Source organism: Mercenaria mercenaria, chromosome 14 (genome assembly GCF_021730395.1).
Source record: "Mercenaria mercenaria strain notata chromosome 14, MADL_Memer_1, whole genome shotgun sequence".
NCBI lineage: Eukaryota > Metazoa > Mollusca > Bivalvia > Venerida > Veneridae > Mercenaria > Mercenaria mercenaria.
In genome coordinates, this window is record NC_069374.1 from 20,264,676 (window position 1) to 20,336,764 (window position 72,089).

At 34.1% G+C, this 72,089-nt stretch overlaps 2 protein-coding genes across 2 annotated transcripts; one reads left to right on the forward strand and one right to left on the reverse strand.

Moving 5' to 3' along the window:
• Positions 1 to 17,805: 17,805 nt before the first annotated feature.
• Positions 17,806 to 31,812, forward strand: LOC123526517 (aromatic-L-amino-acid decarboxylase-like). The gene is made up of 15 exons (XM_053522747.1): positions 17,806 to 17,940; positions 21,401 to 21,626; positions 22,563 to 22,676; positions 23,031 to 23,082; positions 23,612 to 23,676; positions 24,007 to 24,138; positions 24,598 to 24,708; positions 25,274 to 25,306; positions 25,771 to 25,932; positions 26,715 to 26,782; positions 27,248 to 27,318; positions 27,818 to 27,837; positions 28,397 to 28,495; positions 30,173 to 30,274; positions 30,519 to 31,812. The coding sequence occupies exons 2-15, from the start codon at positions 21,426 to 21,428 to the stop codon at positions 31,026 to 31,028; spliced, it is 1,740 nt and encodes a 579-aa protein (XP_053378722.1). The 5' UTR covers positions 17,806 to 17,940; positions 21,401 to 21,425; the 3' UTR covers positions 31,029 to 31,812.
• Positions 31,813 to 36,920: 5,108 nt separating this feature from the next.
• LOC128548131 (fibrinogen-like protein A) lies at positions 36,921 to 44,162 on the reverse strand. The gene is made up of 3 exons (XM_053522534.1): positions 44,021 to 44,162; positions 43,432 to 43,546; positions 36,921 to 37,137 (listed from the first exon to the last, which is right to left on the reverse strand). The coding sequence occupies exons 1-3, from the start codon at positions 44,160 to 44,162 to the stop codon at positions 36,921 to 36,923; spliced, it is 474 nt and encodes a 157-aa protein (XP_053378509.1).
• Positions 44,163 to 72,089: the final 27,927 nt, after the last annotated feature.

The window sequence follows — 72,089 nt, forward strand, 5'->3', positions numbered from 1 at the left end:
GAGGCAATGTGTTACGCGCAAGACCCAGATCCCTAGTTCCAAGATAAAGTTTACACTTAGAAGTCAAGTCAAAGGTTAATAGGGTCTGTTTCATGTCCGGTTTCGTAACTCTGTCATTCATCAAGGAATTTCGAAATTACTTGGCATAAATATTCCCCATAACGAGAAAGCACGTCATGCATAAAACCAGACCACTAGCTCTGAGGTCAAGGTCACATTTAGAGGTTAACGGTTTACATGGTGTGTTTCTTGTCCGTTCCATAACTCTTCAATTGATGGAGAGATTTTAAAATTGCATGGCATAAACGTTCTCTATATTGAAATGACGTGTCAGACATAAGCCCAAGACCAATAGGTTCAAGGTCAAAGTCACACTCAGACTTAACATTGTATCTTTCTTGTCCGGTCAATAACTCTGCCATTCATCAGAAACTACTTGTCACAATTCTTCCCTGATGAGTTGGTGTGTCATGCTCAAGACCCAGACTTTAGCTCCAAGGTCAATGTTACCTTCGGAGAACTTTTTAATCTGTTCGCAAATGAGTTATACCTAAACAGTTCTAGCATATTTTGCGCAGACAACTGTAGCATTCTTGGACACACTTCGGGGGCGTTTGTCACAAATAGTGCCGGCTCTTGTTCGAGATTCAATTCTAAATACTAAGAATATTTTGAGAGTTATATATATTTGTACTTTTCCCTATAAAATGTCAAGGTCAGTAGTGGCTATTGTCAAGTTACCTTAAAGACACACCACAAAATAACTGTAATCTTTTGTATTTCCATGATGGTTATTAAACATTTTTTTGTATGGAGAAATGAGAAATAACAAGTATCTAGTTACAATTTTACAGTAACAGATATAAGGCTAAGACAATGTATTTAATGTCTAAATACATTATTCAATTAATGTAGTAGTATGCACGATTATTGCACTAAGTTCATGTGAGAGGAAAAAGTAGACCACCAAAGGTATTTGTGGGTCTTTAACACTTTTATTTTCTTGAATACCGATGGATAAAAATAAATGCTATAGCCTATAATTAACGGTTAATGCGAAAATGATAATGTTGCACACCGAAAGCCACACGAGATCTACATGCAGATAAAGACTTGCCACAGTTCGCTACTGCAAAAATATAAAGTGGTAATATTGGACTGGGAATTCATGGCATGTTTTTGTTTCGAGTTCAGTTATATTCTTGTTCTGCTTTTCAGATTTATCCGTCAGTGTAGTCAAGCCTTTACTTTGTGAATCAAGTTTTTGATTTACGTTTTGTAACATTTTTTTTTCAAACATGACTGTGAGAGATGGAACTATAGCAGAAGAGATAACTTCTGTACTACAGACGGCCGACTTGACGAGTTCTCCAAGATCATAAGTGTTACCTTGTATTAATGATGTAGAATGTTCGCAAGTGTTTGGCGAAGAATATTCCTTCCTTCTGAGAGGGTTGGGTGAGTTTACAATTGGGGGTCTCTAACCTTATATGAAATTCAGACGTCAACATGAAAAAAAAATGACTTTCCGGTTCCTCTGTACTTTAACGGAGATTCTAACTCGATCCACAGCAATTGCTTTATAAACATATAGCGAAATCGCCTATGCATGAATCTACGATAAAATATAGCTGTTCCATTCCACCCTACGATTGCAACATGACTGTGAGATTCTACTCTGCTTCCGTTATATGCCGACTAAATACTCGGCCTTTTCAGTGCTAAGTAGTAGTAATAAAAAGTACGTCAAATTTTCGGAAACAAACAATTTCTAACTGATGCATTTATTTGTTTATATTTTTACCGTAAGAAAATGTTTCAGCTAGTCTAGACAGTACCTCAGCATCAGTGAATCTATATCTGGTCGTGTACGTAGTTTACAATTTCTGCGTTGTAGGCACCACAAATGTCAACTGGATTCTACTTTGACAGTAAATAAATAATAATTCATGCTCCAGTCTTCCAGACTCAAGTGTTTACGTGTTTATATGCCGAAATGTTCTGGTGTGTATGTTGCAGCACTTGTCATCATAGGTGACGCGTACTATTTTTAGAAACTGCATAGAAATACTTTGAATGAAGTATTTACTTCTGATTTCTTTTAAATATATCTGACCTTAGATGTTATTGAAAAAAAAAACATTTTCACAGCAGTAACTACTTACTACTTTAATCAAAATTTACTGAATATCGGAACATCCCGTTATGCAACGCTTTCCGTTCGTGGGGAGGTTTTTATAATAGCATATGGCCAGCCGTTTGACGTATCGAGCTAAAGTGTAGAGCTGTAAAATGCGAAGAATTTGCGTGGTTAGAATCGAAATAATAAATATGTTCCAATAATTTTATCAGATAATAAAATATGGGCAGTCGTTCGGATGCGAATATTAAATCACTTGTGCTACGCACTCGTGATTTAATTATTACGCATCCGAACTCCTGTCCATATTTTATTAACTGGTAAAATATAGGGACATATTTATTATTTCTTAAATAAAACCGAATATGTAAAAAAGTTAATATCTCGCGAGAACGACGGATTCACGTGATCTCACGAGATTAAAGGCCGGGTTTGGCGTAAATTAAGATCTAATACAAGCATGCAGAACAAGTTTCTAATGTAATATTGTACAACAAGTTTGAGCTATATGAATCACGGTCTATATTCAACACATGTTTCATCATATAAGTCAAAAATTTTGAAAATGAAACTGAGAAAATTGATTTCTGAATTCTTGTAATATATAAAACACTTATTGAATGACTTGTCAGTCTACAATTCTTTTCAAAGTACTCGCTCTTTCCATCCATTAAGCCCACGCAAACTTCTTTTTGGCGCGCATACTTTGACTGATTCACAAAATGAAAAGATCTCTAATGACGTACAGGTATACATAAAAATACAGGACGATTCCATTAATGAGTGTAACTATAGCGCTTTCTGGGCACAAGTTACATGTAATATCTAGTTCAACAGGGGGTCGAGCATCCGTGGGGTGGACGGGGGGGGGGGGGGATAGGGTCGGTCGCGATGGTGGCATTGTAACAGAAGTACAACCATAGTTTTCCTTTTTTTGTTTCCACTTTTTCTTTTATTTTTGTTTGTGTAATTGAAACATTTTTATGTGTTTTTTTCTCATTTCTTTAAATTATAAAAACCGCCATTAGTTTAATCTACAATTATTTGACGCAGTGGGAAGGACTGCTTATAATGTTGGTATAACTTAAAGTCCAACCCATTTGCTATTTTCATACTTTTGTATTAGATATGTGTATATTATGTATATGATGAAAATATGCAATAAAATATGATTAAACTAAACTTGTCAGTCAGAAGTCAAAACAATTGACCGGGAAACAAATCAATAAAGTGTATATTTTCGAGAGGCCGAAAGTTGGGCGTGACCGTGACGTATACCCTACACAAGCATCAAGATCTACTACAGGCAAACAAAACAATCGCCTGTCTTAATTGTCAGCTATTTTATGCATTTACATACATCTCCCAAACTTAATATTTGCAGTTTATATGAACTTTATCTAATATAGGAAAAAATATACGACTCCAATTTTTCATACTGGGACTCCAACTTTTTCCAGGAAGGGACTTCAAGACTCCTACTTTGAAAATCCTAGTGAAAACCCTGTAATATTAAAATGATAAATATAATAACGTCAGTTAATGTATAAAATGCTTAGTGCATGATGTCGAATGTGGCATGCATTATCGATTATCACAGCCTAACGCGAGATATGCACTGCAACTATTTAAAAATTCTATTCTAACTTGTTATCCTTTAGGTACTAAAAGCTCTATAGTTTCGATATTTTTTACAAAGCTATGGATATTGTTTCAAAATGTCCTGACAAATTAAGTTTGCGCTTTATTGCGTATTACGGGGTCAATGTGAAAACACGTATGTGGATAAGAAATTTAGTACCATTAGTCCGTTATGAATAAAACCCTAATAACTGCTGTAAGGTTACAAAACTATAGTTTGAAAATAACACCTGTAAGCTTAATGTCTTCGGCTTCAAGCGATTCTGAGGCAAGCCACCGAAAATAATGAATTTTGGCGGTTGATAAATAAGGGGAAAAAACAACGTAAAAACTGTCCTTCTTTAGAAATGAATTTTGATGGTAATATTTCCGATACCCCTCAAGATATAAACCGTGGCTGGAAAGATTATTTTGCGAGACTTTACAGACCAACTTGTAACGAGGAATTTGACGACGATTACCTGTCGGTGCGAGAGGCAGACTTGCGCGATATTAATGCGAATCTGTGCCTGAATGATTATAGCAAAGTTCAAATTGACGAATTTATGGTTAGAAAGCAGCTTAGCACTTGCAAAAATGGTAAAGCATGTGGATACGACCGTGTTTATTATGAACATATCAAAAACGGGGCGATTTACTTTTATCCGCTTTGACAAAACTTTTCCAGAAAATATCAGATTTTTGTCATGTTCCAGATTATCTCAAGAAAGGTGTTATTACAACACTTTTCAAAGGGGGGTGGGGGTGGAATAAAAGAAAAAATGACCCAAATAGCTATAGGGCCATCTCATTATGCTCAAATATTCTCAAACTATATGAAAAGGTTATCTTGAATATTATTGAAACTACGGAAAATGTTAAGATTAATGGTTTACAGGGCGGGTTCCAAAAAGGATTCAGTTGTACAATGACATCATTTCTGTTGCAAGAAAGTATTCACTTCACTGCAGAAAATAGTTCGAAACTTTACGTTTGTTTTCTTGACGTCCGCCAAGCTTTTGACAGGGTTACACATTCACTGCTTATGCTAAAGCTATACAACACAGTTAACGGTCATATTTATAAAATATTATCAGACATGTTCACAAACGTCAAAAGTTGTGTTAGAACTCAATGAGTAACATCTGATTGGTTCCAAATAGCACAAGGCATGCGCCAAGGTCAAAGTATTAGTCACTGGTTGTATTTACTCTTTGTGAATGACCTGATGAATACCATTGACTCATCTGAATATAGCTTTAAGGTATATGGAACTTTCTATGGATGCCCAACGCATGCCGATGATATGGCACTACTCTCCTACAGCAAATTTTGTCTAGAAAAGCTATTAGACATATGCTATAGAAATTCCACAATAGAAAGGTGTATGTATAACGCCAGAAAAAGTAGTATTATTGTTTTAATGAGGCTGAAAAGGTATTTAGGAAACTGATAGAAACTGGAGTTTAGGTACCCAAAATATTGATGAATTCGAGTCATATGTTCACCTAGGGATCGTTTGCGATACATACATGTATCTTGATGAAAATATTAAAAATGCATGTTCTAAAATACGTAAAACGTTTTTTGGTATGTCAGATTTTGGTGTAAATAAGAACGGTCTTCACCTTCTGTCCGTAAAGCATCTATATCAGACTACTGTCTTACCGAAAGCTTTGTTCGGTTGCGAACTATGGTGTAACATAACGGACACGCAGTTACAGTCACTTGAAAGGGCTCATCGGCAGTGTATTAAATTTATGCAGTCAATGCCGCGACGTACAAGGACAGATATAGCTCTTGGATGCATTGGTGCTCTAACTCTTGAGCAAGAAATTGATAAACGTAAACTGTTATTTCTTGGTCAGTTGAGTAATATGAACCCACATAAACGAGTGAAAGAATTATTTAATGTCCGTGTTATACAGTACTTAAATAAACCTAGCAAAATTATTGGATATATGCCAGATATCTATCGTATACTTGGAAAATACGGTCTAAGACACCACTTGCATGATTATGTGATCACTGCAAAATTTCCTGGCGCTGTTGAATGGAAATCAGTTGTTAAAAAAGCATACTCAGGCTAGCAAAGTACGAGTATAGGTTACATTTGACCCTCGATAGAAGTTTGTATGGCTTTAGGAGCATTCACGGAGAACTTATCCCATGTAATATATGGCGCTTTGGACAACTATATAGGGATTATTTGCCTTATTGTAAGACTGTTGTCGTTGTAGTCAGTAAAGTTTTTACCACTACGTATAATGCAATATGTCCTAAATGTAATTTGACGACAGAATCAGTCGCTTTACATCTCATTTTGTTTTGTCGAACAAATGATAATATAAGACAAAGTATGTGGCGCATTTTGCATAAATCCCTGGGTGATGGTAACTTCAACAACCTATGTAATATGCCTTGCATGGATCAGATTATTGAAATGTTATCAGGGTTTATCTCGCTAACTATGGATGATGTAAAGCGGATTAAATGCTTCAAGATAATTCTGAGATATATACATCACTTAACAAAAATATTGAATTACCTGCTGTAATCAATTTGATTATTTAATAACTTTATTATTATTTTTTTTTTTTATTTTTTTTTTTTAGTACATATTCTGACAGTTCATACAGATTCTCTATGCCTTTCGCTTTCGACATAGATTTCTCTGTATTAGAATAATTGCTAGGACAAAGCTTAAAACTCAACAGGCCTATAGATTCCCTATACTTTTCGCATTCCCACATAGGGTGTCTGCGTAGGGTCATCTGTTTAGAGAAAATTGTAAAATAACTGTGAAACTATTGTGTTCTTTTTGTTTGTTTGTACATATTTGTGCTGTATGTATGTGTTCTTATTTGTGTATATACATATTTGCTCATTGTAGGTAAATTGTATTTCTCATGGTGGAATAAAAGATATATCTATCTATCTATCTATCTATCTATTAGTTTGTTTGCATACTGAGGTTTTAATGAAGTATATCTCATTATGAAGGTCTACATTAACCCACATGTACATTGCATTAAAACATCAACAATAATTTATAAACTGTTACAAAGCTTCAATGTCCATATTTTTCACAATGTACACACGAGATTTTAAACAAATATCTGAAAAGAAGAAGAAGAAGAAAAATTATGTTTTAACTAAGTCAGCCCATCTGTCTCTGCCTGCTTATTTGTCCTTCCGTCCGTTCTAAAGCCCAAAACGTTTTACGCATTTTTTTTGTAATGCAGAGAGATTTGATGATGAGAGACGATGCATAATATATGGCATCTGCAGAATCTCTATATTCGTTGATCACTGCGGTGGCCATAACAGGCGTAAACCAAACTATCTACAAATGAACCAAGCCTTATCCCTTCAAAAAAATGTATACAAAGTTTTTAGTTTAGTCATTCAAAAAATAGACTTCGTCCAGATATGTCAAGTCCAAACGGAAAGCTATCTATGATGACATTAAATGTTACAAGTTATATACTAGTAATTATGTAGCTCGCAAATTTCAGAATTTGGCTGCACATTATCTGGCATTGATTATTGCATTGGTAAACATGTTGTCTTGATTTTATTGCAATAGGACTTGTAGTTAAATTTTATGATTATTTACTATTATTAAACATTTTTATAACTACAATACCTGAGCATTTATATAAACAAAATGGTAAACGTATTATTACACACTGTACGCGTAATTAATATGACTTGGTTAATCCTAACAGTAATGATTCATAAAGCATATGACTATGTTTGCTGTGCAAATTCATGCGAAATTTTATATTTCTAAAATAATGTCAAGTAAATCTCGTCGAAAACCTCAAATTCTGTATGCGTAAAGAATACTTGATCCGAGAAGAATAGCCAAATACAGACCCAGGAGAAGTAGTATGGACGCTGAAATACTTGACAAATTGATGCGCATGCGTTGTTTTGGCACTTGTTTTCAAACGAGTGGAAGGAAATTAAGATATATTTGACATTCGGATAATCGCTTGGAAAGTAATTTATTCAATTTCTGTGGTCGGCATTCAGTTTGTGACTTTCGATATCAAATACAGACACTATATTTTATCCAATCAACGCATCCGTGTCTGCGGGATTAACTTTTCCGCGGATTTTGCGCGCGCTTCATTTGACTTGCTGTCAGAAACACGGCACTTGACGTGATGTTGTAAAACTTTTAAGTGATAGTCGAAGACAAATAAATTGCAAACAAGTCTTGACCTTTTGGTTTTATTTCTGTGGGTGTAAGCCGACATATAAAGTTGGCCACACGACAGACTGGCTTAAATGTGCGAGCGTTTTAAGTTTTGCAGAAGGATGGTTTTAAATGTATAACGAGATTTGATTATTTTGCAGGTAGGCTAACTTTTAGCGTTTTCTCAATGTAATTTAAAATGAAAATATAGTACATACATGACAATCGACAACTGCTACATCAAAAGGGCCACAATTCCATAGATAATTTTTATATGGCTAAAGCTATTTCATTTCATTTTTTTAAAATGACAATGTCTGATATGAAATAAGGAATAATCTACAACTGCTAAGAAAATGATCGGAAATGTGGTCGTAGATAAAACAAAAAATTCAGTGATGTTATTGTGATGTGAATGAATTGCATATGGTATGCGCTTAGCGCATTTTCATGAAGTCGGTGTTTTAAAATGAAAAAAAATCTCTGTATTTAGGGGGCGAACCGTGATAGCTATCAGTATTTCATAACAAAAAGCTATCTGTATTTTAAAATATAAAAAACACAGATCAATATTATTTACTCTAATATTTACTATTTAATAAAATACATTGAAATTCGTTAAAAAAATAACGTAAATAAATGCTATATGACATTAAAACGTCTTATTTTTATTCCATTCTTTCGTCTTCTGGGTTGTAACTTTAAATATTACAAACAAAATATTATTACTCAAATAGATTTAAACACAATTGAGTTAATGTGCAGTCTTTTAGCTTGCCTAGTCCTTAACAACTCACAAAATCTACTGCCTCATTCGACTTTATTAAAGTTAAGTCTCGGTAATTTATGCAATATAAAACATAATTGTATTATCAGTAATTTATAGATACCATACTAGTAACTTAATCACCGACGTTGCCTTTCTAAGTTCAATTGGGCAACCTCCATTAAATCTTGAAACCATTCCAGTTTTATCACCTCATTCATCTCACATATTCATTTATCATTAGTGCTGTTTTAACAATTATACATTTAATCGTAACATTTGTTTTAAGGATATAATAGTTGTGTATAACGTGTAATTGTTGAATAGCCTCTGATAATTCTGTAACTTGTTGCAATAGGTTATTTTAATAACATAGTATTGTTTTATATGTGTATGTGGATAAGACTTAAATAAAGATATGAAGTACCATAGGCGTTAAGTTGGTCTGCAGGGCGGTAGTTTTAGTTCGAATTGCAAATTGCAGACCAACCCCACGCTATGAAAATACCGGTTGTTGTGGTAGATGGTTTGTTAATCATACATGTATGCGGTATCCGTCTTCTTCCATGCAAAACATTATTAGATTTACAGCTTTCATCTGAATCAATCATATAAACGATAGTGTCTACTTGTAGCAGTGAGCTCAATGTCAAGCTTTTAAGTGCTGCCTCACTGGAATATTATGCCAGTCACATTATACTGACACTGGACTGACCGGTCCTAGCAGTATCTCTTAATGCTAAACACCAAGCGAGGAAGCTACTAGTACAATTTATCTTGTCTTTGGTGTGCGGGCGCTCTAACAGAAAGATATTATCTGAAACAATGTTAACCCCCGTCATTGCAAATTTTAGCACGCTATTTAGTCAGCTTTATTTCCAAGCATACAAGCTACCAGTTTTTGCACACCCATATTTTTACTAGTATTCTGTCGTAAGTGGTGCCTATTTGTGCTGTTTTATTAGTTCGTTCTGTCGCAGCGACACAACGAAAGCGCCGTTATGGTACTCTGTAGAACATCACACTGCAGAATGTTGATCCGCCAAACTCGCTCCGCCAAATGACGCCCCGCCGAACGTCGCCCCGACAATTGTCACCCCGCCGAAAGTAGCCCCGACAAACTTCGCCCTGCTCGGAGAATGTCGGCCCGCCAAAATATATGTATTAGATTAGATTAAATGGTTAAAAAAGCTATAATCAATCACAGTTAGATTATTAAGTGGATTTTATTCATACAATTGCAGAACTCACCAAAAACGTTGTGGTATGTTGTTAATTTGGTTGCGGATCGTGTCTTCCCACTACTTTTATGGTTAGTTTATTGATAAAATTCATTCTTTTGTAGGAGCTCCATGGTTTTAATCTCCTACGAGTAAGAATTAACTAATATACTTAAATCTTTGCAAACACAATGCGGGCAAGTCAAATTCGTTTTGTTGCGTGCGCCTGAAAGAAGACAATAAACAATGTTCCCCCGTTCATTGCAAATTTAGGCTATTGCACTTATAAATACAGGTACCAGTTTTTCACACCATACAGTATGTTAAGAGTGCAGATGTGTTATTGTCTGTCGCAGCGTACCTAACGAAACTTCATTACTGTAGAACATTTAAACTGCAAATGTTAAAATTGAATGACGCCCGCAGAATGAAATTTCACCCGAATCGACATGCTTTCGAGAATGTCCACCCCAACATTACTATCGTATGATGATTATGCTTCAAAACAGTAACTTCGCGCTTAATATTCTTCAAAATAAGTGAAAATAAACCGCACCGTTGTCCGTCAATTATATTTTAATAACAATAAAATACATATACACTAAAATGATAAATCATTAAGTTTCAAATGATTTTGCGTTTGGCATCAACAAATTCGGGATCCGAATGTTACACGAATGAGAATGCAATCCTTGTGAATGTTTGGAGAAGCTATTCGGTGGGTTTTAACAGGCCTACTTTATTATATATATAGGGGAGTCAGGGCGTAGTGCAACCAATTCTGAAGCTACTCACTGGGAGGTTTTGAAACCGGGAATCCTCTTCCGTTTGTGTGGGTCAGTTAAATCTCCCCACGGGTAAAGATTCTGGGAATCGAAAGAGAACTTTTGGCCTCTTGTAAAAGCAAATGGCCAGTATGACCTGTATAGATCTGTAATGCGCATTACAGGCACGAAGCTCAGCATACTAATATACGCACAGGCATATCGTCATTTTTCGACAATAAAAATAAATAAAATTTGAAGGCTAAGGGGATGAGGTGTAAGATGAAATGAGGATTAAAATATACTTCTGCACACATTTAATGTTGAATTGCGATAGAAGTATACAGTGCATCCTGCCTTAGCGGTCACCTACATGTAATAATTAAGCAGCCTTCAGTAGCCAATCAAGAAACTTCCCAATCTGACTTTTCTATTGTTCCAAATGAAAAATTCTAAGATATTGTTTTGATATACTGCTGTTTGCAGATCAAATTGCCCTTTCTATGGCGTACGCCATACCTTTCGCCTTTTCTTAAATCGATAGACTTGCACCTTTACGTCACAAAAGCAGCGATGCTGGAGCTATTTTTGGATCTCGTCTATACAGGTAACTCCGCCTTTCCGATACGAGTAAAAAATACTGAATGAATTTGTTTACATAGGCTGCATGACCGAGAAATGATGATTTAAATTCTGTTGGAACGGGTGTTTAACCGGATTGTAACAGATGTACTAGAACTAATCTTCATTTAAAATTTAAATGAATCTTGCCACAATGCACACTACATTTGGGTAGCGTGGATGTGAAAAAAGACACCCTCTTGTACATTACAGGTCTTTTTCTGCCTAAATTTTCAGTACCTTTTGCAGCAGACTTTTCTTTTAAATAATGTACCTCGTGTTTAGTTTTCACAATAATTATAAAACGTGACTGACTCGAGTTGCTGGATTCGCTCATCGTTGATTGAAGGGCATAAATTCGATTCCCGGAACCGATCATGCTTCCTTAATTGAAAAAAGTCGGCAATTTCTTACGGAATATGTGAGTCTTAGGAATATGTGAGTCTTAGTCTAACTAAATTGACGCGATCCTAGGAAACAGTTACGAGAAGTTTTCTCCACTCAAAAGAAATTGTCACCGCTAGATTTGGGTTTAAATGCTGATATTGTTGCGAATATAAGATAAACTCAAATAAAACTTACATGTATCAAAAGGTAGTCCAAATAATTGTATTCAAGAGTTGAATATCGTTATATTTTTTGACTGGTTGATATCCCCTTTATAATAGGTAGACAACGTAATACATGTATATCAAAATGTAAAATCGGTCTACCCGAGGTCTCATTATTTAGACTAATCAAAAGTGGGATTCAATTCCTCATTAATTTGTGTAAAAGTTAACATAATTCCCCTTAACACGATAATGTGCAAGCGATAAAACTAAAACCAATAACTTTACATGACGGTGCACTGTTATTTATCCTCAATTATTTTGGTCCTTTTAGAGTGACGTCACAAATATACAACACACTAAACGCAGAATTATTTTGACTTATGTGAGTCTATAACTGGTTCTTTCCATGAACGAAGACAAGGTTTATCAACTGCCTGTATGTAAATAACTGAAATAGTGCTTAAACGACTTGAAATAAATAGTAGATAAATTCACATACAAGTAGAAGCTAAACCCCACAAAAAAATAAAATAAAAAACTAAATCTATAATCATGGAGTTAGATTTGCGATAGTTAAGCTACGGAAGACTCTGCAGAAGTTTGAATATCAAATAAATCAGTTTTATGGATATGACAATTAGATCTACAAGTGTTGCGTAACTGGAAGGTTCAATGATATTTTTCTATAAAACCTTATATACCTTGCGTGGATGGAAATTTCGTCGATAATAATTGTCATAACAAACAAAAAACGCTGTTTTCATTTGAACGTAGTTGAAATATTCATTCTAGCATAAAACTGCCGTTCTTGTCACTTTTCGGGGGTGTTTTAACAGGAGAGAAAACGTGTGTTAACAGAGAGATTCTCGCGCTCGCGTGCTGTTATAACACCTTTTTTTATATATGCGCGTTCTGTCGCAAAGCGTAAACGTCATTCGGCCCCAAAACGGATAATTTAAAACGAAATGACGTCAATGTAAAAAAACAACTCAGACATTCTCGCGCATTTCGTGGAAATTTAATGACGTTGAATGGCATTGTATTCATTTTTTACGCGTTTTATGCTAGAATAGCGTTAGCGCATGTTCATTTCGTGTTATAACATCTGCATAATCCCTCGGGATTCTGCAGATTTTATAACACGAAAAAACATGCGTTATCCCTAGTAGCCCTACAAAATTCTACTTTTAAAACATATCCATTATCACCTCATTGCACTTTACAATGTATGCAAGTACTTCAAAGATAGAGTCAGAGCGCGCGCTTTGTGTGACGTAAAGATAAAGAAAAAAAGTTTCACGACAAGGTGAATGAATAATTTATTGCGGATGAGGCGGGGTTTACCCGTCAGGATTACTCCAAAAATGAAGCTTCAGCTTCACAGTTTTTGTGACGTAAATGTGCAACTCTATCGATTTGAAAAAAGTTGAAGGGGCTATTTGATCTGCAAACAGTAGTAATTCATCCTTGGTTGATACTACAAGAGTGAAAGTGATGATATCCTCTGGTTAATTTTTTCTAAAGAATTGTTATGTACACAAACTGATTTATATGTATGCTTGTGTTATGTTGTCCCGGAAGGTAGCAGCCGGGAAAATGTCATAGAAATAGGTGTATATAGATCGAATTTTAGCAGATATGGTGAAAATTTCTAACGAAACTGAAGGTGCTTGCACATTTCTTTTGTTAGGTGATTTAAACGTAGAGTAGGTAGTTTAAACGATTTTGTTGAAAATGATGATTTTGATCAAAATGTATATATTCTTCCAGACGATTATATTTGTGATAAAAATGATTACCCCCGCATAACTCAAGATAAATGTATAAATAGAAATGGTAGGATCCTTATAGATTTTTGTAAAGAAAGTGGTTTGCGAATTATGAATGGCCGGGTAGGCGATGACGCTGCCGTCGGCGATTATACATATGTCGGGCGTAACGGTCGCAGTGTCGTGGATTACGTCATTTGTAGTCAGACAATTATGAACAAAGTTGAATCATTTAAAGTACATGAACCAAATTTACTGTCGGATCATTGCGCAATAACATTTAGTTTAAGTATTTTAGGATCGACAGAAGAAACTCCGAGGGCAGACAATTCTGATAGGATTAAATTTACGTACAGGTGGGATGGTAGTAAATTAAATGAGTATAAGAATAAATTAAATGCAAATAAATTTAAATCATCAATTGATGTGTTAACTGGTGGTATGAATAATACGAACAGTACATCATATATTGACAGTAATATATTACAGTTTTCTAATATTATGGACGACGTTTGTTCACCATTATTTAGAAAAGAAACTAAAAATAATATACAGAAATCATCAGATAATTCCAATTATGTAGAACATAAACCCTGGTTTGACGACGAGTGTGCATTAAAGAGAGGACAGTTCTATTTTGATTTGAATAAGTTTAGATTAAATAAAACAGAGAGTAATCGAGTAAATCTTATTAAATCTAGATCAGAATATAAAAAAGTCATCAGACAGAAAAAATTTAATGATCGTAAACAAAATACAAATAAACTCATAGAAGCTAGAGTATCAAATGCAAAGTCATATTGGAAACTGTTAAAAGAGTGTACAAAAAGTGTTTCAAAACCAAACATTAGTATGGACAATTTTGCTGTATATTTTAAGTCAATTAATAATCCCGAAGATCATTTTTTCCAGGCAGATGAAGATATTTTGTACTTCAACGAGCGCTTTCTAGATGGGGAAATGCAGGTTATGTTCGCGGAGCTAGATTCGGAAATCACTATGTATGAAATACGCAAAGCTATCAAACAATTACGCCCAAATACAAGTGGAGGCCCGGACTTATTTCTGAATGAATTTTTCATACATGGGGCGGATGCTTTAATACATTATTTTCATAAATTATTTAATACCTGTTTGAACATTGGTTATTTTCCAGAAAAATGGTCTGAAGGGTTTATAATTCCAATTCCAAAAGGGGGTGACGAAAATGATCCCGCAAATTACAGAGGCATTACACTACTTAGCACTTTAGGAAAGTTATTTACACGTATTTTAAATGAAAGGTTGAATTGCTGGGCTGAGAAATATTTTGTTTATATTGAGGCTCAAGCTGGTTTTCGAAAAGGGATGGGCACGACTGATAATATATCTATACTAAATTCTTTAATAAGTCTATGTATTAATAAGGGCGATAAACTTTTTAGCGCTTTTGTAGACTTCCAGAAGGCATTTGATTTTGTTGTAAGGGATATCTTATGGTATAAACTAATTAAATACGGTGTGAAGGGAAATATATTGAAGGTTATAAAATCTATGTACAACAACGTTAAGTCAAAGATCAAGAGTTTTGACTCATTAAGCGAAAGTTTTGTATGTACATTAGGAGTCAGACAGGGTGAGAGCCTGTCCCCTTTCCTGTTTAGCATGTACCTTAATGATATTGAGGAAGTATTTTTATTAAAAGGCATTGAAGGCATTGACATCGGAACTATAAAGATTTGTTTACTTCTATACGCAGATGATATCGTTCTATTTTCCAAAAGCGCGGAAGGGTTACAAAAGTCTTTAGATGTTTTAGCTGAGTATTGTGATAGATGGAAGTTAACAGTGAATGCAAAGAAAACAAAAATCATGCTTTTTAGAAAAGGGGGTAGACTTAGCAGAAATATAAGATTTATATACAAAAATAAAGAATTGGAAATTGTAAGCAAATTTAAGTATTTAGGAGTGTTATTTAGCTCATACGGGTCATTTAATGAGACAGATAAGATGCTAGCAGGCCAAGCACTAAAAGCCATTTTTAAAATGAATAAATACTTATATAAATTTACAGACTTACAACCTAAGCATACTCTTGATCTTTTTGACAAACTCATATTACCAATACTTAATTATGCTTCTGAAGTATGTGGATTCAACAAAGGGTCACAAGTTGAACGTATACACTTAGGTTTTTGTAAAAGGTTACTTGGTGTTAAAGTCACAACCCAGAACTCTTTCATTTATGGAGATACGGGTAGAATGAATCTACAAAATGGCAGAAATTTAAACATTATAAAATACTGGTTGAAAATCTGTAACTCTAATGAAGACAAATATATTAAACAGGTCTATAATTGTTTAAAAAGTTATGTCGAGTTAAATCCAGAGAAAATAAATTGGGTTTCACAGGTTAAACATATCTTATCAAGGTTAGGTTATTATGATGTCTGGCTTTCACAGGGAGTAGTGGATGTCAATATATTTCTGCGTCAGTTGAAACAACGTATTAAGGACATATACGTACAAGACTTAAGAACAAGTTTACTTGAATCGAGTAGAGCTATATTTTATAGAAATATATTTGACTTCAAATTTAATGAATACCTGAATATTGTAACTATAAAAAATTTCGGTTTGCACTGTCTAGATTAAGACTAGCCTCTCATAAACTTGCAGTGGAAACAGGCAGATGGAGAAAACCAGAAATTATCCCTTATGACGACCGTAAATGTACAAGGTGTAATGCACTCGAGGACGAATATCATTTCGTTATAGAATGCCAGGATTTCTTAAGCCTCCGAAAACAGTATATTAGAAATTATTTCTTGCGCCATCCTAGCTTTTTTAAGTTTTTACAATTACTTAAAAGTGATAATATCACTGATGTACGTAATTTATCCACTTATATATACAAAGCTTTTGAAGTAAGAAATAATACAAATAGGGTCTAAAGGTATGTAGACGTACACTTGTGATATACGTGTAGCTGTCGTCTTAATTTTCAGCTTTCTATTTTTGTACAATATAAATGCATATTAACACTAACCTATGTTAAAACAACTATTCCAAACACTATTTGATCTAATACATGCTGTCTCTCCCATTAACAATTTATTTAGACAGTGAAACTTGTATCAAATTTGTACTTTTTGTCATCTTGCCATACCATGTTTTAGATTATGAATTGTATATGATGCTATGCTCATGAATCTTGTCAGGTTTTTTACATAATAAAACTATTCTATTCTATTCATATACATGTATCATGAATATTTTGCTAGCAGTTTTCATGAACATGTAGATATATTAATTCACAAATCATAATATCTTCTGTTAAAGTAGCGGTTTTCATTTACACAACCATTTTGCACAGATATTTCAATACATAACTATTAAGTATAACATTTAATAAATATATTCAAATTTAAAAAAAAAAAAAAATTATAATTCTTTATTCGTATAAAATACTCGCACAATTTTGAAGCAATGATAAGTGTAAACGTGTAACAAGAAGTTATCATTAGGTTCAACACATCTGACCGAATGAGTTTTGCTATTGTTTGTTTAAATTTTAAATTTGAGTAATTTAAGTCTATAATTTCTATATCGAAGAAGGAAACTTAATCCACTCTTCTTGGAATAGAAGTAGATATACATACATCTCCAGTTTATATAAGATGTTTTTTTTCTGCAATCTTTTGAATTTCCTTCCATGTACAGTATTAAGGTTTCTGTCTGTTTATATTATTCGAACGCAGTTATCAAGAGCTTTTTTTCTCATTTTGTTTTACAAATGCAATGACACTGCAACTTATGTTCATATAACCAAGTAATAAGATCCAAGCAACTGATTACTTTGCGGCATTCATTTCGCTATTAACATTTAAAGGCCGTTTCATCGGACCATTTTTTCATAGTACTATAGATACTTTTTGCACTTAGCAGCGATTAGATTATGATGCAAATGAAATGTATCTGGTAACATATACTGTCATTTAATACAGTAAACTAAATTTGACTTAGTATTATATTTAGTAAACCTTTTGAAGATTACTAAAACTTCTTTACTGACGTGTCTGAATCACGAAAGGATCATGAAAGGTTATCACATTATGTTAACCTGTCATCCATCTTTTGTGGGTAAAACGTTTGTTTGTATAAATCTACATTTGAGCACGGTAAGCATTTACAGTGAAAATCAAAGTGCGCGTCTACGACAGAAATCATTATATGAATGACATCTGTGGAATATGTACTAAGCTGTGGGACTCGGAGTACCAAAATCTGCATTAGGCAAGTACATTTATATTGACCATATCCCATAGTTTCATATATGCATAGGCAACAGAAATGTTTTATCAATCACAGAACTAGCTAATAAATTATATTAAAAAGTGGAACACCTTAATTGAAAGACTGAAACGTCGAGATCTGATATTTCTTCAAACATGTCCTCGTAAGTAAGAGCCCGGAATAGATGCGTTAATCACAAAGCAAAACATATGACATAAGGCAGAAGAAAGTATCAGTATTACATAGCTAACATAAGAAATATCAATTTATATAATATTGACTGAAAATAATCAATATTCTATACGCGTTGGGATTTTAAAAAAGAGCGGAAGGTTTATACCATCAATTCAAAAAGCGACTTGCATGTCTGAGGTCATTTGAAGATCTTTGCATAATTACATGACTTTATACTTGACTAAATGAGACATGTATACATGCGTTATTGAGCCAGTTTGTTATTACTATGCATGCTTTAATTTTTACTTTGTATTAGTAATGTCAATATGCTGTATATGCATACGACATGAATAAATATCTGTTCTGTTCTGTTCTGTTCTGTTCTATTGATACTCGTATCTCTATGTTCTTTTTACTATTAAATAAAATGCCGTATTAATAGTTGCCTTGCAGGCAGATGAAAAAAAAAAGAAGACATTTTAGGAAATTACATCTATGTCTATTAAAAAATAACAACTTGACAGGAATGGGAAAGCTAGATTATAAATAAAAAAAATCAGGAAGTAAAACAAAGCTTAATTTCTTCAATTTCCATCTATTTACGATACAGATAAGGCACCATTTTTTTACCATAAGATACGTCTATGAAAAATTAACGAAAGAAAATTGAGGATATTTCTGATTTATTCCCGTTTTCCGTTTGGCCACTAACGGCACTTTTTGGGCGTCATTTCTTGGCGTCGTTTTCATTGTTTCTGTAAGGTTTTCAGCATATCCCTGTTTTAGTTGGAAGCGGACACGAAAGATATATTTTTAAAAGATTTAAAATTCCCTTTCCTGTGGTATAAATTTTTTAAATGATCTATGACGTACCTTAAGATTATGACGCATTAAAGCGTCTGATTTACACAAAATGTAACGTAGAGTTTAGCTGGAAAGTTGTCCGTTTTTCGAATATAACATTTTTTCGGGTCGAGGAATTTTGTTTACATTTCAATCATAAATATGCAAGTATATTTACTTGCGTTTGGTTAACTAAAAATTGTATGTCACCGAATTCGTTTTTTCAGTACGACCGATTTTGTTTTCCCAACCCCCGAGCTAAAATGCGCCGTTATTTGGTGGTATTTTCAAAATTACGCTAAAGTTTCGGACGATTTCGGAAAACTTGTACTATGAAACATGTTGTCGTAAAAATATACGTTCAATGAAAGCATATTCTGAAATATAAGAAATAACACATATACAGTAAATCGAATAATAATAGAAAAAAGAAGTCCCGGCTAGTTTTGAGTTTTGAGCGAACTTTTGGTTTTTACTTCAGTTATAATAAACTTTATTAGCGTTCGATTTTAATACGTGATTTTAATGAAATTACTTCTGTCAAAAAGCGCATCATTAAATTTTTGTATTATCTTCATTATTAGTATTTGATGTGAATATGTGTTATAATGGACTCATGCATCGTGTTAGAATCGAAATTAAGAAGTTCCCAAGTGAGATTTATCGTAGAATATATCTATTTTTTTTTGGTTGGGGTTAACGTCGCACTCCGTAGAAGCAATATAAAACTGATCAGGAGTGGGTATGGGTGTAGGGACAATGTCATAGCATATGAGTATGTTGTTGTCTTGGTCATTGACTAATAAAGTTTGTGTCGGCAGATTGCTGTTGCTCTTTTATCAAAATTCCGATCAAAATTGATAAATTTTGTTGTTTATTTTTTATATGCTCCACTTGCACTTGTTATTGTAAATACATATTTAAATCTGAAAACACTTAAAATTCTAAATACATACATGATTTCAGATGCATATATACTACTGCTGCTATTGACCATAAGAACAATTTGTTTAATGGCAATTGTCCATCACTAGTAAAATTTGGAAGGATAAGCAACCGTGTCTGTAACAACAGACTATGAATTCCAAAGCATTATTTCCTAAATAAAAATCTGTCCCATAATCAAAGAGAATCAACGACAGCAAAAAGAACAGATCATAAATTATCATTTAGACTTTGTTATCCTCATTACCATAGTGTAGCACTCAATTTCAGTCATATAAACTATCACTTCATTAATTTCTTCATGGAAATCATACCGTTATGACTATATATTTCCGTGTCATTATACTGCAAAGCACTTACTCAACCCTACATCACTCCGTCGAGGGAGGGGTTAGTATAAAGGAACCAAATTTCAATTCCAGCTGCCTTCTTCTTATGCCCTTACACTCATCTCCCACAGGCCAGGGGTGGGGTAGGTAGACCGGCTGTACTAATCACTATAACCTAGCGCTGAGTTAACAAACTGTATTGAATTTAAAATGGTAGTATATTCATGACATGTAACGCGCGAGATGATTATACGTCCTACACCTTAATACGTTTGAAATACGATAATACCTCGATTTCTTTAAAATAAAAAAGTGGAAAACCACAGGTCACCCGACACGACATAAACGAAAATGTTGCAGGTTCGGTTTGATTGAAAGTAGTGGAAGTGCAAGCCCTCTAGCTCCGATATGAGCAGAACTAAACATATTTACACATGTTATAAGTACCAGAAAGTAATTTTGAAACCTAGGATATACATGTGCATATTGCCTTTTGTTTGAATAAACTGTCTGTCTGTCTGTCTCTGTCTCTGTCTCTGTCTCTGTCTCTGTCTCTGTCTCTATCCATCTATCTATCTATTTATCTAATCTAATCTAATCAAATAATCTAATATAATCTAATCTAATCTATCTGTGCAATTAATACTCAGAACCAGTTAATATTTAATTACTATTATCGTCTGCACAATTCCTTTATCATTTTTTTCCGTGATATAGATTTTATATTTCAGCCTTAACACCTGTCACAAGACTTTTGATATCAAAAACATGCAGCAGATGGCAAACAATAACTTGGCCTAGAAATCAATATAATGCTTACAACATTTTCCCAACTGCAATATTTAAAAGAGAATTTACCGTATATTTAGGTGAAGAATGAAATAAGAATCTGTTGAAATAGCTTCATCATTTTGTCTGTTTTTAAATTGTGCATAAGTCAAAGTTTGCCCTCAGCAGTCTGATCAGTTCATAGGCATTCTAGAGTATTTACTGCAAGGTACTTTGCATATATTCTGTTGTAACACGTATGAACACATGTATACTTTATTTAAGAGTTAAAAATCCCTACGAGCAAGAAAAGGTGACGTTACAAACACCTTAGGACTTAAGGGACCTTTGAGTTAGTCACCACTGACCTGTTTCTATCATGTTTATCTAATATTCAGGCAGAATAAAAAAGTCAATTGCAGAAAATATGAACGCCGACGACTTTGAAAGATATGGAACAGAAATGGTCAAATACATAGCAAAGTATATGCGCACACTGCCAGAGCGCCGTGTTAGCTCAGATGTAGAACCTGGATATATGCGAGGGTTACTTCCGAAGCACGCGCCAACAAAAGGAGAAAACTTCAGGGAAATTATGAAAGACGTTGAGAAAATAATTATGCCGGGGGTATGGTTTTGTCACTATATGTTCACTGAAATACCTTTGTTACACATTCTTTTTGCCAAATGCATAGTGAAGCTCAGGGGCCGTATTCATAAAGCATCTTAAGTATAAGTTTTGACTTAAGTTGAAGATTTTACTTAAATTTGTGGTGATTTCAGCTTAAGTCTAAGTAGAAACTTAAGTCCTATTCATAAAACAGCTTAAACCTAAGATACGTAAGAAATTACTTAAGTCAGAAAACAAAATAGCGTCGTGAGTACGATTAAAGTGTTGTTTTTCAGATAAAAGCACTTTAAACATAATTGTGCATGTTGTATTTGTCTGAAATTAATGTTGTTTTTTTAATGTTTTCGTCCACAATAAAAGCCAAGAATTACTTCTTAAGTTGTTTTATGAATAACAATACTTAAGTAATACTTAAGTAAATAATCAATTTCTTATACTTATACTTAAGATGCTTTATGAATACGGCCCCAGATATTAGTATTAGTGCAGTAAACATGTGCTTACGGGATATAATTATTAGTAATACAAACATTTATCCAGATAGTTTTTCAGTCACTGTGGTAGTATCTGACACTCGAACATATTATTGTGTTTTTAAAGAATAAGGTGGTCTACTGGTTACGGTGTTAGCCGCACGAACCGGAGATCGTGGGTTCGTGCCCACTGGAGTCAAGACCATGCCTTCTAATACGATACAAGTACTGTTTTTTTTTCTAGGAAATGGGCACGAGTGTGATTCAAATAAGTTTCAAGCTGTCATCACAATCGACCAAATTAATTTATAGAAAAAACAAATATAACGTGTATGTAAAGTAGTTTGTACTGAAAATAGTAAGCAATGATAAAAATCCACTTGAAAGTAAATGTTATTCTAGATGATATAATTATTCAAAATTAATTTCTTACTAATCGATTGTTTTTACTCTTTTCTAGTTAACTCACTGGCAGCATCCGCAGTTCCACGCGTATTTTCCTGCGGGAAATTCTTATCCTTCTATACTGGGAGACATGCTCTCTGACGCAATTGGATGCGTGGGCTTTTCATGGGTAAACATGATTGAATTTTTATGTATGAATCCCGTAAACAATAATGTGTGTTATTTTGTGTTATATATTGCAGGAGTCATTACAAGCTTAATCAATTCTTTTGGTCTGTAATCAAAAGGACCAAAAAGCAAATTAAGGAAGACATTCGGGATAAAGCGGAATTAATTATTCGATATAAATTTGACCTTGAAACTGATGCAGTTAAGTTTCAAACACCATCGAAAAGACATGAAATTAAGTAGAAAATGTGTTACGTAAAACAAAATGGCATTTCAAAACAGTTGTTGAAAATTCTGAGGTAGTTGAAAGGCATGCAGATTGTAAAACAGTTCAACTAGCTTTTTCTTATTTTAGGCTGCAAGCCCGGCTTGTACGGAACTGGAAATCGTCGTACTGGACTGGATTGGTACGTTTTCATTAATAAAAGATTTACAAATAGAAGTAATACTTTATAGAAATTGACATTTATATATATATTTCCTTGTGTACTACGCGATGATATTGAAAAACACTCTTTTGAAAAGGAAACATTTTCTAAATTCAAATTTATCTCTCCTTCACTAGTAACTTTAATCCATTTCGAAAAACATAAAGTACTTGTATCTCTAAAAATATCAGACAATTTCAATTTAGAGAGTCTCTAAGGGTTTAGTATTTCCACAGTTTATTCCCGGCTAATATACTCAATATACCGTAGCAAGTTAAAAATAATCTACATAAATTTCTGGGTTTTTTTTTTTACATTATGTTCAAGAAAAAGTCTTATTCTAATTCCGACCTGTCCAGAACGGACGGAATAATATCATATTTCTGATGCAAAAGTGCTTGACATTGCTTCAGCCTTCAACATCTCGTCAGGATTTTACAAATAAATTTGATTTCAGAATATTGCAGAACTGTTATCAGAACTTTTCGTTTTTCGTTTTGATTTTCAGGAAAGTTGATAAAATTACCTTCGGCGTTCCTGCACGAAGGAGGCCGCGGAGGAGGTGTTATTCAGGTACATGTATAAGCTTTTGCAGATCTATATTCAGTAATCAACATAACAACAGTTGCTGAAAATAAGAGTGAAAAACTACATATATATTCAAATGCGTGCATGTATATAGCTTTTTTTTCAGAGTGTTAGAATTGTCTATTAATATTCATAATATTATTGCAGTTTGTTTTTGCGACCCGTAATGTCATCAAGATACATCGCTGTTCAACAGCGACGATGAGGAGATATTGCCATGTAATAATATTGTACACCTTGACTAACAATTTCAAGTTTTATTTATTTATTGCTTAAAAGAGTTTCTATATTAACGATATTGGCTTCGTTGTACAGGGATCAGCGAGTGAATGTGTACTGGTAACATTACTGGCATCCCGGCATGCTGCGATAGAAAGAGCCAAAACATATCCGTATATTGACGACGGGTATGTTCTCTCGAAACTGGTTGCGTATTCATCTAAACTGGTAAGTATACTGTACTAGAGACTAGTCAGATGTACATAGTATTTCTTCTTAAGTGTAGAACTCTTAGGTCTGAAAACAAAATGTCAAAATCGAACAAAATATTATGAGAAATCATTGCTTTTAGGATTCAAGTTTAATGATAACATTCCAATTTATGTATAACACTTTCATTTTCGTTTAAGTAAACACAAAATGCACATATATAAAAATAATCGACTGCGAAAACATTGGCTTAAAAGGTATTCAGACAAGAGATATGTATTGTGTATCAATTGACAAGTTTTATAACATGATTATACCGGTGCTATTCATTGTAAGAAATGTTAATTAGCCGGAACATATTAGAATGAATTGCCAATACTTCAATCAGAAACTTTGCAATTTCTGGTGTATCTTATGATAGACTGTTATTTAATGTAGTCTTACTAGTGGACTCAGTTTCTTTTAATGTATACTCAGGCACATTCATGTGTGGAGAAAGCTGGCATGATAGGACTGGTTAAGATGAGACAGTTAGACGTTGATGAAAACTATTCTCTGCGTGGCTATACATTGGAACGAGCAATAGAGGTAGGGTATCTTTGGGCAAAATGAAGATGTTTTCATACATAATGATTGTGTTTGTACAGACAACAACATAATCGCAGAAGGGATCCCGACAAGAAAAAAATTAGAGAAACTAAATTTGTAAAGTACATACATGTAAATACGTATATGATATGCAGATTAATTGTAATCTTATTTGTAGTAAGTACTGACATATATATAAATATGTCATTGAAATCACTGTCCGAGGTTACTAATCGATTTTTTGACAAAATTTACAGTTAATTGATTTTTTTCTATAAACTTGCATGTTATCAACAACAATTGAAAAATACAGAAAGGATAGCTTTTTGTTTCAGTGTAAGATTGAACTATCTTTCACGAGTGAACTCCAGCTGCAATAATGTAAGATTTGGTGTTCATGTGTGTAAAATATTGTGATCTTATATGTAAAACAAACAAGGTTTTTATTTCATGCTTTGATTTAAATCACCCATTGTTAGTTTCTTACCATATATTTGACATTGTCACTGTAAGAATACCAGATAAATTTCACGCTAATATTAAGCTATTACTTCATGTTTGACAGGAAGATCGTAGGATGGGATTGATTCCGTTTTACGTAAGTATATTAATATCAGAATAACTAGTTCTCGTTTTGTTTTTGTTTCTGTTTCTATTTAGGCTAATGAAAAGCCTACTCAAAATGATTGATCTGAATAAGTTCTAATTTAAAAAGTATATTAACTTTTTGGTGAGATAGCTTTGTGCATTTACTTTTAGCGGATGAATTTGGCATTCTGCGTAGCTGTAGTTGTATATTGTGTATATGCATACATGTATCTATGAATGCAAAGCACTTTGGACATGATTGTCATGAAAAGGGTGCTATATAAATCTGGTATAATATAAATATAGTCATAATCAAGAAACAAACAACCACGCATGAACTGATTTTAAATACAAACGGTCAGTTAAAATTCATTCGCGAAACGTCTTTTTTCTGGTACGTCTTGACAAAAGATGTAACCACAGACATAATAGTTGCATGGTTAAAATGATTAGATATTTTTGTTCTCCATGAAGGTGTGTGCAACACTGGGTACAACAGGTTGCTGTTCTTATGACAACATACAAGAACTGGGAGAAGTTTGCGCAAAGGAGCATGTATGGCTCCACGTTGATGCAGCCTACGCTGGAAATGCACTTATATGTCCCGAGTACCAGCACCATCTGAAAGGTGTTGAGGTAAGTATTTAACCGAAATGATGGACCGTTGAAACTTCAATTAGAGAAGGGAAGCAGTGAACAATATTTTTAGAGTAAATGGGATTTTTTCAGCATTTTGAAATATGCATATAATTTTGAGCTTTAGAGATATGAAAAACACATCAAAAACGTAAAGGGAGATTCACAATATTTGTATTCTAAAACACTTTGTCTTACGAGTACTTTACAGCATTGTTCATTCCTTGTACATTCACAAGAAATGATAATCTAATTAAGGTCAAATAAAACAAAACTCTACTTATAATGTTTTTCAAATGAAATATACCTGAAATTATGAGCCTGTTATATGTCCATGTAGGTATTCGTTTTCAGTATATTAAACTTACGTCGGCCGGGAATTCCACATTCCTTATACGCAATGACAATATAAAACAAAGGTAACACATCCTAAAAATTCTGCAAGCCAGTTAAGTCTTGCGGTGATGCTTCGCGAGCGTTATGTAAGAAAATGTCAGTTTATTTCGGAATGTTCTCGCATTCATTCTATTGTTCCAGTATAGTATACAACCACAGTGGTAATGTTCCTTTACGTCTCAAGAACTTAAGCATTCCCGCAGCCATATCTTTCAAAGGAAGATGTATAATTAACCTTAAACAACAGCCTGTTAATACTTAGAATCAAAAGCTTTAGTCAATGGCTCTCCAGTCTTTTATATTAATTCCAGTAACCATTGTGTAAGCCTTAGTACTATAAATCAAGACACAAATGACATATACAAAATATAAAATATATTTTTCAGAATGTTTCATCCATAAATTTTAATCCCAATAAGTGGATGTTGGTGAACTTCGACTGTTCTCTAATGTGGTAAGATTTGTCTGCAGCATATACTAGTAAGAACTAAGAACTGTTATATATCTTAATGATTTATTAACAGTGTCATTTATTTATATTCTAAACAGTGTTTTGTTATTGAATCATTGTTTGGAGTCCAGATGCGAAGGAATTATACTACGAATGCGCAGTCCGAGTGATAAAATGACACGCATCAGAACGACAATAATTTCATTGAAGGAAAATCAATGTCTAAGATATATTATTTCGATTCAAACTATGAAATACATCATTGAGATCCACAAAATATTTGCCTGTTTTATGTGGTTTTCTGCTCCAACTCGCCACTTTTACGTCTGACCATATGACGTAATAAGTGTGACATCTGAACTGTGATTTTGTTGAATAATTACACACAGTTTCGGACTTCTTTGTTAAATAGGAAATTTAAGACGGGTCTTGTTAAAATAACAAATAAAATACTTGCATTTTTTCTAGGGTACGTGATCGTAAGGCACTGACAAGCGCACTGACGGTGGATCCAGTATACCTACAACACGAGCACGATGGTATGTACGCTCCATACTGCAAACTAATTTCAGTATAGATATATATACAAGTTCATCGAAATAATTAAACTACGATACAATAAAATGACACAAAACATTAAGAATGTTTTCAACGATTAATCGATTAATTACTATCTTAACATATTTCTTGCAAGAGGTAACTTTTTGTCAGTCAAATGAATGCAAATGTCTGCTTACAAAAGTCAATAATATTTATGAAATTACATTTCCAAAGTGTCCAAACATTTATAGAATATTTCCGGTTCCAAACCAATGTTGAAAAGAAAACAATTCCAAAAATGATTGGGTCATGCACACGCAATTTATTTTAAGGATAAAAAACTACCGGGTAACAATTTCTATCATTGATGTCACACAATTAGGTTCAAAGTAAATATTTTATTGTTATAGACAAGTTTAACGCATTTACACGTGCTTGATACATTACTGTGTCTAACTGTTCGAGACTAAGATACAATGTTCGTTTGTTTTGTTGTAGATAAAGAATTGGATTTTCGGGTGAGTTTAATAAGCTAACTAATTGCATCCTTGTATTTGATTATCTTAACTCTGTTATCACTATTGAGTACGACTGCAACATAACTTTTCTCTTTGGATGGCGTGAAAAGTTTACCCGGCTCTTGCACGCAGCGTTTGTATTATTTCTGGCCCGTTAATTTATTGCGTTTCTGCTTATGCCAGTTGATAATGGAAGGGTTTCGGGGAGGATTGCTCATTCCCTTTCCGCTCGTGAACATTTCCTCTTAAGAACATATCCAATCACGCTTCTTATGAACAGATCCAATCACGCTTCTTATGAACAGATCCAATCACGCTTACTCGCTTTTATTGTGTTTAGTTGCTTCCAACGGATTCTACGTTCCTGATAAAGATGATTCTCTACAGTGATTAGGAATAACTTACCAATATTCCTTGAAGTTAAGTCACACGAACATAAATTCGAGACTGCCTAAGGCAGGTCTGACCATACGACTGCACTCCCTTATGCCACACTGACAGCTTGTAACCAGTATAATCGGTAGAATAATTCTGTTGAATATTTTAACTGTCATTCCAGCACTGGGGAATTCCATTAAGCAGACGATTCCGTGCGCTGAAACTATGGTTTGTTTTGAGAATATATGGAGTTGATGGTTTACAAAATTACATCAGGAGGGTAAGTATTAAACTGTAAGCTTTGATAGAGCTGGCAATACAATACACAAAATCATTTATCAAGATTTATAGTGAAGTAGATATTTATACGTTTGAGTTTATAGTCAAAACATTACATTATAATAATCAGATGTTAATGTTTGCAAAAAAAACTTTTGTCATATTATCTCAGATGAGTGTATGATGATACATTTCATGGCTCGTTTGTTCGTCGGGAGCCTACCAGTTTCAGATAGAGAAGTTTAAAGTTTTAGATGCATCTTTTATAGACAATTCTGTAGACGAACCAGTCTTGTATTCAATGGTTCATGGAATGACAAAATAAACGAAAACACCAACAGCGATGACTAAACCGCTTGAAAAAAAAAACACACACATTAAAACTGTCCAGGCGGTCAGTAAACAATTGTTTTTTTTTATGTACTTCATTAGCATTAAACCGGATTCAACGTTTTGTTTCTCTTTTGTTAGCTACTGCATTCAACCACTTTCGGCGTCGGCGTCCTGATTTTGTTGATCTTTCGTATGTAAGCGTGTTTCTCAGTAACCACTTGAAGGCATGGATCGCTTTTGACGGCATGAATTGAAACATCACGCACTTATTCATATAACACAATATTTCATAGGTCTGTGTTGCATTTTCACAGAGTTATGCACCATTGTACTCTTTGCAATATTTGGTTAATTAATAAGACTGTGAAAAGATTCTTTGGAAGAATAGAACGCAAACAAGCAACATAATAACAGACTTGGTTTAATTTGAGTCTACTCAAAAGCTGGTATTCCAGTAACCACTAGAAGGAACAAGAACACTGCAACTTCACGCACTTTTACACTGTAGTAATTTGACATGCAATACACAGATTACATATTTCTTTTTTTGGCATTTGTGCAAAGTTTTGCCCCTTTTTAGATTTGCCATTTTTGATAATGATTTAGTATGTACACTGCGAAATCAGTAATTACTTGCTGGAATGGAATGGATTCAAACTTCACACATATATTTACTGTGATGATTTGACAAACATTCATAGGCTTCATAACTTACCATAGGCTCCACAACTCTTCTTGCTTGTGTACAAAGGTACGCCCCTTCTTTCACTTAGCAGTGTTTCTTATTTTTTTTTGTATGTAAACTGCTTTAAAATCGAATAAAAGACAGCAACTTAACATCGATGGAATTCACGTAAATAATTTAAAAACTGCTATTTGAAGTTTGGGTATTCAACATACTGTTAAACTAAAGTGAAATTTCGCTAACTGTGATGTGATAAAAAGGTAATACATGTATGTCCCTTAAGTAAAGAAAATAAAACAAAAATAAAAAGAGAAGTTATGTCCGGTGCTCAGGAATTTCAGTCCAACCGTTACGAAACGAACAAAACTGAGACATTTATCGTCATCGAATTTATGCAGTGCTCAACTTCCAACAGTTTCTCGTGTTACCTAGTACTACTGCTATGATCATAGTATGTGGCAATTACTAAAAACAATGATGGGTCGAATCAGATTTGAACAAAAAACTACATAGTTTCTTTCAGCTTAAAATAAATCATATTCTTTTAAAATGAAACAGATGTAGGGATCTAAATATATAATATCATTACTTAAATAATAACACTTCATGTATTACTTTTCGCATCATATCTCTTTTAAGAATATTTCGCTTCTGTTTTAGCACGTCAAGTTAGCCAAACTTTTCGAAGAACATGTGCGCAACAATGACCTTTTCGAGGTTGTTGGCAAGGTTACAACAGGTCTTGTTTGCTTTCGATTAAAGGTTGGTATAACAACAGTTAATGTTTTAGTATAATTCCAACTAAATTGCATTGTTATCCTTGTCCGTATTTATTCCTAAAGATCTATACCATGTAACTAAATATTGCAATTTGTACAAAAATATGAAAATATCAGGTGAATTGAAGTGCTGTAATTACTAATATTTTTTTCTTTATATGCATATTTGTGTGAGCATTAATTTTGTATTTTTCACTTTGAAAATGATTTTAAATTCTGCCACACAGGGTCCAAACGCTCTAACACAGAGACTGCTGAAAAATATTAATGAAAGTCGGAGGATACACATGGTTCCAGCACTTGTGAATGAGAATTACGTCATCAGGTTTGCTGTTTGTGCTGAGTCGGCAACTGACGATGACATCAAATACGCTTGGCACGAGATAGTAAATGCCGCTGAAGATCTGATGTCATCAAAACATGAACTCGAAAAGATGAATGTGTTCGAGAAATTCGAATCTTGTGAGTTATCCGAAACAGAAAGCGAAGATGAAGTCTTTGATCAAGAATTGTTTGATCCGGAGCTAATTTTCGACCAGCAGCGTTCTACATTGAAACGCGCATGCGAAAGACGGAATTTGTTCCACAGAATGGTTTCTGATCCAAAAGGGTTCAATCGAACACTCCTAAGAGCACTCAGTATTGATGGTCACAGAAAGATAAGAAGCGAGTCAGATCTTGAAGAGGAAAACGGCGAGGTACAGAGGAATAACCAGAAGAAAAAATCCGAATCATGAACGGTCGCTTACTACAATCATTAATTCGTGTCTATTTATCCATTGACAAAGTAAACAGTGGTTGACATACCACATCAACAGTATCATCCTTTGGTAAATATCACATCATATTCAATGTAATTGTTTTATCAGATCAAAATATCATTTTCAGAACTTAACGTAGGAACGAACGCTATTTATCCGTTCGTACACAAAAAATGTGAGTAGAATACCAAAATGAAACGACAGCTTTTGAAGTCAAAATGCGTAATGGATATTTCTCTTCTTTCGTTATAAAACGTGGAGTGAACTAGTAATGACAGAAGCTCATAATTCTATTTAAGACGTAATATTCTACACAGAAAAACCAAAAGGTCTTTGAATATGATGTATATTTCGTTTGTACCAATGGGAATTATTATATAGCTAATATAAAAATAATATTGCCATAAACTAATTCCGTCTTTTGCCAAAGAAGTAGGCCAGTATGTTATCCTGAACTGAATGAAAGGAATTGGAGGTCAAATGACATTGTTGAAACGGGGAGTAATACTATTGCATCATCACAAGTTTATGCATGTAACCCTTACCGATTGACTCAAATTAAACCCTTTAAAAATGAAGCTATAAGTCATATAATTATTCGAAATTTACAAACCATATTATTATTTACTGTAATATTAAAAAAGGCATAGTTAGTAGTTCTTATTACTTTTTATTTAAGAGAAATTGTTATCTTTGAATGTCCAAAAGTAATTACTTCTTTTGCATACTAGTATGCGTTTCCAATATGTATTTTGGGCGATTTCGATGCCATGTTTACATTTTCACTCAATGTAATATACAATTTGACTTATTATACTAAGCAAAATGTAGGTTCATCTTCCATCTATTCCGAACCAGCATGTCTGAATCACTAGCTTTATTATTCTCTATCGGATTAATTTACTAAGTTGAGTCCCCATAAGTCTCTTTGAATGTTCATTTGAAGGTCAGGCTAATCAGTATATTAATGTCATTGGTTTTGGGAGAATAACATGACCTAGGGTCCATGCCTGAATATTTTTTTTCACAGTGTACTTTCATTCAACATGTCAAATGCATATATATTTATTAATGGCAAAAAATCAGCTTCCCAAACAAAGTTCAAATGTATTAAAAATACAATTACCGCAGGAGCTAGCATGGTAGGTCTGGTTCAAGGTGCCAAGATTGTATTATAATCTCGTAAAAAAGGCCGGGAACTTGGTTTTAATTGCTCGGGAAGTAAATCTAGGACCATGCAGCAAATAAACTGATAGAAAATTAGAATAAATCAGCTATATTTTACATCCTTAGTTTGACTAAGAATACATATAATGTCTGTAATGTGTTAAAACAAGTGACAACAAAATGGAAAAGTGTCTTTTCTTGCCTTCAGCAGATACCTGAACTCTGGCGGAGGAGATGGCTGTCTGTAAATATTTCAAGCGCAAGCGCGAGGAGGAAATTTGATTTGATATATAGTCTAGCTTTCTAATTTAGTGGTTGACTTTCAATGCAAAATTAAAAATGTCAAATGCGTATTTAGTTAGTCTTGCCATAGAACTCTGCGAAATGTTTGACAGACAACAACCTCTGGCACTTTTAAACTATACCGTAAAGTGTACACCAAATCCACTTTTTTTCGTTGCTGTCGGTAACGCTTGTAGGTGACTGAGGATAACAACGACCAAATCTCGCTTGAAGTGTGATATGAAATCTAAATTTTCACGGAGGCCTTGTACGTGGGCTCCCGAAGTAAGTATATTGCACCCGATAATGAAACGCAGAACAGGTAAATTTAAGGAATTATTCTGGAGAGGAAGTTTAAATTTGTTTAATAAAAAGAGTATCAAAATACCGGAAATGTAAAAAGTCATATGAGAATATCACATTCAGCAAACAAGAAAATTCGCCATCTTGAAAAACATGCAGACAAATGCAAAATGAAAGCGACATTTGAAATAATGCACAAATTTCACTTTAGACCGATAACATGTCCTTCACAGTAAGAAGCAAATCTTATTGTAAAACTTTGTACATAATTACATAACACAAATTCTAACTAGCAAATATATGTATATATTCTCAGGCATTAATTAGAGAAGTACGGAGCAAATGTAAGCATCTCGGTCTGACTGAGTCATAAACATGCACGTCTTTAACAACCGATTCACAGTAAGGTTCGTCAGGCCTATGCCCACCTTCATGTTTCATCGTTTCTATTTACTTTAAATATGAAAGATAGGACTATCTCTACATAACACAGCATGTCATATCACAAAAATATTGGCCATATTTCATGTTTTCAAATTCCTGTTGCCATTCACTCTCATATAAAGGCTGCCAATTTTAATTTGCCACTCTAATATGTGGCAAAAACAGCAAGCATTTCTGTACATGCTATCTTTCACGACAGTACAATACGTCAAGTCCTCATGCACGCCATACTTTTCATACTTTTGATTTAATGGCAGTCAACATTGAAAACTTAACTTTCCCACGGGAAATGCCATTTACACATAGGAATGCGGTCTTTTCCTATGGGAAAGTAAAGTGGGAAAGAAATGTGGTAAGTTTTCCCATGGGAAAGTTAATTTCCCATTGGAATTTCCCATGGGGAGTATATATTTCTTAAAATGATAAATCTTTATCTTTTTGACTTATTCTACACCCGGAACATCATAACATGTCTTTGTAAAAAGTTAGTTATTATTTCATTTTTTTTTAGATTTTCCCATGGGAAACCGTTCCCATATTTTGGCCATGGGAAGTATTTCCTATGAGAATCATTTTACATGGGAAATATTTCCGACGGGAAGACTTATGAATTAATGGTAAGTATTTCCTATGGGAGTTATTTCCTATGGGAAATATTTCAAACGGGAATGAATTTCGATGGGAATATTACGTATAAAAATAAGTCATGTTTATAATTTCCCGAAGGGTAAATACTTTATAAGAAACTGAATACCTATTCGCATTTGACAAAATATTTCTGCAAGTCTGAAGTATATTTCGCGTAGAGGTAATCGGCGGGTAAAGTACTATCGTTCCCGAACTTTACATTTTCGGAAACTGCATTTAGTGTCATAATGGAATAATATCATTTACATAAAATCATGTATGTCTGACCCTGTTTGTTGTATTAAAAACAATACTATGTCGTTAATAAAAAGTCGTATCGGCCATTTTTCATCCATTTCGCATTATTGATATGCTTGACAAATATAGACTGATCTGCCATAAACGAACTTACCAAATTTATTATGTACTGTTGGATATAAAAGTAAAGATACAAGTAGTAAATACATCAGAAGTCGTCGATACATGATTTACGTTTACTAGGATTGTTATTTATTACTAGGAAGTGCGTAAATACACTTGAAATAAACTGTTTCTTGCTATTCATCGCAGTTAAAAATGGTTATGGCAAACGGTATATCGTTTATACTCATGTTTTGAGCTATATTATACGGAATTCCGTTAGGGCCATCGTCTTTGAATGTGCTGATCTGAAACGCGATACTAGATAGTGAGATGATGAAAACGCGAAATCATGAAACTACGATAACATGACAACACGATGATGATAACGCGTTACTACGATAACGAAAACGCGACAGTGCGAAGATGATAATGCAATATACTATAATTGTGTTTTTACCATCTTGATGTCGTGTTTTCGTTATCGTAGTGTCGTGTTCGTAATTTCATTATCGTACTATCGCGTTATCATCATCGTACTGTCGTGTTATCACCATCGTAATGTCCCGTTATCATCATCGTACTGTCGCGTTATCACCATTCTGATGTGGCCACTTTGTGGTTAAATGCCAACATATGTGCCAGTTAACTATAAACTTGAAGAGCATCGATATGAGAAACCACGTATTCCTCGGAATACTTTGAACACTTGTGTCGCCTGCATTCAAGCAGCTGTCATAAAAGCGTCATATCCAAGGTTCACAGCTTTAGCATTAGTGACCTTGACCTTCAGCTAGCATTGTTTGCTTGTGGGTTCTGCATACAGCCTTCAGGGCGGGAGCATATCACCCAAGTTTCATGGTAATCCTTCTAAGGGTTTATGAGAAATAGAGCAGACATGAAATCCAAAATTTCAAACTTTTGATATTCACTGATGACCTTGACCCCGAGAGCCCGTAGTCGGCGCACAACATCGTATTATTGCGCTATCGTCATCTTAGTATTGGGTTTTCTTTATCGTAGTTTTGTGATTTCGCGTTTTTATCATCGTGCATTCAAAGGCGATGGCCCTAACGTAATTCTGTAATATCAGGCAGTCAAATATTCATCAGTTTCATGTCTGATACTCCTACTGTGCTGGTGGAAACATTTATTTTCTATTTTTATTTTTCCTTATATTTTTCTTTGTATGCCTAGATCAAATTTTACTCTGCATTGTAAAACACGTAACTTCGCTTACCTTCCAATTAAAACTTTTATGCACAAAAAGCTAAGTATGATTATTTCAGGCTGATTTATTTGTCTTGAACACATCAGCTTAGAAAAAACAAAGTAACAAACTGTAGCGCTGCATAAAAATTGTTCTATTTTATCATGTATTATTGCAGTTTCACATACATGCACTAACTCAATTTCTTCATGCAAAGAATGTATATACAAAAGAATACAGTTATTTTGTGGTGCCTCTTTAAGAGATTAGATTAACTGCAGATTTACGCACTTATGAGGCAATATGAAGATGCCAAGATTGTTTATCTTTCAATAAAGTGATAAAGTTTTAAAGCTTTTACTTCAGCCGCATGGTCTAGCCCCCCACTTGGCACGCATTCTGTATCAGTGATGATTAGTTGACAAACACAATCGTCTTAACCATGTGACGTATGACATGAACGTCTCTCCGGACCAATTCAATCTCATAAATTCTATATCGGCAGATATTTCCCCTTAAACGCGCATTTGAGTTTAGATTTAATTTTCCATGTCACTTAATTGATATTTGCCATATGGGCGGATCAACCACTGAATCTAAATATCAAAACTATGTTTTTAGAAAACTGATGAATTGAGATTCTCTGGACACCATTTTTGATGAAATTGCTTTATATAAATATTTGTTTTATAAAGATGAAAAGGGTATTTTGTCCGCCTTGGTCAGATTAGGGAGGGTGGGGTAGGCCTGGGGAATTTGTACCCTTCCCCCGCAGAAAAAGAAATTAAGAACATATTCAATGTTTCGAAGTTAAAAAGTAATTATTTTATTTAAAGATCTACGCTAAAAATTGTCAAATGGAATATCATCTGAATATATAAAAGCCATAAATCATGTATAATACTTTCTTAACAACAGCGATGCCGGTATGAAAGATAAGATCAAGCCTGTGCTAATTAGTGGACCCTCAATTTTGATTATACATAGATCACAAACACCGTATCAAACTTTTTTTCCGTAAGATTTGTGCACGACGCTATTGTGCTATTCGTTCTTATCGTCACGCATCCAACATTTTGATACTGATGTCGAATGTTAAGTATAAATGATAAATTTGTAATTATTATATCATTTGAATTTTGATCATTATTTGCTAGATTCAAAAATAAAAGTGTATTACATTAACTATCATAACAGCTGTGTCGACTGTAAAAAGTCTACCAGTGCTTGGACTCAGTGTTGTAACATTCAGTGTCTCTTGGGATCAATGAGGACATTGAATTTTACTACATCAGAAATCCACTTAAGCGGGTGCTAGGGATAGTTAGGGATACTGCATATTTCATTACCTGTTACGAAAAGATTTCAACCGAGTCTGCTATTATTTTGTTTGGATGTATTCTCTTTTTTTTTATTGACATGAAAGTAAATCCTCTTGTCTTATATTAACGTATGATAAAGCTAGAGTACTCTCATTAACCAGGTGGACCAATTGTATTACACGAAGGCTCGGATTTGTCGGCTGGTTCCGGATTTCTACAGTAGTTCCTGGTGTCAGCAAACCCTTGTGCTGGAAAGAACTGCGCATTTGAAACTGATGCGAATACGGTGCCTGGTAGGCCTATCTTGTCCCGTAACCGTCCTGTGTCTTTTTCAATTGTATCATGGGGTAACATTCTAGAAAGTTGTGCGCTAAAAACATTGAATTACTCCACATACTTTATTCAATTTTTATTCAATACCCGACACATTTTGAAAAAAAAATCTGATCACGATTTTCGATTGCAAATACCTAGTATGCTATGACAGAAGGCGTAGCGTATACAACGTCACAAACTACATGCATGAACTAAATAAATGACGTTTTGCTACTATTGGTATCAAAATAAATTGCACTTCAAGTCAATTTAGATACTGCAGTATTGCAACAAGCGAAAAAATATCAATCTGTAAAAAGAGGGTTCAACTAGGATAGGAATGCTTTCATGTTTATTCTATAATTATTGTTGCTGTCGATGTTGAGTTTAACGTCACATTTGACCAGCATTTGATGGTGAAAGAAAAATCTAGTTGTACCTCTGTGCATTATTTAATCACAGACGGACACCCCGCCAGAACCATCAACCTTCCGTAAACCAGCAACAATTTTGAATTGTTTCCTCACATGAAGAATTCAACGCACCGAGCAAAGTTCCAACCCATATCTGTGAAGGGGAATGTGATTCGAACCATTTAAACACTTGGACACGGGAATTTTTTTTTCAAAAGTTTTAACAACAAAGCCGAAGACAGTATCAATTCATGAAATGTATGAAAAAAATTACATCGCATGCTAAAATTGACATTTTCTTGTGAAGATTAGTCTCTTTAGACTCTAATAGTCTTTAAAGAATACAGATTTTTCGAAGAAAGGTATTTATGTATGTATTTGAATGACCGAAAAAAAAAGTTCACATTTATTAGAAAAAGTCGGTGTTTGCTTAGCTGACATTCAAAAGTTTTGTAAACACTGCTTGAATTGTTTAAAATAGCTTAATTCTGATTTTAACATTTTAAGCAACTCTGTTGTCGTGATTAAAATACTTCAAAACCAAGTATTGATATTTTCACGAAAAGACATAGACAAGGTAAAGACTACAGAGCACAAGAACAAATCAAAGCGCTGAAAGCACTGAAGGACGGTTGTCCTGAAAAGTGGCAAACCAAACAGAGCAAAAATGAACATTTGCGTTAAACAAGTAAATCAATAGACACCATTGACACAAAGAAGGTTAAGGGAAAGACTTTATATTCTGTAATAAAGGCTTCACTAGAAGGCTTGTATATATATTCTTTATATAGGATGAATTAACCACTTCTATAGCAAACTCATTTCAAACATGGTTATAAGAGAAAAAAAAAGAACATTGTATATTTTAAAAACTTTATTGTAGTAATAAAACAATGTAAGACAAATTTAAAGCGTTCTAAAAAACAAACAAAATTAGGGTTTTAAACATGCAGGCATTTACAAAAATAGTTCATCATATTCACTCATATTCTAATACTCCGGGGCTTAGATTCATGAAGCATCTTTGTGTTTTTTTTTAATGAATTGTTTTCCTTACTTTGTTTCCTTTCAGTTGAGAAAAACTGTAATCACAAGTACCTGATTACATTTTTTTTTACTTCCTAGATTTCAGAGAATGCAAATCATTTTAATGCCTGTGAAATATTTCATTGAAATTATTAAAGGGACAAGTTTTGAATATAAGGGAAAAATAGTGGCATGTGTAAAAATTATCTCAAGATGGTTTATGAACACAGCCCTAGTAATCTTTTGTTTCATTAAGAAACAATACACAGTATTCAACCGATTAACACACATGCACCATCCGGTGGTTTGACAGGAAATGTAGCCAATATGACCACCCTCATTCAGTGCAAGTACAAAACAGAAATGTAAAAACACTATACAGGTTATATAACAGCAAACTGACACAAAAATACTTTGATAAATCACAAGACGTCTTCAATATTGCGCACCAGAAGTGAGACTATGTTTTGGCCAGAGTAACAGTTACATTTTAAATGTATTAAACTTAACAAGGCACTAAAATACTATAATATTTGGAATGTTCACGAAACGAGATCGATGATGGGCCTATTATGTTCACCAGTTTAATCAATGATAGTCTGCAACAAATCAATCTTCTAGTATTATATGTTCTTTTAGTTTACTTTTAGATTTCAATAAATTTCAGCTACTTTCACAGACACACAGTTTACCGAAACATCATTCCTGGGAAAGACCAGTGCTAGGCTCCCATCCTCTATCAGAGATGTTATTATATAGTTAAAAATCAGTGACCTTAAAAACGCAGAATGTAGGTTTTCTCTTGGCGCGGCTCATTTTGGAAATTTTATAAAAAAATATATCTGTTATTCTTAAGATATTCAGTGCGAGTACAATACAAAACATAAGCTATATACAGGTTATATAACAGCAAACTAACGCAAAATTACTGTTACTAATTTTAGTCATTCAGAGCAAGTACAATACAATTTCAGCTTTAGAGATTTTTATGTGCGGTTACGAATCTCTATAAAGTAAATTGACGCGCCCACCAGAAAATAAACATAACGCTTGAACAACTTTGCTAAATAAATATGTACGAGGGTTGTTCATTTAATTCCCGGACGTCCGCTCTAAATTTCGACAATATCATCCGATTTGTACTGAAACTTTATACAAAGCGAGGTTTTTATATTGTGAATATGTGTAGAAAATATATAAAACGAATCTGCAACAGTTTCGAAGTTATAGTAACTATAGCAACCCAAGGAACGTCGATCAGGCCCGCGCCGTAATTTTGTTGATATACTTAAACTTTAATATGCTAAAATTCGGAAATTTATACGTTTTTGAGCGGGAAAACATCAGATGACGTTAAAAATTCATTGACGTAATAGCCTGTGCAAAAGTGACGTCATCCATGCACTGGTTTTTAACGTTTATAGGTTTTACTGTCATCGTGCGTACTTGTAATTTTTATCAAATGGATTCACAAATTATTGAAGAACTGCGTTTCATAAAATTCTTTGAACGTACTGGGAACACGCCAGTTCAAACAAAGAAAGTTTTGGATGATTCATTTGAAATATGGTTCATAAAATTCATTCAGGCCAGCAGATCAATCGCAAAGTTAACAAAAGATACCAAAATCGCATGCAAGTTTAAATTTGTAATTCATTTCTTTTTTACTTGGCATGTTTAACTTTAAGGTCTCTATGGTTTCATCAACAATCACGTAATACGTTTTGTATCAGTCGGCGTAACTGAAAGCCAAAGTAGATTATAACACAACAGGAATTGTTTGCAGTATGCACAAAGAAACACAATGATGATTGTAACTTAATATGAATTATTTGCAATAAGATAAATATACCATATTAAGTATGTATAAAACATCAAGAAATCAATGCAAGTTCAGTGAAGTTAATTAAGTTATGTTTGTCAATGAAATAAGTTGTCAGAGAGTGAAGACGTTGGACAAATAGTATTTAGAGACACTGTAAACGAGGACTTCGGTCTAAGACTAGAAGATTGTCAATTTACGTAAACGACTACAGAAACTGAAAGCAGGTATTCTAACTTCAGTTCGATAGATACTAGACACAATACTTCCTCAGGAAATGCGACCAGAGAAGATATTTAGCAAAACGTGTGATAACATCAATTCCAATATGACTAGCAATGCATAAATCATCACAGCGATATTATGTTGACGTCACATCGACTTATTATTTCGCGCCATGTACACATCGAGAAATTGCACTTTCAAATTTGATATTTTTAGTTAAAGACATGTTTAAAACGAAATGCCGCATAGCAGATCTGACTTAATCAATTCAAACACACGCGGAGTTGGTTTGCCACATAGCAGACCTGTCTTAATTAATTTAAACACACACGGAGTTGGTCTAAAGCTTTGTATCATGATTGAAATAATTTACTGCCAAATCGTATTTGAACACTATCTGTAGACTCGAACGGTTATACGTTATACATAATAGTTTTACTCAGACTGCGCTCTCCGTGACGAAAGCTTATTTACGAAAAATGCCTAGAAACAAATACAATTAAATTCAGCTTTCCATGACAAATTTAAAAGATTTCACATGCCTGTGTAAGACTGGGTTTTCCCAACCCAAGGGACAGCGCGGAATAGAAAATCGGTTTTTATCAACACTGTTCCAAAGTTAGATTGTGCATAGTTTATCAATTCGTAATTATGATGTCACGTCCGCGCATGTAGCTTGTCGTATCCATGTGGAAAAGATAAGGTGGACTTCTTGTTTTCCCCGCTAGCGTCAAAATTAAACAGAGTAGTGAATTTTGAATCATTTAGCCCTTATCCAAGATTCATTTGGGTTCGTATCTTAAATTCGATCTGGCTTTTTAAGGCTGATCGTTAGCCCCTACTTGTCCGCGATGGTTGTTTACCAATCAAATATTAGATCAGAAAGAACAATGTAGAGACAACAGAAATCTTTCGAGAAGAGCCGGTTTCAATTTTTGTCGAAGGGGATACATTTCGCAGGATTACTCATGAAAGGGTGAATGTACTTTTTCTGATTTAAATAATTCATTGCATTCAGTTTGCATGCATTCCTTATGTGTATTGTGTATTGCTTTGTTAAACATATATTGCCATTGAAAAAAATATTACTACTGACATTGTCCCAATCATACTACTGCCGAAATATTGTTATAGCTTACAGAAATACTGCTATTGTCCGGATATATTAGATAAAAAACAAGGATAAATATCAAATAGGGAATGCCAAAAACGCAGTATCTATAAAAGGAAACACAAAGCAGGCAGACGTGCACACTACTAACACACACACTCGTACACCAAGCAAACACACGAGGACGAAATGAACAAATAAAGGAACATAGTTGGGCATCGCCCTTATATTGTCCTTGACTGATTTACTGTCTTTAAATGAGCCGCACCATGCGCAGTCTGGTCAGGATCCATGCTGTCCGCTTTCAAAGCCTATTGCAACGAGAAATTATTGGCGAACAGCATTGATCTTGACCAGACTGCGCGGATGCGCAGGCAGGGCTGGATCCATGCTAGTCGCAAACGCAATATGTTGGTTATCTCATTGTGCGGCTCAAATAATGTTTTCGAAAACATTTTGTCTTTGACCTGTTCAGTTACACAACTATTATTTTACTATTACAAATATGGTAACGTTCATGCATTTTGATTTTAATCTGTTTTGATATTATTTAATTAACATTAAATACAAACAAAATACAACACTAAAATATGTTATTTAAGAAATAATAAGTTCCCAAGTGTGGTTTATCGTAGAATAACCCGTGTTTTTCGTTCTTATGCGTAAAAATATATCACGAAGGCCTTCGTGATATATTGTTTCGCATAAGAACGAAAAACTAGGGTTATTCTACGATAAATCACACTTGGGAACTTGTTATTTCGATTATCACACGACATAGTATCAACAGTTAGAAAAAATGGTAACTACTTTTTACGGCCGTGCTACACACCTAGTGTTAGAAATAACCTACATACATGTAGAGCAAAATCTATCTCAGGTATTCTGCAATAAACCACTCGCGTGCAATCACGTCATCCGATCCAGATGCGTAGCGCGGTCGTAAAAAGTAGATATCATTTTCCTAACACTGTAGATATTAGTATGTCGTGTTAGGATCGGAATAATAAGTTCTCAAGTGTGATTTATCGTAGAATAACCAGAGTTTTTCGTTCTTATGCGAAACAATATATCAATCAGGCCTACAGCCTTCACGATATATTCTTACGCATAAGAACTCAAAACACGGGCTATTCTACGATAAACCACGATTGGGAACTTATTATTTCTTAACTTTAAAAAACAGTTTATTTTTTGGTATCTCCGGAAATGAAGATGGCATAAATTTATGCATATCGATTGAATTCAAAGTTATGTATCTGTATTAACAATACATATACTTAACTTTTTTAGCTAAAGAAAAATAGTAACGTTAGAAATTACGTTAAGTGTAGATCTGTCATTTTGTTTGTCTGTATCTTGTCACAGCGGCAAAAATTGTGATGTCATCTACGTTAGTACTACTATCAAAACTTCTTGTAAACAAACGTTTTTAGGACTTCCCCATGAAACAAAGATTCAAATCAAACGATAAATGTACGGTAGATTCGAAAATATTTAGCCCAGTAGCATTTTTTCTTGGATGAAGCATAACCTAATCACAGTAATTGAAATCGAACATCTATGTATTATGACACTATCTATGTTTTCCTATGACACAAATATGTTTATACTCTTCGAAACATCATACGAGAAGTGAGTAAAGACTCAAGATCCATAAAACTATAATAAACCATTCCACTATAGCCACAACTCGTTGTGCCTGGGGTACAATATTGCCCATTGAGATGAACAAACATGCAGTCGGTATACCACCACCCGGCTTCATGGTACGAAGCACAGTTTGCAGAAGACATGTCCATGTCTCGATCAAAGGTACTGAAATTCATATTGTTGTTATATGACAATCCTTCGAGAGGACTGTCTCCTGTAAAACAAAGGTTAACTTTTCAAACATTTTTCTTAATAGAAATTGTCTATAAAAGATCGTTATTTAAAGAATTTGTATTCCTGAGATATCTTTTTTATTCCTGGTGATTAAATTTTGAATTGTGCTAGCAAGTAACAACATATTTTTAATACAGAATGCCAAACTAAGAAAATTTAAACCAAAAGCTATCTGAAATCAGTATTTTCACATCCGTCGTTTGCTTTAGCAGTCGGGAACATCAGGCAAGGAATGGTATCATCACAATTTTCAAAGGATATGATTAGAATAAACTTACTTTAAATATCGTCGTTATTCACTCTTTTTATCGATGAACGTATGAAATAACCCTGTTCTGCATTACCTATTATATAAAAGAAAAATGTGAGCGCACAAGAAAATTAAAACAAACGAGACGAAGGCCGTACATGAAGGTAAGCTTTTCTTTGTTATTACATGTGTTTGTTTACAAACCTAGTGTTCCGTTTCCGAGTGCAATGTTCAGCGTGTAACCTGGGCCAGGTGATATGGAAAAATTCTGAAAAGTCTCGTAACCTTCAGACCCTCCCAGGGACGAAACATCAATTCGAAGTTCCGATGGTCCTTGTGCTACCATTTCTTGGAGATTGTCCAGGCCTATCGAAATATACGATTGATTCTCCGTCAAAAGAATATTTCAAAATCTAATGGATTAAAACAGAATTAAATTATATACTAGATACATTGTAGTCTTAATCTCTGTCAAAATTGAAGTACAGCGACCATCAGCTGCATCTTTAAGTGATATGATTTATCTTTAAATGCATACAAACACACACATAAAAACATAATTTTGTTTTTGTATTTTAACCTTAAACCGTAATCATAAATGGTTCGGTTGGTACTAACATACTTGGTATATCAGTATGTATTTAACGGTCTTTTAAGAAATAAACAATGGATTGAAATTACTTGATTTAACTGATACATAACTGCACATGTTCAAGGTAATAAAGTTCTACAATTGTTCCACAACGCACTTGTTCCATGTCCAATGCTCCTTGAAATGCACGGTATCAATAATGCTATGCCAAATACGTTTTGGAGACATTGCGATTTGGCAATACAGAAAAAAATATTATCAAGTGTTGTATAACAATACAGTTTCGATGTTTTAAGATATAATTTGTAAAAATATATTCAGACTTACTGTTAATGTTAAAATAACCAAAACGTTACTTACCTAGCCAGAATTCCCCATTTATGTCTCCAAACCCATTTATATAGTCTGACAAGTTCCTGTGAAATTCGACAGACCCATTAAATCTGTTTTGGAATACCTGTAATTCAAAACTGACGACATTTATAACAAGCAGTATATTATGTATTGGTCCGATGCTGTAGTGGTTATATGATTGACTGCCAATACAGAGGTCAGAGTTCGAATCTAGGTCCGGGCTTAGAAACTTTTGCAATATTCGTAAGTGTGAAACTAAGAGACAACATTAAATTTATATTGTTGGTGTTAATAAAAGTGTACATTTTCACAGGCCAAAAAACAAGGTCAGTACAAGCCTTAAGACTTTTCAGTCTAGACATGTACTCGGTGCATATTTCACTGTGCCATCGTAACTTCAGACTTGCCGACCAGTTGCCATTCACTCGATACCAACTGTTATTAAATCATTTCAAATACCTACCGTCCATCCCCCGCCATCTGTTGCCATGTCACAGTATACATCCAATGTTTTAGCAGACTGCCAAAGTAGCATTTCATATATCCCACTCTTTGCCGAGGTTACATTATCAGCAATGTCTTTACAATCCGAAAAACCTGAATCATAAAGTGCACCTTAAGGGACATTCCAATTTTTGCAGAAAAACAACTGTTTCGTGTCATGATTTAAAGAAACACACATGTGAACTAAAGTTTTTATTTGTTTGTTTGTTTTGGGTTTTACGTCGTTTTTCAACAATATTTCAGTGATGTAACGGCGGGCAGTTAACATAACCAATGTTCCTGGATTCTGTACCAGTACAATTCTGATCTCCACAAGTAACTACCAATTTCCGCACATGAATCTATGGTGGAGAACAAATGATTTCAGACACAATGTCTTTTATCAAATCGTCACGGAGAACATACCACCTTGCCCGGGTTCAAACTCGTGACCCCGTGATCCTTATATCTGTGCTCTCCCTATTGTGTGTGTGTATGTGTGTGTTAGGGTTTAACGTGCTCTCCCTATTGAGATAAGCGGGCGGGCTTCGTGTCAACTAAAGGTTTTCATATAATATCCTGACATAGGATAAAGTAAATAGAACATATTGTTTTGAAGAAAAAATGAAAGAAGGTAAGTAACAGGTAAAATATAAATTAACATTGATTTGCATATGTGGTACACCTTTGAGTACCGGTATAATTTATTCATTCTTTTATCTAAGATATTCTATAAACATGTTATCTATTGCAGCGGTTAAAAAGCTAGTAATTACTACGGTGATATGGGTTCATATCGAACTGTACCATCACATGAAACTTTTATAAAATACGAGGGTCATTCAATATATAATGCGAAGACTCATGTAAATTCTTAATTACAATATTAATTGTTCAATCCTTGTCATAATCCTTCAAAGTAACTTCCTTTGAGGTCAATGACCGACTTTCATCCTTCCGACATATCTTCTATTCTCGTTATAGGCAAGTACGCCCATACACCCTAACCTGCTCGGCCGCGGTAGTGGTGGATGATCAAGCGTTTCCCACTCATAATCTGCAGTCAATGACGTCACGCTCTGAGAGGTGTATGGGGTTGCATTGTCATGAAGTATGATTGGTCCGGCTTTTAAAAGTTCTGGGCGCTTTTTACGCATTGCTGGTCTCAAGCATTTTTTAATATACTCCATGTAGTATGCACTGATTACAGTTTGACCGACCGGAACCTTGTGTGTACTCCACGAATATCATACGCGAAAATCATCAGTTGCTTGATTTTCTCTTGAACCCGGCGAAATTTTGCTGGCCTAGGAGCGTATGCCACTCTGCTGATTGTCGTCTCATTTCCGGCTCATAAGATCTTATCCACGTCTAATATATTACTACAATTTTGGATAGAAGGTTCCGTCCTTCTACATTAAAGCGCGAAAGCATGTTTGTAGCGATTGTTAAGCGACGTTGTTTTTCTGTTCTGACGTCAGACGATGAGACACCCACCGCGCGAAAACGTAAGGCAATAAAAAAATTTCTGCCACTCTTGTTTAGGCGGGACTCGATTTTTATGTAACTACGTTGGTCCTGTAACGTTACCGCGTCCATGTTGTTTTGAGTGACGTCGATTGAAGGTTCTCGCTGATGACGTCATCGGAAAAAATAAAGGAATTGAGTTTGGCTTCAGAGATAATTATAGTTCGCATTATACGTTGAATGACACTCGTATCTAAAACAAATTTCATTCGGTCCTGACGAGGTTCTCTTGTAATTCAGGAACATTCAATTAGCTTGACACATAAAAGGGAAGAATTGCAATGACTTGTGTAGATGACCCCGTCTATGTTTCCTTTTCCTTTTCACACGCAAAGCCCCACAATTGTGTATTTTAGCAGTTTCGCACATGCAAAAAAAAAAGTAGAATTTCAAGCCATTTATAAGTTGAAAGAGTTGATTTACCAAACGAGTGCTTTTTTGTTGAGATAAACATCTCTGCAAATTCTGTGACTGAAACCTTTCAGACAGAGACCAAATCTTGCGAGCGTTATCCCATCTCATTATAAGAAAAAAATCATACATTTTTAACAGCTTGGATTTCAGTTTTTTTTACGCAAAACTACTAATTTCATTTTAGCAATATTCTCTATTTTCTTGTAGATGCGCCGAAGTATGTCTGTATTTATGTAGAGTAAAATATTTTACAAGTCTCTTGAAATTATTGTGGTTAGAATACACAGTAGGCAGCGTAATTTGGTTACGCGCAATAATCACAATTTACTGCGCCCTCTAGTGAGTCGTCTTTAAATAATAGTTAAGACTTTGAAAACAAGCTATACCTTGCAAGCAGTTTAATTCAGCAGTCCCTTCTGAACAATTGCACGAATATCCATTAAGTAGGTCAACACACGTTCCACCATTTTGACAAGGGGAACTCGCACATTCGTCAATATCTGAAATATTTTTTCATTTCTTTCAGGAAGAAATATTGTGACTGCAATGAAATGGTTAAACCTTTAATGTTATGAGACGACCTTAAATTATTATTTGAAGCCTACACATTGGCCTGACTATTATTTAAGACTATGTATTTGATATCCATCGAAAGACTGATCTAAAAATATAAGTCCTTATCATAAAACTGATAATAGTAGTTAAGTTTGATTTTAAAGACAAAACACAGACAACGGTACGGATACAGTTTGTTGAAATCAATTGTTCTGTCATTTTTATCGGTAAAGTCTTAAGATTTAAATGTGGTTCTTACATGTTCAAATGTTATTTCATCATCAAAAAAGAATGCGTAGTAAATATTTTAAAATGGGGGGGGGGGGGGGGGGGGGGGGGGGGGCAGGTTAAACGTCTTTTTCAACATTTTTTCAGTCATATGATCGACGGTGTGTTAGTGAGTTTGTAATAACGTTTTAGCAATAAATATATTTCCTACTTATCCACTTGTAGGCCTTTTTATTTGCAGCCTAATATGTCATTTAAACGTCATGAGGCATATAAGCTAAACTTCATTGATTTGATTAGTACCGACTAGCGGCCACATTAATGTAGTCCCGACCACTGGCGCCAGATCAGAAAGAAAATGCCTCTGTACATGTTATACCCTACCCCTAGGTATTCTATAAGAACCATGGTCATGAACGGGAAAGTGCACTAACCCGTTTCAATCGTACATTTCTCAACTTAAACGCGCAGTTCGGTGAATGGGTACCTAGTATATTGAACAAGCGATAATTTATCTTCCATCGTGCACCAGTCACATTGTCTCAATATTCCATATTGCTGAGATTATCAACATATTTTATGCTTTCGTCAACGTTACAGAAAAAACTTGCTTGAACTTCCCTAATGAACATCCGGTCTAGAGGTCACGGCAGTGCGCACATGTTTGGCGAAACGTAAACAAACAAAAACAGATTTTAAAAAAATCAAAATTTTACACTAAAACTCGAAATGATGAATGAAATTCATCTTGTATATGATCTTTAATTTGAAATCGTACATTGGTCTGCGTCTGTTCTGTATATTTTATTCATTTTGCACATTTTGCTGCATTTTCACATTTTAGCGAACACGTGTAGTAAAATGACGATTGACATACATTTTTACAACAGCCAATCAGAATGGTTTTGTAATCTAGAACGGAACTTCACCAGGGAAGTTCAAGCAAGTTTTTTGTGTAATGTTGAAATTACTATAAACTACGCGTTGTTTTTCTAAGATAAGATGTATTGAAAAATGTGACCGGTACACAATAGAAGATAAATTACCACCTGTTTGATATCCATAGTACACATTTACCCAACTGCGTGTTTTAGGTATGAAATGCGCGATTGAAACGGGTTAGTATATTTTCCCGTTCACGACCATGGTTCTTATAGAATACCTAGGGGTAGGGTATAATATGTACAGAGGCATTTTCTTTCTGATCTGGCGCCAGTGGTCCCGACTGGTAAAATATTCGACAACAGTATCTATTAAAGCCCTTCTCAAATTCTTTTGTGTGTATGCAACCCATGATTACAATAGGTAACAGTTAACGGCCACGTGCCACACTTTAGTACGCAAAACCACAGGTATTTCATATAGAATTTTATATAAAATATACTCTATTTTGACAGGCGTCACTGTTCAAAGTCAGGATTTTCATGCTTGTTCAGTGAAAATTCAAGGTTAAAAGGTAGGACGGAAGCAGGGCTTTAAGCAACCAGGTACCAAATTCCCGCCGGGTATTTCTTCACCTGTGTAATTAGCGAGTACGTATTGCACCTGCCTGAATGCAATTAAACTTTGTAACAGTCGAACTGACGAACAATCCAGTTATAATTTTCACAGTTATATATGCGTTCATAATAAATACAGTTACATTAACAGTTAAAAATAACTTTTCTCTTCACCTCACTGAAATTCATCAGGAGACCATTTCATTAAGAGACCACTTTTTAGCATTCCCTTGGGCGGTCTCTTAATACAATGTCGACTGTATTTGTACGCATATGAGGAAAAGCGAATTCTGTTTTTTATCATTATTTTTAAACAGATGATAAGACTAGTATATATTCTGTGTGTCAGCTGTATAAGAATTTAAAAGTATCTGTCCACGTATGAGCAACAGCAAAATTCACAATACTGTTTTGTCATTATTATTAAATAGTTCAGGAGCCTCCGCGGCTAAGTAGTTAAGTCCCTGACTAAAAATCGCATGCCCTTCACCGATGTGGGTTCGAAACTAGCACGGGATGTTGGAATCTTCATGTGAGGAATCCATCAGGCTGGCTTACGGAAATTTGGTGGGTCTAACCAGATGCTCTTTCGTGATGAAAAAATGCAGGGTAGAGCATTGTGTCTCCATCTAAAGCTGGGAAGTCGCCATATGACACATAATTGTGTCGGTGCGACGTTAAATCCCACAAAAACAAAAATAAACAATTGATTTGAATAATAACGTACTGTGTGTCAAATCCCGTTTATGATTTTTGAAGAAAAAAAAAGATGTGTGTAAAATGTTTTGTTTTTCATTTATTTTCAGTTTTACTTGGGAAACTTGCAGAATTTTGAATTACCTCTAGGATTGTGCTGCTAATTAGTTCTGAATTTTCAAAGTGGTTATTTGATTCTGTCAATGATAATTGATAATGTGTTCACAAAAATTGTCTTTGAGTTTACAAACAAATAGCGGCTTCTTTCTAGATTTGCACTGTAAATGGGCAGAATGATATCATTAGTGCCGCATGGTGAAATATTTTACTTCTTGTGCCTATAGCACACACAAAGAATTCTCACGTTAGTAATTCACTAATATTTATTCACGCAATAACGACAAACTCAGTGTTATTGCGTTATCCAGCGATATATCTGTACCTAAGATTTTAAGAACAAATTATACCTTGCTCGCAGTTCAATCCGGTAGTTCCTTCTGGACAATTGCACGAATATCCATTAAGCATGTCAACACACGTTCCACCATTTTGACAAGGAACACTCGCGCATTCATCGATGTCTGAAATATATCTTAATAATTATTTGAAGGAAATATTTTGACCGTAATGAAAATGCATATCAGATATTCAAAGTACGTTTGGTAATCTAAGACACCATTTTTTAAAGCATATTCGATGGCTTTTTCATAATTTAGGACAGAATTTGATACCTATCAACAGGTTAATATAAAACAAATGTATATAATGTTACTTGAATTGATATAAAAATGCTGTAAACTGCAAGGACTCACAAACACAGACATGGCACAAAGGCTGGTTTTTTGGGAGGGTTGCTGTTTTTTTTCCGCTTGCACTTGTGTTGCCTCTGTAATGATTGTTTGAGAATTTAGTTTGAGGCAGGGCTTTTTCTTCATTTAGTCTTCATATTCATTTTCTTACTTCATGTAACGGAGAGACGTATTCTAATGGTATGTCTGTACCTAAGATTTTAAGAACAAATTATACCTTGCTCGCAGTTTAAGCCGCTAGTTCCTTCTGGACAATTGCACGAATATCCATTTAGCAGGTCAACACACGTTCCGCCATTTTGGCACGGGAAACCCGTGCATTCGTCGATGACTGAAAAATATTGTAATTGATTACTTGAAGCAATGTTTATGTAATGAAATGCTTACCATCTATTAGAAATATGCTTGATAATCGGAAGTGCTAATCATTTGAGCTGCACCATGAGAAAACCAACATAGTGCATTTGTGACCAGCATGGATCCTAGTCAGCCTGTGCTTCCGCGCAGTCTGGTCAGGATCCATGCTATTCGCTTTCAAACCCTATAGCAATTAGAGAAACCATTAGCAAACAGCATGCATCCTGACCAGACTGCGCAGATGCGCAGGCTGGTCTGGATCCATGCTGGTCGCAAATGCACAGTGTTGGTTTTCTCATGGTGCGGCTCATCATTTGTAGGCTACATTCTTGCCTATCATAATTATTTTGGGCGTATATTTAAAGCTATGCGCATATCGTTATCATTAAATCGTAATTTAAATTGAGGTTAGGGTAATCCTGTACGTTCGGATCAATTTTTTTCTGCAATGTAGAATTTGATTAAACCCTGTCTTTTCACAAGTTCAGGCTATACTTAGAAATCTGGTCTAACAAAAAGATAGGGTTATGTGCTTGAGTTTTTGCTAGACTGACTAGAAAATTTCAACCTCACACAAGTTCCATAGTGGGTGCTTATTGGAAAATCACAATTTTGATGACATTTTCGCAAATAGAATGAGATCCCCACATGTATTAAAATTATTTAACGTGTCAAACACTGTCATATCATATTTTATCTTTAAAAAGGTTTTGATCAATTTACTCACGGGTTGCAGTAAATTAAAAAAAGAACGATTTTCATTTTATTATACCATGTCCAGGCTTAATTCTACGTTATCCGGATAAAGGACGTTACTTTCCTTTTACCAAACGTGCAGAAATACTTTAATTTGAAGGACATACGAACAGAAAAAGTAACACTTAAAACGGTACGGAAAGAGCATATTCAAATAATAACTTAAATTAACATATCTTAAGTTATAAATCCAAAAGGCTAATGTACGAGTATAGCAAATTATTTCTTTAAATACATTTGAAGTAAATACTGATAGATAAAATATCTAAGTGCACGATGACCATCGGATATAGTTAATTATCTTGCCTCCTACAAGTTTCTTGCATTTCCATTGGTCAATAGACCTCACGTAGAGACAGGATATATTCCATACCCTGCTAGTATATTTCAGATATGAATTTTGATTACAACAAAATGGCTGCCACACTGCTGGCTTAATTGAATCAAGCCAGATTATTTGTTAGCTCCAGTGATAGTATCGTTTCCGAGAGTAAATTTAGTGTTTTCTTGCCGATTTCATTCTATTTAAGTTGAGGCTCATGAATTTTGACAAAAGTTAGCCGTAAAAGCGGAATAACTCTGTATTATATACATGGACGTTGAAATCTTGTTTTGGAAGTTAAATAGTTAAATCACCGTGAAATAAAGGAATTGACATATTTGTTGCTCAGCAGTTTGTTGTAGGATCATTTAATCTACGTGCAAGATAAATGATTTAACAGGAAACGGGATGAAAGCTGTGTATCAAGACATTTATGACATCGTGATATCCAGTAACTTTCGAAGGGATGGAACAAGAAGTTTTTTCATTAGTGTTTCTAATCTAAACCAGTTCATAACCTGTGTAAATGAGCTTTTGTGTTTTGTGATTTAACCAAAACACAGGTCATTGTGCATTTTATGGCTGGTGTAAATCAACTGGTGATGACCAAACAAATGATTTGTAGGATTCCAGTTTGCACTGTAAGTAGCTTTGTTAATTTACAAAATGTGTTGATTACTGTATAGCATGTAAGTAAAGGGTAGTCGGCAAGATAAAATCGTTACACTGCTTGTTGGTGACAGGATACGGGATATACGCTGTCTCGAAAATCAATATCAGGCGCGAGCTTCGCTCTCGCCTGATATGGATTTCCTCGACAGCGTATATCCCGTATCCTGTCACCAACTAGCAGTGTAACTAATAGTACCTGACGCTAGATCAAAATGAAAGGAATCGTGAGTAAGCACGGAGACAAGTTATCGAAAATGTACAAGTATAGTGCTAACATTGTATCCTTTAAACAGGCTTAAGAAATAATTGATGAAAAATATTTTAATTAATGTTGCGAATTATGAAATCCTTAGTATCTTTGGTTCGCAAGAAAGTCTTTAAAAATATTGTATTGTATATTTTGAAATATTAACACTTCGTTACAAGCCTCCATTGTTTGTGGCCGTAGTAATTTGTAAACTGTTGAAAGATATCTAATAATAAAATTTCTTACCATTTGATACTTTGAAAACCACTACATCTGAATCAGTGGTTTCATTTAGATTAGCGTCGCCTCCTTCTCCTAGCCGGCATAACCTTGAACCACTATTATACTCTGCCAGTGTGCACGAGCCGTCCATACACTGAACCAAACAGTCCATTTCAGTCCTGGTAGTAACACTTTTTATTGTCTCGGCAATGGATTGTCCCGATTTCTTTTCAAAATAATTTTGAACGAATTCTCCACATGTTATTTCAAAAAGCGAAAATAAACAAACTGAAGTCTTCAGAAACATTTTACCAACAATATATAGCATGATGCCAAATTAAGAAATATTTTATCGCGTTTTTTTCCGTCCCTCCTTCTCCTCCTCTGTACCCCCTTAAATTTGAAGTGAAATACTGATTATTGCTTTTCGACGTTTCGGTGGTAAATGAGAAATCCGGGTACAGTCGATTCGACCGCAGGAGTTGTTTTATGCCATGGTACCCACTGAATTAACCAATTAAACTATTAATGTTCAAAGTTAGAAATAATTCATTTATATTAATATTTGCCCAAGAAACACGCTTATACCGCCTGAAAGAAATAACTTTACTTAAACATAATTAATTTGATAAAACTGTTTTCGTGAAAAACTAATTACGTTCAAATAGAGACAATTTTTGTTTAAACTATTTTGTTTGATATTGCTATAGATCGAATTGTCTCTTTTATTTCTGTATAGAAGGGCAGACGTACTTTTTTAAAACATACTGTAATATTATACTCTTTTGTTATGCTGTTTTCATGAAGAGACGTAAATAAACTGATTGACTTTGAACTGACGCTATAACAGATGCTTTTTCTCACACTCGTAGAATTGGATATGTTTACACAGTATCCCAGGAGTTTATTAACTATAAACATATGTTTTTAAAATAAACACTTAAGTAGCGTAATCTGTTTTAAGATTTGCCTATGACGAAGTTTAATTTCATCATGGTGTTTCACGTAGGTCTCAATAGGAGTCGCAATGTTCCAAATATTAACACAACATTTTTTTTTGTCTTTTCAAATATGATGTATTGCACGTACACGTAAATGTGTGAAATTTTATACATAGAAAAAAGTTAACTTACTTAGAAAAGTAGTCTGCTTAGTGATTAAAGCATCATTTAATCAAAGAAGTGCATATTTTATTCTCACGTATTTATTTGCGACGATCGATTACATTAGGAAACACAATTCATTTGATTTAACCAATGTTGCTGACGGCATGAGCCACTTTCTTTTATTGAAAAATATTGACTAGTTGCATTAAAAACAACAGTGCTTCTGTTGCAGATAAAGAGCTGGATTTTATAGGGCGAGTTTACGAAATGTAATTTGAAGTAGTTTTTATTGTCTAACGTATTGTATAATTTTCTGAACGTAAAGCTTACCATGTAAAGAGTAAACGAGGCTCATAATTAATTAATAGCTATCTCGATTTCTGAAAACAAAAACAAATAATAAACATGAATATTGCATCATATTAATATGAAAGATGTATGTAGAAAATGTAAGCACTACTATGGTCGAAGAATTTATCATTTCAAAGAAAGAACAACTTTTCTTTGTGGTCACCCTTATTCCATACTGACTTACAATTTTCTATAGAACATAATAATCGTCTTTTCAGCACTGTGGAATTCCATTAAGCAGACGAGTCCTTACCCTTTAACTGTAGTCTATTGAGAATATATGGAGTTGATGGTTTAAAAAATTACACCAGAAGAGTAAATCATTCAAATTTTAATATTTTGTCACATGAGCAAAATAGTACACAGATTATATCGACATTATTTTGCGACATTCATTACAAAGACTCTTAAAATGTCTAGAGTTGTATTAAATGTTATGTGAAACTGGATTACATAGTTTGGCCCTCAGTCAAGTCAAATCACTGATTAAGTCGTCGGGGAAGCTGAATCATGCTATTTATTGTCTGCCAAGGATATTGTCTTGTCTGAAATATTTCGGTCTAAAAATTGACATTTTATAAACGGTAAGAATGATGCAGACTTAATATTCAGAATATATATATTAGGTCAAGATTTCAGTTAGGCATATATTGGACTATGCAGTGTCATCTGATAAAACCAGAACTGCTATGGGAACTTAATATTAATGAAGAACAGCATGTCACATCTTTGACCCGACCCAGTCTTATTTTTTATAAATGCAACGACTGCGCGCCCGGTTATCTCACTCATATTTTCAATATAGAACTAATTCATCCGGATATATATAGTGTGGTGTGAATACGGAAGTTTTTATACTATTGAAAATGCTTTATCTGACGATATTAAAAGTAATAAGTAATAAGCAAACAAATTTGTATTCATTTCTTGTTGTAAAATACTATGTACGCATTTGTACAAATCAGAAATAAGTACTATTAATAGCGCCAATCAGAGCGCACTTACGTAGATGGCACAGGAGTGCTAAGGTGAGTTCATTCTGTGTCAAGCAATCGATGTGGTCACATCGAGAAATCAACAAATAATTTATCCCAGTACCTTGATAAGAAAGCTATTGCATGTACGCTGTCAGGGCGGATACATAATTTTGCAAATTGAAACCAGGTTTTGAGCTTAAGGGTTAGCGCTTAAAAGTTAAACCTTTACGGTTGTCAAAATCTATAGACTATAAAATATTTGAACTAAGCACAGAGACATATAGTTTAGAAATCTACTGAGAAGATGGGAAAGTTCCAGCTCACAAACGAAGTTCAGCATTAATTGCGAGGTACAACCAAAGTTTCGTAATCTTACCTATATGTACTTTAATGCTATATATGATGACATACAGGATATTGAGTTGCAGCTTCAATAAAGAAGACAGAAAAACGATACTATAGTGCTCGTATGTAGAGACTTACCCTAAGCCTTTTATACACAAGGGAAACTATTTGTTTATAGAGTGAAATTGTTGAGTGAACACCGTTTGTCAATTTTGTCCATGTTATATCGATGGAATGGAAGAACAAGCTATCTATGTTAGTCCTGCTATACAGTCTAACACAGTCATGCATCTATCAGTCCTGGTTATTTTCTTTGATTGTTTTACATTTGTAGATATTTTTCTTATATTTTGGTGTATAGATTTGAGTAGCAGAGATCGATCTCTTTCTCAAAATACCTTACGATGTTGACAAATTTCATCACAAAAATGTTATACTTTCCCCCAGGGTATTAAATAATTAAATTTTTATCTTTACAAATTTTTCTTTTCAATGTACTGATCATTGCAGTAATTATGCATGGTTTGTTCATGCCCAAAGACAAAAGGTACATGGTAAATTAAGCATACAATAAAGTTTTAGCGGAGTTATCTCTATTTTTTGCAAACACTTTACCAAGGATTTTTTTTCAGTTCAAATAGCTCTCTTTCTGTAAATGATATCTTAAATATTTTTTTTCATTCTTTGTACTTTGATGCAGTTAGTTACACATAGATCCTAAAAAAGCAGTGTCTACTTGAAGATTGTGTGTTTAGTTCCAATGCCTATCGTATGTCATTATCTGACGGGAACTTCAATAATTGTCAAGTATAATACTTCCAGCATGTAGGTGTTTGAGCTGAAAATCGTAAGTTGTTAGTTTATAACATTGAGTGATTTGCCTGATCCCTGAAACTATTGACCTCACAATTCATATCATTTACGAATCAGTGGTACATACGAATAATTTATGCGAGGTAGCTGGTGAAAATTTTCATATATGAGATATATCGGTCTCAGCAGCTATACTTCTCAATAAAGGACATGCGATGTAGTTTGTCAGACAGTCCAAGACACGGTCACATTAGCGATTTGGCCAATTTCTTTGCTCAAGAAGGCATCACTTCCCTGGGTCATATGACTCGTATCTTGACAGATTTTTGATATTCTTTCCTTTACAATTTCAATGATTTCGGGAATGGTGACTTTGCAGAGGCTGAGTTTCCCTGTTTGATATTCTTCCTTGTTTTGATATTCTTGATTTACAATTTTTGTGATGCCGAACGGCGACTTTCATAATCTTGCCTTACAAAGTTGATGATTAAATAAAAAATCAAAACTGTAAACTAATTGCATAAATTACTTAGCTTTTCAACACAGTGTTTTGTTGAACATGATACATGAACCTTATTATTTGAAGGCTTGTAAGCCTTCCTTAAAGAATTGAAATCAATATGTGCATTAATTGATATTTTAAAATTTAAATGATGGTGACCACAGCTTCACTTATTACCGGAAAGACAACAACCAAATATATCATAAACAGTGTTATTTTTTATCAAATATTCGTTTGACAGTTACACGACTTGCATGCAGCATTTTGAATACAGATGAGCCGAGACATGAGAAAACCAACATAGTGGCTTTGCGACCAGTCTGGTCAGGATCCATGCTGTTCGCTTTCAAAGCTTATTGCAATAAGAGAAACCGTTAGCGAACAGCATGGATCCTGACCAGACTGCAGGGATACGCAGACTGGTCTGGATCCATGCTGGTCGCAAACGCACTATGTTGGTTTTCTAATGTCGTGGCTCAGATATAGAATCAAACCATTTACGTTGCTATATATTAAATGATCTTATCTAGTTATAAATTCCAGGTGAATAACACGAACAACTGATTAATTCGGTCGCTTTCATTTAGTGTCATACCTCTTCCTGTGACATGGGATTTAATCGAACTGAATTGATGGAATAGATTAGTATCAACCAGGTCAATGATTATACAATGTAAATGGCCAATATGCTTTAAATGAAGTCGACATAATTATTGTAATTCTGATTGATCTATACCGAAAGGAATCTGCAGTTGTAATTTCACTTTGTTTAAAGAATAAAGACTGCTAGATACAGAGGACGTGCTGATTAAGAAGGATAGTCGATAAATATAATCGTTTTTTACCGATCCAGATTAAACATTTAACAGCTTACGTGTCAGGAATACTTAAATCTTCTTCCGGGACTGTATCTTGAAGGAGATTTGGATTTTTTTGCATATTTTTTGTACATTCTAACAATCAAATTAAATAGTGACTTTTATTTCCATTGATCATGATGGTTTCTTTGCAATAGGAAATGCAAGTGGGTCTATATATTTAAGGGTTTTACCAACACTTGCCATAACTACTTGACGTATTCTTGACAAACAGTGTCATTAAAGGTATCGATATATTTATATTTTACAATAGCACTATGAGCTCCCTTACAAATGTAAGCAGTCATACAAATATCATTTGCTGACTCGTTGCAATTGGAAGTTTTATAAGATGCATTCCATCATAGAAAATGAGCCGTGCATAAAACTACTCTTTTCACTGGGTCCGGGCAATTATTAAGTGGAAAATCGTTTATAGACAAGGCAAGGCACTTCACATGCTGTTTATGCACGATTTTTATTTCTGAAATGCTGTGTCAGGTCAGAATATCTATTTTTTTCGTTGTCGCAGTTTACGCTCCTTCGAATTTGAGTTTAGGAAAACTATATATATATATAAAAGAACAATACAAAATCAAATGAAAAACAAAACAAACCAAGACAAAAAGGAACAAATAAACAAACGTTAGCTACGGCCGCTACCTTGAGAACGATACTGGTGCAGTTAGCGTAAGCCTTTGTCATAATGAAAAACTTGACCTAACCAGAACGTCCGCTAGTTATAACATCGACCTCTTTGGTAACGTGTGTCAGTCAGAGAGTGCTTGATGTTAATTCGCCAAAGAAAGAATTATATGGAACGTTCTTCATATACGCAGGGACATCACTTTGGAACAAAATACCACTTTATATGCGCAGGTCTGGTATACGGACATTCTACAGATCGTTTCTGACCTGTTAGTAGACTGAAAAGTACCTCCTTCGAAAATGCACTAAACTGCTAACTGCTATAAATCTTGGACACATTATGAACGATTATATGTACATGTTTGTACATACTTAGACATGTATGTTATTCACTTATTATAAAGTCGTTACTAACTTTCTGGATTCCTCATTGTTCTGGAATTTTCTTTCAATGAGCCTAATTAAAGAACGCAGGCAATACATGTTTATAATTCGCACAGAGGTATGCCTATAAATATAGCGAAACATTTCTCCTTCACACTAACTGTGCTTTGACTTATTTCCCTTGGAATATGTTCATTAATTATCCCTCTTTTGCCCTTTGGATGTACACAATAGCAGCAAAAATAAATATAGCATTTACATAATGAATGTATCTAAAACTTTTTAGAAAGGCAGCGGTCTGAAACTTTTCCCAGAATGTAAGTCATATGATGGTCATGTACAGCAAGGCTATATGTACTTACATTATTGTTATGTTACCTCAACTGCTAGATGATACATGTACATAAAGCAGCGAAATTACAGGGACCAGATTCATCATTATAATGACTTATTTTCAACGCTGAAACGACATCATGACCTCTATGTCATTTCCCGAGGTAACTAGTAGTTACAAATTGTTATTATCAGCGGCCATTAACACGAACGCTTCAATTATCTTACGTAATAAATTGTAACCGTTGTCTGACACAGCTGTAATTGTACTTGATTGATGAATGTGTTTACAAATTACAAACGACTTTTTCCAGGACGTATTGATTGCATAGCTTGTATTTACTTCTATTATATCCTTGTGTTTGAATTTTAGGAAATCCACTTCGTGTCAGAAAGCGGTTACGAATTTGTATGAAATTTAGAATCTGAATGCTAATAATATGAAACATGCATGTATCTTTCATTAAGTTAGCCGCACATATTATAACAATTTATGATTAAAACTGGAGTTGTAAGAGCTTTAAATTATTCAGACAACTCTTAACATCATTAACATCAATAATTTTAAATATTGAAAAGATTGAAATAATTGTAAATTAATAGAAAGATAGGTAAATGTGTCAATTGATTCACTGAAACTTTAAAATAGGTTGTATTCAATGTGAAGGATTTTTTAGTTTTATAAATGCACGTATAAAGATATAAAGACAATAATAATTATGAATTGGTTGAAGTATATAATGATACAAAAATGTATATTTCTAAAAATGCGCCATCTTATATTTGTGTTGAGTCAATTAATTTGTCTTGTTTATAACCAGGTATTTGCAGATTAACAAACAGTATCTAGATATTGTTAAATACATGTTTGTATATGTATTTATTTATTTCAGTCTCTTCCAATACATTACATATGCACATAAAGATTTTACAAAACATAAGATACATAGTACTGGCCATTCTTGAAATATAATTATAAGAGACTTTTTATCATAAAGCATATCAATGAGGAAAACCAGAGACATGACTCTCACACCACTAACTAACACAGCCAATGATATTGTGTAAGATAAGTAAATATTCTGATCAGACCAAACATATTTTGTATGTTTTGCGTATCTTAATCGTGCTTTTATACTCCAAAGTGTTTTTGCCGATGGTGACCCTTTGTATTTACATTTGCAAACATGACAATCATTAACAGGTCCCTACATAGCGATTTGTCCCATAATGTTCCACATACTCCCATGTCAGATGAATCAGGACTACGCTGAAATGCATTTATCATTTCTGCAAATTTAAAGAAGTATGATTTTGCTTCAGTGATGAAATTTATGATAAGTATTTTACATGAGTTTTTCGATTCTTATTCCTATATCATAAACGAAGGGGTCCGTGCAAAAAGGTACCTATCTCCATTTTTGGTCAAAATGGAGTTAGGGCATTGGTCTAACGCCACAATGTGTTCACATCAAAGAGTTAAGGGCTTTGGTGGCTGTTTCGGATAATAAAAAGAACACAAGCCTAATGCAAATAGACTGTATCAATAATTTTGAAAGTCATCAGGTATGTGAAATTAATATATTTCATTGATATATTTAGACAAAAATGATGCGCAAATCATGGTTAACCCGGGGCTAGAGGGCGTGGACGGTGGCATGCATTTCCACTACCGTCCATGAACAGGCTCAATCAAACCGAGCCTGCAACATTTTCGTTTTTGTTGTGTTGAGCGACCTGTGGAGTTTCCACTTTTTCTATTTTAAATGCAACAATGGTCCTAGCTCCACTTTGAACTTTGTTGCATAAATCCATGGACTTAGAACCCTTGTTGCATAAACATAATCGACAAAAACAAGTTATTTTTGTTATAGAAATGATATAAATAGTGCAAAATACACTGAACTTGGTAATATGACTGTTTAGTATACAACCTATAGCTGTAATTATTTTTGTAAATATCACATTTCACCGAACTTTAACAAAAATGCGTTTTCCCAACATTTTTACTAAATGGAGATAGGTACCTTTTTGCACGGACCCCTTCAAATTTATTATTTCAACATCAAAAATTAAACAGGAGAAAGCATAAATATAAACCTGTGTTCATGCGACTGGTGCAGAACTGACCCAAGCTACAGTACATCGGTCTGATATATCATATTATCCAGGTAAAACATGCCTTTTATTATCGAGAAATATCTAATCAAACCGTCTCAGCAAAGAAAATTTTCAAACTAAACTAACTCCAAAAATAATTTAAAACTTGGTATTACATGTAATACTAAGTTTGACTGAAAAAAGTTAAAATAGAAAAGTCCAAAACCTCATTTCTCGTTCTTTGCACAAAATTTCAGTATTCTAATGAACATTGAAATATTTTTACTGAAAACGCAGATTATTTTTCTTGAAGATAAAAACATGTTTTGTCTACTATATATGTTATCATCAAATGACAAAAGCACTGGGTATATATCAATACTGACTGCACCTATCAGAAATAATGTTTCTATGTCGTAGATGTTTCATAAGTAATCAAGAAGAAATCTTGAATCGGCTAAGATATGAATATGAAAAGGAAAGGCCTTCCAATGATGTTAAAAATGTAGGAACTCGAAAAGTTTGAATTATTTCAATTAAAATTGTCGAATTGAGGTCGATATAAGATAAGATCCTATCCTACCTGGCACACAAACCAAACTGAGAGCTGGCTGATGACGAACAGATACACAGTGCAAAGTCCCTATATAATAACAAATAATAGATTGTAGTGTGCAGAACTTAGCCGTTTCTAGACTCACATTTAATTTCTGGTATTTGCTAGTCTGAGATCTCTGTGAAATTTGTGAAAGTTGACTGGTTTTAGTGCTAACGATTACTTGTCTCTTTGCTACAAAGTAAGTTTAAGTATGTTTGCCTTATTCATTTCGTAACTAACACTCTAAATACAGCAAGATGCATCACGTTCCAGATCAGATGTTTGCCAAATTATCTATAAAATTAGCAAGGAAATAGTGTGCTTTTTGTGTGTTATAAAATTCTAGAACTTAAAATATAATCTTTAAAACAAAGGATTTACTAATCAATTTATCGTATAAAACAAGGCAGCTCTGATTTAACGTATGTAACAGAAATTGTGCGACTAAAAAGTTTCATCCACAGCTGAACTTGACATGACAAAAATGAACCATAGTTTAAAATTCATTCAGATGCAATCGATCAAAACTGAATATAAGAATATATTTTTCTTACATTACACATTGTTATATATAAGTCAAGTCGAAAGATGAAATAGTGACTTTCACTTAATCTGCTCCAGCTTGGTGTTCTCTTCATTTAAAATATTGCTCAATGCACTTCCAACTTTAATATTAACGCTGTAAAGTCACGCCATACCTCAGGATTGAGTTCAATGTTAAGCATTACATGGATAATATATGGATCGAATACAACAACATGAACATAAATGATCACTCCTTTGAAACTAGAATCAACAAACACGCTTGTCTCCATGCCACTTTGGCTCCTGTGAAGGACATGGTTATAACAGTTAACATCAAACAACAAATTAATGATACAGCGTATGTTTATTTACTTGATAACCTTCAATATTACTCAGAGACAACGACAGAGCCAAACAACATAAGCACTTGAGATTCACTGAACTACGGAAATTACCACCGGTAATTGATGTAGACATGAATGGACACTGAGGCCTCATGAATTTGCATCTTGATATTGAATACCGCATTGATGATTATTTTTCACTTCATTACTTGTATCGATCTATCGAACTTTAGACCATTCCATTTTAATGTAGCATTTCCGTTCAAATGACGTCCTTTCTGTTTAATTAGATATAATTGCTACTTAAAGCATGACATATATATTATTAAGTAAACGTATCTTGCTTAATGTACTTCTGCACATTTGATAAACCGGATGTAATGGCATAAAGTAATTTATCCGGATAACATAGAATAAAGCCTGGACTCGAAATACGGAGATGAAAATTATTTTATTATAAACAACTGAATGGCAACCCGTAAGTAAGTTTAAACTGGCAACGTTACTGTCTCTCTTTATCTTGATTTTAAAACAATTGACACATTAAATAATTCAAGTTACTGTAATGTCTTAGGGTTAGCGTGAAATGTTTGGATCTCTTTAATCATTATTTGCCGAATTTTTTAAGTATATTCTGAAATTATGAAAATTCAGGGTTTAATCAGATTCTACATTGTAAAATAAAAAATGTTCTGAACGTGCAAAGCTACCTTAACACAACCTGATTAAAATCTATTATTAATGCTATGCATTTGCTATGAGGACAGGCTATTGAAACCAGAGCCCTGCTTTCAACATTTTAGTTTATACATAATTTATTTTAGGTCGATTGTGAAGGAAGTTCTATAACTTATTTTAATCACTCTCGACACCTCATTCTTGATGGAATCCATCGCCACGAGGGTATGAGAGAAGAGGCCAGTTTCCCTTTTAATGCTGAGCGCCAAGCAAGGGAGCTACTGGTACCATTTTTCACGTTTTTGGTATGACGCGGCCGGGGATCGAATCCACGACCTGCCGCACTCGAAGCGGATGCTCTGCCACTAGGCTATCGAGGAGCAAGACCCCATGTGCCCTTCCGTGCATTATTTCATAGGGGCGGGCACGTGTGTAGACCACCTACCTTCTGTAAGCAAGCTGAATGGCTTCCTCACATGAAGAATTCAACGTCTAGAGCGAGTCTAGAGCCCACATTGGTGAGAGGCAAGTGATATGAAGGGAGCGACCTTAAACACTTGGTCACGGAGGCCTCCGCAAATAATCATTAAGCAAATAAATTGAATTAGGTGAAATATATTTTGAATGTGTCATACTCCCAACTATTTTCATGCCATACCAACTTCTTTCCCTTTCTTCAGTGTGAATGTGTAGCTAAAAAGAGCATTAGTGATTGTGACAACTTCTGTGGTATAAACAGAACAATATTTTTTTCTATGAATTCGAAATTATTTTGCTTTATTATTATCGTTAAAGGAAACAGATGAAAACAGAAACGATGACCGTTAATTAGGTTATCAAATAACAGTGTCAAATTCCAGACGTTTGAATTTGTTCTTTTAATTTTTAATAAAAAGAAGGCAATTCAAAATCTAATTCATATTTGATATCAAACATTTGGCGTTTGTACAGTTAAAAGCGTTGTTTTCCTATCTTTTACGATTAACCTGCTATTGTTTTGCTACAAGGTCGAGTATCCTTTTAAAGGTGGATATTCAGATTTTGGCCATGTAACGCATTTGTTCGAAACTTTAGCATCTGATCATTTACACTCATTTATGTTCACTTAACACTTAATACAAATCAGATTTTCACTGGAGGTATTTTTAAAATTTCATTTTCCTATCCTGGTTGCCCAACCAAGATAGTGTTATTTTATCATAAGTATAAATTTGATAAACATACTTTGCCTAAGGAAATGTATAAATATTAGACATATTGTAATATATTTGTAAACTATTTGCATTAAAAATTATGTATTTAGATGGAATTCATTAGAAACGCAAGTTTGAAAAATTATTATTACCTCCCTATGCCTATCTTGGTTGCGTAACCAAGATAGATTTGAAATAAATGAATTCAGAAGCTACACACAGCTTTTAAACTTGCATTTTGGTTCAGATTGTTCAATAGTTGATATGTCTATCAAATGCAAATGTAAAACTAGACATTGTATCGAAATAAAAAGAAATATCCAGCTTTTTATATACTTTCATATTAAAGGGGAGTTATTACAAAATTTTATAAAAATAATAAAATATACATTTCAAATAGGAATCTAACTCTATGTAATCGGTCTTTTTGTTCCTTAAATAATTCTCTACCAGAATATACAAAAAGTAAAAAATGTCATTAAATGTTTTTTTAAATGTGATTGACCACCTTTAATTACATGTAGTTGCAATATCAACAGTTGATTCAGGCATATGGATAAAGGCTAATATTCATTTTGATGCTACATTTCATTTACCAGTCCAGATTTCATATATTTAGATGATTTCAACCCTAAAGGAAAAGTACATGTTTTTAATATAAAAGTTTGCTAAACAGTTTATGCGAAAAACGAGACTAGCTGTGCATGGCATTGCAGACCAGAATAAGCCTCGTTGTTCTTGAATATCAGAAAAGGATAAATGACATTCAAATACAAAAAAAAAAACAAATCTGTGTTGGTATTTTACTCTTTATTTCGAATTTTCGGACACTTGTCCTTTTTCAAGAATATGGAAATATTTTTCTGACTAAGTATATGCATGTAACATTTATATCACAGGAAATGAATAATGTTGACGTCCTGACACTAAGACAACGTCACGTCATATCCTGTGTAAGACGTGACGTCGTTTCCCGCAAAAAGGGCAAGGTGTCAACATCATACATAACCAGAGAGCAAAACACAATACTAAGTGCAGCAAGATATACAAAATATAATAAATAATAAATAATAATAAATAAATAAATAATATATAAATAATAATATATATATATATAATATATATATATATATATATAATAAATAAAATCAGCAAGATAACTGTCCAATTCATTTTAAACCCCTAAAATTTAAAATATACACGATGTCTATACGCAGTCAGTATGGAAACACTAGAAATGCATGCATTGTCATTTAAGTAAAAGGACCCTCCATAGTTTTTAGAATTACACAAGTTAAGTTAAAGAATCCAAGGGTCACTACTGATGACTATAAAGTCAGTAAAGTCGTTTATAGTCATCAGTAGTGACCCTTGGATTCTTTAACTTAACTTGTGTAATTCTAAAAACTATGGAGGGTCCTTTCACTTAAATGACAATGCATGCATTTCTAGTGTTTCCATACTGACTGCGTATAGACATTGTGTATATTTTAAATTTTAGGGGTTTAAAATGAACTGGACAGTTATCTTGCTGATTTTATTTATTATATATATATATATATATATATATTTATATTATTATTATTATTATTTATTTATTTATTTATTATTATTATTATTTTGTATATCTTGCTGCACTTAGTATTGTGTTTTGCTCTCTGGTTATGTATGATGTTGACACCTTGCCCTTTTTGCGGGAAACGACGTCACGTCTTACACAGGATATGACGTGACGTTGTCTTAGTGTCAGGACGTCAACATTATTCATTTCCTGTGATATAAATGTTACATGGATATTACTTAGTCAGAAAAATATTTCCATATTCTTGAAAAAGGACAAGTGTCCGAAAATTCGAAATAAAGAGTAAAATACCAACACAGCTTTGTACTATACTTCCCTTCGGAAGATTTACAGACATATTGCAAAAAAAAACAACAACAAAAAAAAAAAACAACAATATATTTACTGCGGTGTTTACAATTATATTCTTTTTTTTTTTTTTGGTAATTGAGCCTGAGGGCTAATTTGTATATGGTTGATTGTATTTTCATCTCTATCGCATCATGAAGTGAAATATTTACATTTTGATTGAAACTTGTCACAATATATACGCACGCTCTAGGCAACTCGATAGCACTGAGTGACATAAAATGGAGTTTATTAATGGTAGCATGCGTCGTTTGACATCAACAACAAAATTACCGTTCACCTTGTTCATTAAAATAAATTGATCATTTGCTCCCAATGGATATACACTTCGTGAACTAATGCACTTGATGTCAGTGAACAAGGCAAACTACTATCAATAATTGTTGCGAGCTTGCATGTACCTATATTCCTAATAAATATGCTGCCTGGTGATTATTATCACATGACTTTCATATTCATAAAGTAAACAAGAGGATTCGGTTTGATTGCGTCTGTTCGTGAGATGTAATGAAATGTGCAACATCACCCCCCCCCCCCCCCCCCCGACACCCCCCCCCCCCACCGCTCCCCCACACAAACTGCTATATTGGCGATCCCCACTGCTGTTTCGGGCCTCTCTTATACAAATATGGAATAAACTCCAGGGTATCATTTTACTAAAAGTTTGATTAGAAAAGAACTTCAGCCAACGATCCAGTTTCAAATATCAGGTGACTAAAGCAGAATAATGGAAAAACAATCGACGCAAGGCGAATTGACCTTGCGATGAAATAAATTAAAGTTCAGGAAACAAACAACAACAACAAAAAAGAACAGAGTCCGGTAAAGGGAGACAAGATATCAGAGAATTGAATGTCGTTGTCGGCAAATTAAACAAAATGAAAGTCCAAATAATCCAATTTATTGATGAAATATTGGCACGGTTAGGTTGTTTTTAATCAAAGATAGCACAAGTCACCTGCTATTAAACAACAACAACAACAACAACAAAATACGCATACCGTTGACTGATTACTGGTGTTTTAAGTAATATTAACAGCCACACAGCCGGTAATAAATGATGTTAGCTCAGGCTTGACAAAAGAAGAGACGTGTACAATTTTCAAATGCAGGAAATAAAATTACTTTTTTCCAGCAATCGTGCCCTTTTTTAAGGTAAAAATTATGAAACATACATTTTGTGTTTGTTTACACTATAATCTTAGTCAAAAGTAAAAACCATTGTATGTGTAATATAAAAAAAAACACTTAAGCTAGGACGAACGTCAGTCTCTACCGTTAACCTTTACCCTGCTAAATTTCTATAACAAATTTGTCCATCTTTTAATTTGGACAGTACCATTGACTGTTAAAAGGGGTGCCTACCAAAAAGATACTGACTGAATGGCGAACAGTGCAGATCTTGATCAGACTGCACGGATGTGCAGGCTGATCATGATCTACGCTGGTCGCAAAGGCAGAATAAATTGTTTACAGCATGATAAGGGTTAAAGCTGGCAAATACTTAATACCGTAACAGTAAAAAAGTGCAGGGAAAACAAGTCTTATGTATGTACATTTTCATACACGTTTAAATAATCGTAGATGACAAATGCATTTTCGTGTGTTATATAGCTTAGACCTTATATTGAGTTTGTTACTGGGCAGCAACGGCCAGATTTATAACAGGCAAGGTAAAAGCTGATCCCTATATTGCTGGCCTACACCGCTTAATTAGCGGCGAGTCAGACACATGTGCAGACAATCATTACATCTCTTGTGCCTTAATGTACAGTCTATTTTATTTAGTATTTTTGACATTTTTTTCGGTTCTTCGTTAAACAAATGATTTACTTTTTTCGGGACACTAAAATACATTTCAGTCGGATTTTGGGAATATGTAATAATATGTGGACACAACAAAAGTCACAGTCTGAAACTTATTTCAGAAGTACTGTTATGCCGTCTTTTTCAGAAACGTAAAAATTCTCTGATGTCTATATTTATCACAGACATCTAAGGGCTTTTAACGATCTGTGATATAGACGACAATTTTGATTAAAAAGTCAATTCTTTTGATATATATATATATAATGAGACCCGGGAGTTGAGAATTACCGTTCATTCTCCGGGTCGTTTAATTAATATCATCAATCCAGTTCCATTGGAAACTGGAAATAACGCCGATGTCACAGAAGGAATTGTGCCATTTTATGAAGGTGATTGAGTTAATAGCTGTGCAGAGTACAATTTAACCTCAATAAACCGGGAACTTATTACTGGATAATATCACCTAAATGGCATAGCATATCCATGTCCGAGTGATCTATTTCTGTGCCTATAAGTGCATGCTTATATGGCGAAATGATTAAAGTTCAAATTTTATTATGGTTACGATCAAAAAGAAATTTATCATTAGTATTTAAACGATGGGATCTGACTGGCATTGGTACATACAAACTTAATGTTTGTAAGTCGAAAGCAAGGATAAAAATAAAACGCCACGTTCTTCAGAACATAATTATTTCTCGCTCGGTATACAATTATTTCTCCAAGATTCTTTGTTATATTTTATATTGATATTTCGATCACGAACTAACTGATCAGATATTTCTTTATAATTTATAATAAAAGTATCAAATCGCACCTTTCATTTATGGCTAGTAATGATAGATCTCTAAACTTTGTTTACAATTTGCTAACTTAAAGACTTTTTTTAATATGAGAGTAAAACAAACAAAATGTTGTTATCTGCAGATCGTTATATAGAGTAACTCGTGCTAAAACCTTGCGATATAATTGCGGATCTGAACTGTAAACGATGATTTTAGCCAACGACAAAATCATTGTTTTTGAAACAGTTATTTCTTACATTGAAACTCATAAAAATGACGGTTATGATAAATATTAACGTTAAGCGTTAAGCGAAATCGAAATATTGAAAATAAAAGATCTGCCATTGAAACAAAATTACACAGTGATGTTACTTATACTGAGAAATTATATGACTTGAACCATCCCGTCTATAATTTTTTTTCCGTTACAGCTTTGTTGCACCTTGGTAGTTTACAAAAATGTAGTACCAAAATACGTTGGGTATGTATGCATCCAACGCAAAACGGTATTGATAATAATCTCATGATTTACAAAAAGAATATTTTGTGACGAATGGACAATATTATTTCAAAGAGAGTCATGATGGAACTTAGTCGCTCATCCAACCATGACCTTTTGACCTTGAAAATATAACGGCCCTAGATGCAGTCAAGCAGGACCATTGGAACACACGTGATAGAGGTAAAAAAAACCAAAGACAAGTATCAAACAGGGAATGTCACGCACCAAAAACGCAGCCTCCCTAAAACGAAACCCGCAGCACGCAAACGTGAATGCAACTATAACTCTGATATACATCGAAAAATATTTAAGGAACTTGGCACAACTGTTCACCATAATTATTTGATGCGTCGTTCGCATGACCCAGGGACAGGTTTCACAAACGCCCATAAGTAAGTATAGACTGAGATTAAAATTTAGGAGATTCACGAGAAATGGTCACATAAGACGGGTTGTATAATACCTTTATCCACCAAAAATCTTTAGAATATTTCAATATTGTTTAATATAGTGAAATACGATTAAATAATCCAACCCGGTAGTGAATTTAATTCCGGGGATTACCGATTAATTTATTCACCGAGTTACCGAGGTTGGTCGAGTAAATATCAGACACTCGTATTTTTGTATACCGAACTTTTCACCTGGTGCTAGAAAAACTTTTCTTACACCCTGGGGTGTACGATTACCGGTGGGCTGAATGCACAAATGTACGCTCCTAAATTGTTACATCTGTCTGAAAGTTGAGGTTCAGTGGCATATTTTGTTGAGCCAATCCATTACTTGACAAAATGTTGGTACATTGGAAACATGAGCTTTATTATTATAACTGAATTTTCAGGATTATTACTTTATTCGACTTGGAACAAGAACCATATATCACTTCAGAACCTCCGAAGAGTTTTTAGCGCAACTATTTCATTTTTTCCAAAGAAATGAGCACAGCCCCTGATGTAGAAAAGTCTACAAAAATACGTTCCATTCCATGATCCTTAACACAGCATATGTACCCTTGCAACGCATTTTGTTGCTGCCAAAACTCAGCCGAATTTTGGTAAGGACTACCAAAATGCGTTGCTACCATTCTGAGGTGTAACACAGCTTCTTTTTATTGTGGGTCTACTATGCAAATGCGTGGCTCTGGGGCTGTGTTTGTAGTTCTCTGTGCTTCCAAGAAATCTACCTTTACCTAATAGTATTATCTTGTGTGTAAATGTCACCGTAGTGTACGTAATCTTATCATTAGGTTTTTTTTCAAAGGAAAACGTTATTTCTGTAAAAAATGCTGATCAATATGACCGAAGCACAAACAATAAAGCTATATCAAGGTTTTTTTTATTAACTCACATGTTTCACTGATCATAGAAATTGACCTGAATGGTTTCAATCTAGAAAAAAAAATCATTCTCATAAATAATTGAAATCATAAATATAAAGTCACACAAAGATCTTAATGAGATTTAATGGTGACTTCCATTTTCTTTGAAATAACCTCGCTTGTAAAATAAAAAAAGTGGAAAACCACAGGTCGCCCAACACGACATAAACCAAAATGTTGCAGGCTCGGTTTGACTGAGCCTGTTCATGGACGGTAGTGGAAGTGCAAGCTACCGTCCATGCCCCTAGTCCCGAGTTGAGCAGAACTCAACATTTACACATGTTATAAGTATCAGAATGTAATTTAGAGACATCGCCAGATGTATTCATACATCATACATAAAACATGTAATTCCGAAAAGGGAGCTTTTTGCCAACTTTTT

Coding starts and splice junctions, on each gene's coding strand:
- LOC123526517 (XM_053522747.1), top strand. CDS start 21,426: ATGAACGCCGACGACTTTGAAAGATATGGAACAGAAATGGTCAAATAC. Junction 21,627..22,562: donor AGAAAATAATTATGCCGGGG/GTATGGTTTTGT, acceptor ACTCTTTTCTAG/TTAACTCACTGGCAGCATCC. Junction 30,275..30,518: donor TTGTTTGCTTTCGATTAAAG/GTTGGTATAACA, acceptor TCTGCCACACAG/GGTCCAAACGCTCTAACACA.
- LOC128548131 (XM_053522534.1), bottom strand. CDS start 44,162: ATGGTAGCACAAGGACCATCGGAACTTCGAATTGATGTTTCGTCCCTG. Junction 43,547..44,020: donor ACTCGGAAACGGAACACTAG/GTTTGTAAACAA, acceptor TTTGTTTTACAG/GAGACAGTCCTCTCGAAGGA. Junction 37,138..43,431: donor TACCATGAAGCCGGGTGGTG/GTATACCGACTG, acceptor CAATGTTTTTAG/CGCACAACTTTCTAGAATGT.